At 41.8% G+C, this 71362-nt stretch overlaps 3 protein-coding genes and 2 long non-coding RNA genes across 6 annotated transcripts in view; 2 read left to right on the forward strand and 3 right to left on the reverse strand.

Annotated features, from left to right (window-relative positions):
* MMP7 (matrix metallopeptidase 7) lies at positions 7562–11236 on the forward strand. Its single transcript, XM_021407777.1, has 5 exons — positions 7562–7822; positions 8336–8559; positions 8666–8814; positions 10434–10559; positions 11061–11236. Exons 1-5 carry the CDS (start codon positions 7703–7705, stop codon positions 11234–11236), a joined length of 795 nt encoding a protein of 264 aa, XP_021263452.1. The 5' UTR covers positions 7562–7702.
* On the reverse strand, positions 24592–31168 carry LOC110393918. The gene is made up of 3 exons (XR_002435262.1): positions 30648–31168; positions 28987–29087; positions 24592–26871 (listed from the first exon to the last, which is right to left on the reverse strand). It is a non-coding gene; the product is annotated as an uncharacterized LOC110393918 (long non-coding RNA).
* On the reverse strand, positions 35127–37447 carry LOC110389897. The gene is made up of 3 exons (XR_002433436.1): positions 36786–37447; positions 36521–36567; positions 35127–35624 (listed from the first exon to the last, which is right to left on the reverse strand). It is a non-coding gene; the product is annotated as an uncharacterized LOC110389897 (long non-coding RNA).
* Positions 37829–55443, forward strand: TMEM123 (transmembrane protein 123). Its single transcript, XM_021380930.1, has 6 exons — positions 37829–37996; positions 42617–42688; positions 44873–44926; positions 49356–49541; positions 50881–51034; positions 53499–55443. Exons 1-6 carry the CDS (start codon positions 37915–37917, stop codon positions 53521–53523), a joined length of 573 nt encoding a protein of 190 aa, XP_021236605.1. The 5' UTR covers positions 37829–37914; the 3' UTR covers positions 53524–55443.
* BIRC2 (baculoviral IAP repeat containing 2) overlaps positions 62047–71362 on the reverse strand; it is an 11802-nt gene continuing 2486 nt past the window's right edge. For both annotated transcript variants that reach the window (XM_021380962.1, XM_021380952.1), the window contains exons 2-9: positions 70022–71362; positions 69816–69915; positions 68566–68644; positions 67811–67856; positions 66706–66948; positions 64682–64936; positions 64509–64550; positions 62047–63697 (exon numbers count right to left, since the gene is read on the reverse strand). The exon at positions 70022–71362 is cut by the window's right edge and continues 680 nt beyond it. In XM_021380962.1, coding sequence (XP_021236637.1) covers positions 63504–63697; positions 64509–64550; positions 64682–64936; positions 66706–66948; positions 67811–67856; positions 68566–68644; positions 69816–69915; positions 70022–70952 — 1890 coding nt within the window. In that variant the 5' untranslated portion in view covers positions 70953–71362 and the 3' untranslated portion in view covers positions 62047–63503. The remainder of the gene's footprint in view (positions 63698–64508; positions 64551–64681; positions 64937–66705; positions 66949–67810; positions 67857–68565; positions 68645–69815; positions 69916–70021) is intronic.

A 71362-nucleotide genomic window follows, 5' to 3' on the forward strand; every position in this document is an offset into this window, starting at 1 on the left:
AAACCAGATTAACATCCAGCTGGGGAAGGTCACATTCAGACAGGTTGCTGTCACAAATTAATTCTAACACTAAAAAAGGCTGGTTATTTGTAGCAAAATACTGCATTATTCTGTAGTCATCAGGTTAACCAGGCTAGTTTCCATCTTCTGTAAAAATGCAAACTTGTGTTATGTAAGTATGCAAATTATGAGCCTACAGTAAAGTTTTGGGACACAGAACCAAGACTGAGGAGAGTCTTCCTTTAATGTGTAGTCTTCCTTTGTTACACATTAATGTAAAGAAACAAAGGATTAAAATACACAACAGGCTTTTGTTCCTGACCTGTGTCCACATATCAATTATAATTGTCTCTAGAGAAAATGTAGTGATGACAATGTGATTTTAAAGGGCCAGGATGATGGGTGTACCTCTGGTAGCATTTCACTCCATAGGAAGTGTGGAGTTCTGAAACCAGCCCCGTGACCATCCCCATTCCTAACACTTTGTGTCCACAGTGGGAGCAGCCAGATGTGGGCAAACTCAATCCTCTTCGGATGGCTCTGACAAAAAGTACACTGCCCTTCTAATGGAAGCTCAGTCCACTCAACCAAACCCAAACTAGTCTGATCCCTTCCCAAATGGGTACCCAAGTCTCAGCACCCATTATTTCACCTCCCACATCTACACCATAATACAGACATATACTTTTGTACCTGGAAAGGAGTCTAGGCAGACCTTCAGCAGTGACTGAACCATGATGTGAAATTTCCCCTTCCCTTTTTTTGCCCTGAAAGCTCTATTGGTACTGGGCTGACCTTGACTGACTGCCAGATGCCAATCCAGCTGGTCTCTCACTCCTTGCCTCAACAGGACTGGGGGAGGGAATATGAAGATGGTTGGGAAAGATTGATTTTATTTACTGTCAATTAAAAACATAGTAGAATAGCGAGAAACAAAGGCAAAATTAAAATCACCTTCTCTCCCAGTCTCTGTTAAAGTCCTTCACTCCTCACTTTTTGCCTCTTCCACCAACTCAAGGGGCACAAAGCTATGCGGTCAGTTTGTAACACTTTTCCTCCGCACGCTCTTCTGCTCTTGTCTGAGGTCTCTCATACAGTCTTTTACCAACTGCTCTATCTTTGTCCTTCCCAAGGGCTCTAGTTCTTCATGAACTGCTCCAGTGTGGATCCCCCATGTGCACAGTTCCTGCCGCCCTCCTACCCCTCTGTGGGCTGCTCTCCACAGGCTTCAGCAGCTCCTGCCCAGGGCCTATTCCTGCAGAGGCCCTCTATGGGCTGCAGCCTCCTTCAGGTCTCATCTACTGATGCATCGTTTGAACTGAAAATATCAAGTCTTTTATTCAAAAAGTCTCAAAAATTACATCACTTTCAAAAGTACTTTGGTGTAGGACAAACGAGTGACTGAAGCGTTGACAAGTCTTTCTGTCATTGTGGTATACTTTTCTACCAGAGAAACTTAGCACAGTGTCTTATCAACTCAGCTTTCCAACAGAGAAACATTCCACATTTCAGATTTCACTGTGAGAAATTTTTAAATTCACTGAAAAAAATGAAGCTGGAATGGATGATTAGAGGTCATCTAGACCAAAAAATATGGATCTTGAAACAAATAAGCCATTTCTCTCAGCACCTGTGGGTGAACTCTGTTTGGTCCCATGGACCTACATGGACCAATTTCTGTAAGTGGTCCCTGCTTGGATCTCCTTCTATATGGGGAAATGCCTTGTCCCTATAGCTACACTGTGACACTAGCCTCCAGGGCCTGTGAAGCACGAGGGCAGGTGATGCCAGTAACAACAGAGGAAGAGGCAGCTGTAAGTACTTCAGCCTTTTTCTTGTCCTTGGTCATTAGTTTCCCTGAGCTGCTGAGTCGTGCAACCACAGTTTCCATAGTCGGCCAACGCAGTCTGCCACAGTCCCTTTGCTGCCAATGTACTTACTGCCCTTCACATCCATCACTTGTTTCAATTCCAGCCCATTTCTGTTTTCTCAAAATCCACCCCTGCATGCCTAGACAAAATGTTTCTACCCTCAGACAGCCCATCTCCACATGTATCTCCTGTCAGCCTCCTCCTTTGCATTTGAGCTCACTCAGGAGTCGCCTGTCGTTCATGCTGGATTTCTGCTGTGTCTGCTGGAGGTTCTACACATCTGGGTGGACTGCTGTGGCTTCATCCAAACTGTCTCATAGGATTTGGGCATAAACAAACATCAAATTGAATTCCAACCTCAGGGTTACTCTTTCCTCACAGGGGTGGGCTTTGATGGTGCTGCACAACAGACAGATGTGTAAAACTCAGCAGAAGGACATGGTTCCCTTAAGGAACATGGCTATACTTAAGAAAAAAAATTATAATGGTAAGCCATCTCTGCTCTTCTGCTGGTATGTGACCGAACGGGCTTCACTGATTTTCTAAAATTTCTTTTCTTGCTTTTCCTTGCATTTCTGATTTAGTTGATCACATGGGGTCCGGTTAAGCAACTACTCAGGCTGGTGAGTAGCTATGTTAATAACTGTGCAAATGTTAGCAAGACTGCTTTATGACTCAGTCTTCACCACTTGAGTGCAAGCATCCCTTACTTGGCTGCGCAGCTTTGAAATGCTTGTGTTGCTTTTTAATGGTGTTGAGGTCAAAATGCAGCATTCTAGAAAACTCAGCATAACTTGCTTTGTGTGAAACAAAGGCTGCAGCTCTGCTCCAGGGAAGACATAGAATCATAGAATCACAGAATCATTAAGGTTGGAAAAGACCTCTAAGATCATCTAGTCTAACTGTCCACCTATCACCAATACTGCTCACTAAACCATGTCCCTCGGTGCTACATCTACCTTTTCTTTAAACACCTCCAGGGACAGTGACTCTACCACCTCCCTGCACAGAACATCTTAGTGGTATAACCAAGTTTATCGAGAAGCTGATATTATTGGCTTTATACTCAGTTACCAGAAATCATGGAAGAATAGAAGGACCCATTCTGCACCCAGGGCTGCCTGACCAGCAGGCTGTCAGCTTTCCAGACATGAATCAGTGTCATGAACCAGGAATCATTTCAAAAGAGACAGTAACATGATAAAAAGAAAAAAAACAGATGTAAAATGTTTCTTCAATGTTTTTTTGTTGACTGCACTCAAATTCAGTCTCACACATATGATTCTAGAGTATAAAATCCCAGTGGTAAATCTGTAATTCCTCTGGAATTACTTTACTGCAAGTCAAATCTCAGTGAAGTCTGTCACATCTTTGGTGTTTGAAGGGCTGTTTACTTTTCTGTTAGAATTTTTCAAATCATGCTAAAAGTTTTGCTAATTTTATTTATATTTCAAGTCAAGAGGCTCAGCACAGGTGAAGACACAAGAACTTGTCTTTCTGTGTCTACTCTGCCTTACAAACCCTGGTTTCCATCATCACCAAAACCCAAACTCACCATCATCAGCAGGTATGGACCTGCTAAGAATATGCAGATTCTTAGAGTGAGTCAGGAAATGCCTCAGACCTTGCCCACTCTGTACTTTGGGTTACATTTAGTGTGGACAAACTGAGTGCAGTGTATCTTTTCATGCTACAACAGTGTATTCTGCCTGCCCTTGCAACACCACTGCACGATCAGTCTATTTTAAATGGGACTCTGCTACTTATCTCAGAGATTTGCTGCATTACTGGAAATCTGAGTTTTCCTTAGGCCAAGTGTGAAATTAAAGCTTTCCTGCATGAAGATATATGTCTTTGTCAAGACAAGATATAAGCATTGCATCTTGGCCCAGTCCAGCATTGAGACAGATTTACAAATGGATGGGGACAGCCAGCTACAAAAAGAGAATTCACAGATGAAAGTGTCTCTAGGAGGTCATGCCCCTGCTCCTGTGCCAGCAAGGTTTGCATCTATACTGTGGTGAAATGCAGCTGATTGACCTCCTGCCCTCTTCCCTTCTCTCTGTCCTGTTCATGGAGGAAGGAAAGACTGCATGCACCCAAAGGTTATATCTTATGACCTCAGTTTATATTAAATAAAGCAAATTATTATGAGGAAAATTTTGAGAGATCTGTATGTTTCTCTTACCTAGAGACTTCTGATCCATGGCATGGAACAAAGAAGCAAACAAATTCAACAAGGCAGGATGTCAAACCGAACACAGGTAGGCTACGTCCCTTGTGGTTTACTGCCCAAGATGTTTATTGTAAAAACTTTTCTCTACATTTATGTCTCTTTCCCACATGATGTCCCAGACAAACTGTTCTAAATAGAAAGTCATTGAATGCAAAGCAACTCTAAACAACCATAAGACGGTAAATCCACAAGCTAAGGTTGCATAATTATTAGTAACCTAAGTCTGTTAGTTCTTTTCACATTGTTTGTGCTGAACCCAAACATATAATCCCTTCCTCAGGCCTTTCTTCCCCTAAAGCCATGGGGCGTGAGGCACATCCTGCTGAGAAATAGCTTAATGCAGCTTGATCCAGAGGAACTGAATTGTCTGCCTCCAGGGATGGGCAATGCTGAGAGGCCATGACAGGACCTCAGTAGCTAGGCAGCAGTAACTAGAGTTTTCTGTTCACACACAAAAGAGATATGTAGCCTGGATTCCTTGTGCCAAGAGTCCACTGAAGAAATCCCATCAGGGTTAATAGCTGCAGAAGTGGAGCGCAGACACCATGGAAATGGGGCACCCTCTACAGTCTAGACTCAGCCAAGAAAAATGGCCAACAATAACCATGAGGGGACTCCAGATTTGTGTTGCTCAGAGGCAGTTCTGCATCCAAAAGGCCTGTACCATGCAAAGCTGAGATGAGGATACCAAAGGTTTGTTTTGTGGAAAAACACCAGCAAGGTCACAAATACAAGTTTGAAATATTTTTTTAGTTGTATTAAATAACCAGGTAACAAAGCAAAAAGTATCAAGTGTCCTAGAGACCATAAGAATCCAGGTCTATCCGGTTTGGTAAGAGCTTATATGCAACATTGCATAATTCACAGGTGACCCAAACAAAACATTTCCCAGGAATTTTTGGCCACTCCTTTTGCCTGTTCTTCACTGCAGTTTGTTGTCCATGGCCAGAAACTAATCTCTACAAAACTGATGGCTCATTCCCCATCCACAGTGGGATGCATGAAATAGCAGGAAGAGCAAAATCAGAGAAACTCATGGATTGAGAAAAAAAACAATTTAATAAGTGAAGAAACTAGGGAAAAGAAAAAGGTGATGTCAAGGCAATCCCTCATCACCTCCCTTATGCAGATTGATGTCAAGCCAGTCTCCAAGAAACTGCCACCTCAAAATGCTGCCTATCCCTCCACCTTCTTCTTCTGCTAGCCCAATTGTAGTTCTGAACGTGATATTATATCATAGAGGATATCTCTTTGGCAAATTCACAACAGTTGTCCTAGTTGTGTCCTTTCCTAGCTTTTTATTCACCTCCATCCTATTCAATAGGTGAAACAGAGAAAGCTTTGCCCTTGTGCAAGTGCTGCTCACCAATACACAAAGCACTGATTAACACTTATAACCGCAAATCCAAAAACCATATAGTCTGCTACAAATAAAGCCAATCATATCCCAGTCAGACCCAATGCATTCACAAAGACAACTTAGCAACTCTTGATATACATCAACTCCATTGTTGGCCTACTCAGGTTAGCCAGAATCCAGCTGAGCCTCCTGTCCAAGTCAAATGACCAGGAAACAAAGGTCATTCACCACTGAGTCATTCAGTTTTACTTCACTTTTTCATCCCACTGCAGAGCACAAAATTACCACATTCAATAGAGGCTCATGTCTTGATAGCTATATATATATTTTTTCCCTAGGCCAGAAAGACTCTGATGCTCATCAAGGGGTTCTTAAAGGACATAGTTTCATGAAGTTCTCACCTCAAAAAATGTCAGGGTGTAAATGTTTCAGTGGCAATATTCCAAATCTCCTCAACTGATTTTTACATCATGGTGCACTTCTATTTTCATTGTGTGGCTATAGTAAGTGTAGCCAGTATTTCTCCCAACCTCCTTGAACTTCCTCAACTCTCTGGCATTGGCATAGGTTCCCTGCTGAATGTAAATGATGTGACTATGATAATAGGGCAGGAAATGTTTTTTCCCAACCCACATTTTTTGTCATTTAAAACCAAGGTAAAAAGACAACGTGTAAAATTCACACCGATCCATCATAAAATTAAAATCAATTCCCTTTTGATATTGATCTTCTTATTAGAATCAGATTTATTCCCAATGATTTTGAGCTCCCCAAAAATGAATTCATTTTCATGGAAAGATTTTTATTTCAATTTAAGTCCCACATTCAGTGAAATCTTCTCTCTATTTTGAAACAAAAGAAAGAAAAAGGAGGAGAGCTGACAAATTTCGAGGAGAAAATAAAATGGAGCATAAAATCTGTCCTTTCTCAGCAAACTCTCATGCTTAAACTCTCATTTTCAGCTGTGTCCGAGGCCCAGTTGAGGATACAAGGGAGTCTGCCAATTGGAATGGGGCTTCAAATTCTTCTGAAGTATATGAGGAGTTAATCAGTACCACACTCAAGACTCACAGAGCTCAAAGAGGCTTAAACACGTCTCACCTGCAACCCAGGCCCTGGTCTGGACTCTACTTGATTGTCACAATCAGACATAAAGTCAGTTGTTGAGGAAAAAGACAAACCTGCTTCTAGAAGTAAATCGGCTTTTGTCATCAAGTTTTCCAGTTTTAAAATGCACAGGTTTCCTGCAGGCCTACCAAAAACGTACAGAAGTAATCATATGAAGACCCAGTCCTTTGACAACTATTTCAGATGTGCAATTAAGTTCTCCTGCATAATTCAGCAGTTTTTTGGTACAGATCATCTCTCTAATATCAGAAGTATTTCTAATCAGTCAGAAGTACAGTGAATTAAATCCCAGAAACTCTTCCACAGATGTTCACTTATACCCGCATGAGCTATGTTGTTGTAAGAAGCAGTAACAATATTTTCCCTTTTCTGTGCAATTCCTTCTGGATTAGAGGTAACACTGTCACAAAAATGCACAGCCTGAAAAAAATCACAAGTCACCTTGCAGACTGCTGTTTCCAGTACTCAAAACCCATCACTTCCATTGGGGTTTGGTGGAGTGCAGCTGCTACAGTGTAGGTCTCAGGGGACCCGGCAAGTGGTGGCTACCCTCCTCAGCTCTGGTTTCCTCCACCATGGACCTCCAGCAGGTTGCACTGGTAGAGCTGCAAGTAGAATATGACTACATACTTGTTAGTGTAAACTCTTTTTTTTTCTTGAAGGCTTTCACATATTCTTCTCAGGTGAGCTAGTGCACCCATTCATTTCATAGGCAAGCTGTCTGACCAAGGTGTTGCAAAATTCTCTGTGTATAAGGAACTTTGAGGGAAATGTAGTAAGAAGTGATTATACAGTGACTATATTGATGAGGTTACAGAAAGTGAACTCTGCAACCCTGTGGTTTCACTTCTAGAATAATATGAAAAGAGAGAGCCAAAGCTGGCTGCTAGCTGTGACATGACATCAACAGGGAAGTCAAAGGGAGTATTTGTTTAACATGCTTTCATTTATTTCTTAGAATAGTGATGGCATTACATTAATACCACCGAAAACTGAGTCACGTACATGATTGCCGCACGGAGCTCGCCGGATCTATATAAGCATTTTAGCTCTGGTCTTGGGAGACAGAAAGTCTACCACTTTCTGCAGCAGTGAGGCTCCTTGGCAATGCTGGCGACCATGCAATACCTCCTACTTTGTGCTGCCATTATCCTACCACAGAGCCTTTCTTTTCCAGTAGAACTTAAAACAGCATTATGGAGCAACACAGACTTAGACATTGCACAGGTACGTTACCAAGGAGGCAACGTAACTGCATTGTGAATAGCCTGATTTTTTACTTAACTTCTACATTCCTCTTCTGTCTGTTTATATTATCTTCTCTTAATTTTTGCAGAGGTGACATAGAACTACTTAAACTTGCTGGTTGTCTTAGACAGCCTAAGTCTAACTTGAAAAAGAGATCGAGTTCCAACTAGTAAATAGTGGGAGCATATAATTTTTAATACATACCAAAAATATTTTTATACTATTTGGAGCTCTGTGGATTTGAATACTCAGTAAATTGCATTTATTTGAAAGGACTGCTTGCTAAGAATGTTCTGCTGTACAACTCTTTTCATGTATGTTAATCTGTACTACAGAGAAAATACCATATGTTAAACTGAAATGAGATGAAAAAAATACATCTAAACTAGCCATGGCTGCTGGACAATGAAGCAATTCAAGCAAATCTAAAATGCAATTCCTGAAAGAACGCAGGTATACATACTATTTTTTGTTTTCCTTTTCTTTTTCCAGACATATCTCAACAAATTCTTTCCACTTCTTGAAAAACACCCTGCCATCAGCCTAGAAGAAAGGATTAAAGAAATGCAGAAATTTTTCCACCTGACTATAACTGGAAAATTAAATGCAGAAACAAAAAAAATAATGGAACAGCCCAGATGTGGAATCCCTGATGTAGCAGATTACCAAACATTTTCTGGAAGTCCACGATGGAATAAGAGATACTTGACTTACAAGTTAGTGGTGTTTTAGATCTTATAGAAAAAGGAGTTGTTTTGAGCTTAACTATGCAGGTTTCCTTCAGAGCTTAAATGTCATTTATCTGTTTCCTTTTGCTGTTAGGATCGTTAATTACACACCTGATCTACCCCGAGAATATGTGAATGATGCAATTAGAAGGGCTTTCATGGTATGGAGTGATGTGACTCCACTGCACTTCAAAAGAGTCACCTGGGGACATGCAGACATTGTGATTAAATTTGGACGTCGTGGTGAGACTATATAATTTTTAAAATGCAGTGCTCCTTTTCTGACTTACAACATGCATTCTTATAGCCAGAGGCTTAAGAAAGAATAACAAGTTTGGAATTACCAATAAGTTTGCTTAGAGCTTATCTTCCCTTTATCATGCCACCAGTTTTATATATCATGAATCAGTTTAATTCCTATGTAACCATTAGAAAATCCCTTAGGAGTTACAGTTGTGAAAGAGAGGAAGAATTCAACTCCAAACTGAGACATCCAATTTTAAATGTTCACGTGACCATCTGCCTTGACAAGCAGTGCAAACCAAACAAATGAGAAGATATCTGTAGAGGAAAACAGCTGCTGCTGAAGGCCCAGAATTCACAAGCTGGATTTAGGCAGGTTCAGGCAGCTTTACTTTGGTCTAGCTCCAATTTGGTTATCTGGACTGAACATCTTGTGCAAGCTGGGGTGCATTAGGGTTGGTCCCAGAGAGGATCTTCTCATTGTTTTTCTTCCAGGAAGAATCTCACTAGTGGATTCCCAAGACTGCAAGGTGCAAGCCAGAGCATGATAAATGGGGATGACCATTAGGGTCACTTCAAAAGCTCACGTGTGATCCAGGCTAATATGTGAACGTAGTCATATCTTTTACTTATGTCTGGCACCTAAACTGACTCAGTACACCCAAACTGAATGCCTACTTTAGCTGACTTGTTCTCTAGACCCACTGATGATATTTACTAGATCTCCAGCAACGGGAAGTGAAGATCAAACTCCTGGTTTATTTACATCACAGATAACAGCATATAAACACGAAAACATGCCAAGCCCCTGCTTCGCTCCTGGGAAGCATGTTACTAGGAACAGTCTATTAATGTGCCAGTCAAAGTGAGAAGGGATTCTGCAAGCTGGAATGTGTTTTAATTCCTTGTCATGCAGTAGGACTAGGTCTCTTCTGCCTGCACTAGCTCTGCCTCAGGGTCCATCCCTGTGGTCTGAGGAAAAGGACACATATTGGTATTCAGTTCCCCAGAAATTCTCAATCATGTTAGAGCTCTCTCAGTGGGAGGGGAACATTTTCAGATTTGGTACAAATATCCTGTCCTGTAGGCTTTCAAGATAGGAATTGGTAGCATCCAACAAGCACTGTCATAGCAGCAAGTAATAGACCATACTAAGACTGGGGAGAAAAGAACTCAGTTATTCAGATACACACTTTCCTGTACCCTAAACAATTGGCTTCCACTACAGACAGTACAAGTGAGTGTCTAAAACTTACACTGCACAGTGCTGATCTACAATAAAAACGTTCAGGAGCTTATAACACCTAGCACTAAGGATTTATTCTGAAATAAACGCTGAATGCTGCCTCAGAAACATATTTCTGACAAAGGCTCAGCTGTCTCTGACGCGTACAGAAGCTCCAATTTTCAAGTCTAGTTTTTGGATCTAAGTCATGAATTTGGAGAGGGTTTCCTAAAGACTTGTTCCCCATTTTCACAAATTTGCTGTTATAATAGGATTTTTTTTTACCAATAGTAAGGAAAAAAGGTAGTGCAAACAAGCAACATGCTTCAGTTTTTCTGAATGTAAGCATTAGAGCTCATGCTATCTGATGACATTTCTTTCTTTTCAAATGCAGAGCATGGTGATGGAAATCCTTTTGATGGAAGAGGTGGCACATTAGCTCATGCTTTTGCACCTGGAGCAGGGCTAGGTGGAGATGCTCATTTTGATGATGATGAAAGGTGGTCAAAATACTATCAAGGTAAAACTGATTTGTGTTTATGAAGGGGGAAGAGCAAATACTGCATATTTGTGTCACAAGAACACAGCCATAGGAAATGTTTTCCATAACACTTCATGCTTCAGTACCACTTCAGTATCAGCCTTTCCTTCTTTTCAACTACCTAAGTGCTTGTGCTTCCTTATCATTAGCAGTTACATAATACTTGTTCTGCCTGGATTTCAAAGCAATTTTCACAGGCTAAGCAAGGATCTAGATCGTCTGTTTTGCTTGTAGGAGTAAGGTTTATTGAAATCAGAGGGGGAAAGACACTCAGGGTCTCTGTGTCTGTATGCAAGGGATAAGCACTATTTTTAATAAAGTATAACAATTAAATGAGAAAGTTCAGTAATAAATAATCAAAACTCCAATGCTTCAGTTCAGTTGAATGAAAGACATACATTCTCCTGCTGCTTGGATTCTTTATATGTTAAAAAGAAATGCCCAACCTTTAACATACTTTTCCATGTTTTTATGCTGCAGGAGTTAATTTGTTCCTTGTTGCTGCTCATGAATTTGGCCATTCTTTGGGACTCGCCCACTCAAATGTCCGTGGAGCCCTGATGTACCCTCTCTACTCATACGTGAACCCCGAAACCTTCACACTTCCAGAGGATGATAGGCGAGGAATTCAGAAGTTATACGGTAAATTCATTTGATTTTCAAGATAAAAACTACCAGTGTATAGGTTTCACTACTCTCCCTGATTGCAGGAGCTTGCTTGTACTACCAAAAAGAAAAAAGGGGAGTAAATCTTGGAAAAAAACACATTCCTGTATACTCCATCCATTGTATCTGTTCCGTAACATGTCCCTATTGCAACCAAGAGCCAATGGAGAGGCAGTGCAGCAGCCTGCCACACTGTCTTTCTGTACACCTGTGCATTACCAGACACATCCTATGGACCTTACTTTGTAAATGAGCTATTTCAGCAAGTGGGGAGACTGGCTGAGTATGGCATTGCTCCCTGGGAAAATGATACTGTCCCACTAACTAAGTCAATGGGATAGATTAGTGAAAACAGAAACTACTCAGAAGTAATAGTGAAGCATAGCTGGAACAGACCCCATGGGATAAACTTTGCCATGGTTTATTACTTTTAGGCACCATTTTCATCAGGGCATTCTAGAGGAACGCTGGAAATAAAACATAATTGTTTGTGTTGTCTATTTCCAGCACAGTCTCTATGTTTTGTGTTTCTTTCCCACAGGGAGAAAGTCAGCAAACTCTTGAAGAAGGTGCTTCAAAAAAACTAAGAATTCAGATTTCATAGTTTTGGTATTCCAAAACCATTTAAATGCTCTGGCTAATTAAATGTCTAAGTGTCACATTCTATCTTGAACTTTTCGTGATTTGTTTACACATTACCCAATTTCATGTGAAAATTAAAAAATCAAACATCTTGTATACTATGTTGTCTAATGCTTGCTGTTTTGTTTTTCTTCTGGCATTTCACTGGTGAATTAAATAACTCCTACAGGTACATCAGACAGAAAAATACTCTCCTGAATAGAGGTGTAGGTACCGAAAGAGCCTGTGTACATCTACGACTGGAGTTACTAGCCCTCTTCCTGGCTCACTTCCAGTTCCCAAACATGTCCTGTCCCTTCTCAGTCCCTGCTGCTGACTCCTCAGAATCAGAGTGCTTCCTGTATGGCTCACACAAAACCAAGCACAGACAGTGTTTCCAGAACCCTGGAACCACCTCCTCACTGCTGGAGCTGTTGTCCTGGGGCACCTGAGCTGCTCTGTGCTGCAGGGTGGGCCCGTCTTCCTGCCATAACTGAAGAGCTGAAATGACACAGGGAAATGCATCAATGTCCCTCAAATCCCAGGACAAAATGTCCACAGGTCCCTGAGCAAAGCACCACCTGAGAAATCTCAAAGCCTCCACTGGGCTCAGTCATTGGATGGGATGGGAAGGATGCTATGAGTACAGCTTACGTTGCATGCAGGATAGAATGTTACAAGGTCGTTACTCCTTCCACTCTGAGTTCTTGTGTTTGTTCATGTGGAGAGAAAGCTTCTACTTCAGCACCTTTGCAAAATGACAGCATTTCCCAGCATTTTTCCAAAAGTAATGGCTGAAGTATGTCACTGACTGATCCATTTAGAGTGTCAAGATGATATAAGCATAGGGTTTGAAACATTCTCCTTGAGGCGCTTTTCCCTCAGAGAAGTTTCTCAGCTCTGGTAAGTCAGAAGTTTGGAAGCACTCCTATCAGTTACCAGTCATTTCTTACACCTGAAGTTCAAAGATGAAGTACCTAGGACTATCTGGACATTCTCCTGAAGGCACAGGTCTCAATGTAATAGAAAAATAGAAAGTCCCACACTAAGGTCAGATCCCAAACTGTGTTAAAGACTGCAGAAAGGAACTAGTGAGCTCCACAGCCTTTGTGGATGCCTGACCAACTTGGTTAAGCAGCGTCTCAGGAATACCAGCTGTATCTCAGTGGATCCAATGCTGTTTCCATGACACCAAAGGGAAAGACAGGAACTATGTTGGTCACTCAGAAAGTAATGACTCCTATTTATTTCCAGGGAAACTACTACAGATATAGAGAGCACAGTAACATTATTTGATAGAGCAAATTGTCAGCTACAAAAGATTATTTTTCAACATAGTCACCACAATTAGCTATGATTTTCACGAGTGGTGATCAAGAGCCTGCATGTCATACTTGTAAAAGTCTGCATGGCCATCAGAATGTGGCTTGTCTTTCATGTCACTGTCACCAACGCTGAAACACACCACTCACCGCCTCACTGTGCTCACACTCACTGCTTGGTATCCATAAACGTTCAGCAGGCTTCAAGGAATGTCAGTGGGTGCAATTTTTACCACATGGAGGAATTCAGTTATACACCTTTGCTTCAAAGGCATTTCCATGTCAGACACCATTCTGTCAGACCGCCTCTCTGCTGCCATCTGTCACAGGGCCACAAAATGTAATGCAACTGCCATACTACCATCTGCCTCTGACATCAAGGGCCAACATCATAATATAGGAGGCATCACTGGGCACACTTGGTCTTGTTAAATCCAGCTGGCAACTGAACCCATGCCAGTGGAGTAGCAGGTCTGTCTCCTCCTGTATAGCGGAGCATTTATTCTGCTCCACATCCCAGACTTTGAGGTCAGGGGGTAGAGTACCCTAAGTATAACTGGTCTGTTAAAGACAGATGTAAAGAAGGCACTGAGAACTTCAGCCTTTTCCTTATCCTCAGTGGTCACGTTTCCCACCACATCCAGTAAAGGATGGAGATTCTCCTTAGTCCCCTTCTTATTGTTAACACATTTGTAAAAAAAAAAAAAAATGTCATCTTTTACTACAGTAGCCAGGTTGAGTTCAAGCTGGGCTTTTGCCTTTCTGATTTTCTCCCTACATATCCTAGCAACTTCTTTATACTTCTTTATAAGTTGCCTGTCCTTTCTTCCACAGGAGGTAGTCTCTTTTTCTCCCAGAGTCTCAGCAAAAGTTCCCTGCTCATTCATGTCTCATCCTCTAGTTCATCTTATAGCACTCAGGGACAGCCTGCTCCTGTGCCTTCAAGACTTCCTACTTGAGGAGCATCCAGCCTTTCCTGGACTCCTTTACCCTTTAGGACAGATTTTCTTCTGAAGTAGACCCTTCAGCAGCAGCTGTCCTCTGGGCCCCACTGAGGTGGGCCACACAGGGCTTCCACGCTGTCACAGTAGCTCCAACCTCTTCTTCTCACACACTACCATCACATAGGAAGAAAGATGAACACCATATTCATTTTGTGTAGAGGTAAGATCAGGAAAGCCAAGGCACAGATGGAGAAGAACTTGGTGAGGGACGTGAAAAATAAAAAGAAGAGGTTCTACAGGTACATAGGCAGGAGGAGACAGACCAAAGAGAGTGTTCCTCCTTTGACAAATGAGGATGGAGAACTGGCTTCCTCAGACATGGAAAAAGCTGAGGTGCTCAATAAGTGCTTTGCCTCGTTCTTCACTGGTGATCAGACTCCCCATGTCTGCCAGGGCCCTGAACCTCAAGGTGTGGGTGAGAGGAGCAGATTCCATCGCACTGTAACAGTGGAACAAGTCCAAGACCTCCTCATGAAACTGAATGTATGGAAGTCCATGGGGCCGGATGAGATCCATCCCAGGGTTCTGAGAGAGACGGCTGATGTGGTTGCCGAGCCGCTCTCCATCACATTTGAAAAATCATGGCTGTCCGGTGAAGTCCCCAGTGACTGGAGAAAGGGAAACATTACTCCCATTTTTAAGAAAGGGAGAAAGGAAAACCTCACCTCTGTGCCTGGGAAGATCATGGAGCAAATCCTCCTAGAAGCTACGTTAAGGCAAACACAAGACAAAGAGGTGATCCGAGAGAGCCAGCATGGCTTCACCAAGGGCAGATCTTGCCTGACTAATCTGGTGGTCTTCTACGATGGAGTGACAGCATTGGTGGACAGGGGAAGGGAGGCAGATATCATCTACCTGGACTTCTGCAAAGCCTTTGACATGGGTTCTCACCACATCCTTCTCTCTAAATTGGCGAGGTATGGATTTGAAGGATGGACTGTTCGGTGGATTAAGAATTGGTTGGCTGGTCGCAGCCAAAGGGTTGTGATCAATGGTTCTATGTCAGGGTGGAGGCCGATTATGAGTGGTGTCCCCCAAGGCACAGCCTCGGGACTGGTGCTCTTCAACATCTTTATCAATGACATAGATGATGGCATCGAGTGCACCCTCAGCAAATTTGCAGATGACACCAAGCTGAGGGGTGCAGTCAGTACAGCAGGGGGAAGGGAAGCCATCCAGAGGGACCTGGACAGGCTGGAGAAGTGGGTCCATGTGAACCCAATGAGTTTCAACAAGGCCAAGTGCATGGCATTGCACCTGGGCCAGGGCAATGCCAGGTATTTATACAGACTGGGGAGACTCCTTGAGAGCAGCCCTGCAGAGAAGAACTTGGGGGTCCTGGTGGACGAGAAGCTGGACATGAGCCAGCAGTGTGCGCTGGCAGCCCAGAAGGCCAACTATGTTCTGGGCTGCATTAAAAGAGGAGTGGCCAGCAGGGAGAGGGAGGTGATTGTCCCCCTTTACTCAGGTCTTGTGAGGCCCCATCTGGAGCACTGTGTCCAGGCCTGGGGTCCCCAGTACAAGAAAGACGCAGAGCTCTTGGAGTGGGTCCAGAGGAGGGCGACCAAGATGATCAGAGGGCTGGAGCACCTCTCCTATGAAGAAAGGTTGAGGGAACTGGCTTTGTTTAGTTTGGAGAAGAGAAAGCTTTGAGGAGACGTCATTGCAGCCTTCCAGTACTTGAAGGGTGTGTATAAACAGGAGGCGGAATGACAGTTTACATGGGTTGACAGTGAAGACAAGGGGGAATGGTTTTAAACTGAGACAAGGGAGATTTAGGTTAGATTTAGGAGGAAGTTTTTCACTCAGAGGGTGGTGACACACTGGAACAGGTTGCCCAGAGAGGTTGTGAATGTCCCATACCTGGAGGCATTCAAGACAAGGCTGGATGTGGCTCTGGGCAGCCTGGTCTAGTGGATGGAGAACCTGCCCATGGCAGAGGGGTTGAAACTTGATGATCTTTGAGGTCCTTTTCAACCCAGGTCATTCTATGATTCCATGATTCTATAACTCCTTCCAAAGGCAGCACGGCAGATTGCATGGCTGAAAAGAAAGATTAGTAAAATATATATACATATATCTTTTCACATGGAGAAAAGGGGAAGGCCTGAAGAAAAGAAATAACCAGCACAGTGGATAGTGACCTGAGAGATCCTGGAAAGGTTCAGTGCTGACAGAAAGTTGCCCATTCTTTTGGCCAAGGTCCCACAGGGAACACAGCACAAAACAGAGACAAATCATGCTCTTTGTTGAGTTCAAGCTGCTCCTGGGTGCTAGAATAGAATAGGATAGGATAGGATAGGATAACTGTTTAGTCAGAAAGGATCTTCAAAGATCAAAGTGAGTCCAACTTCCTGATCACTTCAGGACTAACCAAAAGTTAAAACACATTAATGAGAACATTGTACAAATGCCTCTTGAACACCCACAGGTGTGGGGCATGAACTACTTCTCTAGGAAGCCTGTGCCAGTGTTTGACTACCCTCACAGTAAAGAATTGTTTTGTAATGCCTAGTCTGACCCTCTCAGCACAGCTCTGTGCCATTCCCATCCTGCCATCGATTCTAGGACCAGAGCTCATCACCTCCCTCTGCTTCCCCTCCTCAGGGAGCTGCGCAGAGCAGCAAGGTTGCTTCTTGGCCTCCTTCATACTGGACAGCCCAAGTGTCCTCAGCTTCTCTTCACAGGATGTGCCCTTCAGACCTGTCACCAGCTTTGTTGCCCTCTTCTAGATGCTTTCAAATATATTAACTTCCTTTTTATATTGTGGGGCCCAGAACTGTATGCAATAGTTAAGATGAGGTCACACAAATGCTAAATATAGTGGGAGAATCACCTCTTTTGACCAGAAAAAGAGAAAACAGTCATAGGAGACAGACTCCATCAGAATGAACTGTGCAAGATGCTAGAAAGAATCATTCCTAAGAACTCATGGGACAATCCATGTACCATGCTGGAGAAGCCACTGCATTGACGAAGGAAGAAGGCATGAGAACAAAGACTTGACTGGAAGTAGATGTTTTTTAGTGCGCAGTTACTTTCCATATGAACTGAGATGAAAAACTCCAGAGGCGTTTTCCGAGGAAGACCATCCTGACCACAGGACACATCTGAAGACCTCTTCCAGTGAGCACACAAGCTGTCTGCCCTCCAGCAGGGCCAGCACAAGGTGGGAATGAGCACCCTTCTATCTTCAAGGAGGGATCTCTGTGAGAGGCACAAATTCTCATCTTACACATCTACAGCATCTGAAATCCAGTAAGAACCAGGATCTTCTGCCTCAAAGATTGCAAAGGCAACACTAAGGAGCAGCCAGCAGCATCTCACGTCCTGTCAAGCTCTTGTTGTGGTTCCATTCATGTAACAGGACATCTGCTTTGGGGAACACAGCTACCACCGGCTCACCTCACATTCAGTCTGCTCCTCATCCAGTCTACTAGATCCGAACTGTACAATATCTGCCTCCACCTAGTGGTACAGCTCGGCAAACTCTGCACTGGTTTTACACCCTGCTGTAATGTGCGTCCAGCCTGCTCACAAGTCCACAGAAGTTACAATACAACTTATTATTAAAAGGAAAATCAGAGAGAAGAACAATTTTAGCAAGGGGCTGTTGCCTCTTCCTTCTTCACTTTCTTCTATTGTGTAAGTTTTTACATGATTTCTTCACTATACTCCTGAGGACATGTAAGTTCATTATGTTATTTAAATATCATCTGCTCCCTCCTCTCCCATACAGAAGAAGAAATGGGTAATTACATAAGATTTTGTGTCAGCAGGGGTTTGAAGTTTCATTTGCCTGCAAGACTGTAATGTTAAATACATAAAAAGATATTTAAATGCAGCTTTGCACTACAATGAGCAGCAAATTAACTCTGCATTTGGAAAGTACTTAAAATTATCATGGGTCCTTTGACTACCCACATATGAAGGATAAGCCTTACTCCTATGAAAATGTTCCTGCCCTAGAGAAGCTGTTACTGGGACTTCACACAGAATCACAGAGAATTACAGAATTGGAGGGATTGGAAGGGACTCTAGAGATCATCGAGTCCAATAACCCTGCTAAAGCAGGTTCCCTACAATTGGTCACATAGGTAGGCATCCAGATGGGTCTTGAATTTCTCCAGAGATACAGAATCCACAACCTCTCTGAGCAGCCTGTTCCAGTTCTCTGTCACTCTCACAGTAAATAAATTCTTCCTTGTGTTTGTATGGAACTTCTCGTGTTCCAGCTTTTGCTGTTGGCCCTTGTGCCACTAAAAAGAGTCTGCCCCCATCGACTTGACTCCCACACTTTATGCATTTATAAACAGTGAGATCACCTCTCAGCCTTCGCTTCTCCAGGCTGAACAGTCCCAGCTCCCTCAGCCTTTCCTCATACAGAAGATGCTCTAGGCCCCCAGCCATCTTTGTGGCCCTCTGCTTGACTCTCTCTGGAAGTTTCCTGTCTTTTTTGAACTGAGGAGTGCAGCACTGGACACAATACTCCAGATGCAGCCTCACCAGGGCAGAGTAGAAGGAAAGGATCACCTGCCTCGACCTGTTGGCCACGTTCTTATTAATGCACCCCAGGACCACTGGCCTTGGCCACGAGGGTGCACTGGTAGCTCATGGCCAACCTGTCATTCACCAGGACACCCAGGTCCTTCTCCGCAGAGTTCTTTTCCAGCAGGTCATACCCTAGGCTGTAGTGGTGCAAACAGTTATTCCTCCCCAGGTGTAGGACTCCGAACTTGCCCTTGCTGAACCTCATCCACCCAACTCACCAGCCTGTCCAGGTCTTGCTGAATGGCAGCACAGCTTTCTGGTGTGTCCACCATTCCTCCCAGCTTCGTATCATCATCATTACCTACTTCTTCAGGTAACCTGAGCCTACTTCATCAAATGCAGGGCGACGTTCAGAGAGAGAAAAGTTGATATGTTTGTGATAGAAGTGATATGCATAGAATATGTAGGAAAAAATAAATTCATACTTCATTAGTGATTCAATTTCATTAAAAATATAGCATAAGTTGTCTATTAAAATTTAAAGACAAAATGCACGTTTGGATAATTTCAATTGTATCATTCACTATTTTTTCTTTTTATAGATAGTTTTAAATATAATTTCCTTTCAAAAATTAATCTGTACATATAGATATATGTACCAACTAGATTTGATTAGCATAAATTGAAACAATGCCACAAGTTAGTTATTTTATTCTTTTGAATAAAATCACAGTAGTCTGTACTAGCTCTTTTTCATTATCCAGATTTAAAATATTTATTATTTTAAAATAGTTCTGATAGCCAAAGACAGCAAAAGAAATGATTAAGCGTGTAGTTTCTTGAGCCATCACTTTAGCATTTGGAGGCAAGGTGGGGAAGTGGATTTATCACCCCCTTTTCCTACTCTTAAGTCACTGCTTTCTCCCTTCACTTTAAGCTTAAATAACATCTCCTTCTTTTTAGATATTGTTAGATATTATTCACTTACTGTGTCTGGTACTATCTCCTCTTCTCTTTGGTGCTTGTAATGGTGTTTGGTTGAAGTAATGCACATTCAAACATGACCTCAGTCCTTTCTTTGGGTCTAGCAGGATACCCAGTGAAGGAGAATGGTCTTTAATTCACATCTTCTCCGTGAAATGTGCAGCACTGTGTCCTTAGAATTAGTTTCCTCTGGAATCCTGGAAACTGAAGCCCCTCATTACCCAAAGAAAGACAGGAAGGAGGCTATAATGGGCGTAGGAAGACTTTCATTTGTCTTATAATTTATTAATTTTCCTAAAGAAAAGCCTACCAAAAAGAGAAATAATAGTAAATATATATATATATAAAGACAGTGCATCAGGAATGAAATGATGCTTTGACATTGCCAGAATAGATGCAGAATACTAGATAAAACCGATCAAAATAAGAAATACACCAGAGTTCATGTCCTGAACAGTACATGCTGCCAAAGCTTGGTTTTGTTTTGCAGTGAGATACTTCCTCACACAGCAACATTCAGTAACCAGTGATGTTCAGTATAGCCTGTCTGATTTCACCCTATGAGAAGCCAGTTCTGGTGCCATAATATTGGCAACTCTTTTACTTCCTAAATGACTGATTCAAAGAACTGCAAATACTAAAGAAAATTTTGTTAATTAAGAGGGCAATTGCATGAAGAAAGTGAGCATACTGAACTCTGCTCATGCCAATCATTTAAAGCTGTTTCTGATAAGTGTTTTAAAATCTGCAATCTGGCAACTGGTAAAGGAAATTTACCTGGTAAAAGCAACATGGACTAAAAAAAACCCACATTGTTTTTACTCCTCCATTTGTTCCCCCAAATTAAACTGTATTTATGGCCTTTTGCTAATTCAGAGGAGCCATGGAGGGGAGACGGAAGAAAATGATAAAAGATTGAGGAATTCTCTTCCTTTATTTTATAATTTGAGTACTTAAAAGTTCACATGGATCAAATACTGCTAACAAGTTGCTAAGAAGTGTATCCTGATTAAAAGCACATTCCTTGTGACTAAAAGCTCATGGTCGGATAGTTTCCAACCCAGCCACTTCTCAGCCAAGATTACGCCGGGTGTGCCACTCCTACAGGCTCCACCAAGAACCATTCTGCATAGGATATGCACCTGGCTTTGTTAACATTGGAGTGATTTCTCCTCACCTCTTGCTTTTCTTTGAAGCAGTATGTAAGTGGGGTCTCTGTGATCACATAGCAGAGAACAGGGAGCAAAGTGGGAGCTGCTACCCAAATGATCTTACTACTGTCATAGTTAATAAAGCTTCTGCCTGACCTGTCTTAAATTGTATTTGTGTTACTGCGTGCTCAGTCTCTATATTCTCTGACATTACTACTGTATGTTTGTCCTGTTATTATATGCTTATCCAGATGGACCCAACTGAACTACACAAATCTTTTCTGTGCTGTACTGAGTCCAGCCATCCTTTTGTTTGGCTCTTTTATTTTCCTCTCTACAGGAAATATCCTTAAATCTAATCTGCTTTTTCCAAGCTTTGTTGCAATCTGCCCAAATGCTCTTAAACTTCTTTTACAAGCCTATTTTGCCAGCCCAGTTCTCCCCGTCTTCATCTGTTTCACAACAGTCTACCGCATTGCTTCCTGAATAGTTCTCCATTTTATTCTTCATTTATATACAGTTCCATCCAGGGCCCCTTTTCCTCCTCAGATGAATAATGAAAGTATTTATTTGCCTTTTTGGGTGTTGACCTCAGAACTCTATCGCCTGCGATGCGCTCAGATCCAGGGAAAAGTGAGCTGACAGCTGAGCTCCCAGCCCACTCTGCACGGAGCTTGGCTTTGCACAACGGTTCCTGTTGTTTCAGCTTTTAATTCTGTAATGGGGCTTAATTACTACATACTCTAGATGAGGGCCATTATTATTAACAGAGGAATGAGATCTCTGGAGTATAAATTTAATGACATTGGTGGCAATAATTCCAGCCTTAGCAATGGACTTTAAAGCTGCTGCAGGTTAAAGGTTCACAGGTATATGATAGGAAAGACCCAATGAGCCACAGAATTAAGAACTATGGCCTGCCACACTACCATGCTCTTGGTTTATTCTCGACAGTATTAACTGCAAATTTCATCCAATTTGAAGACACATTTATTTTTTTCTATTTTTATAAAATTACATCTTTGGCGAAACCTGCCTCAAACAGGATGTTCTTAATGTTATCATATTTATGTTTTCAGTTTCAGCTATGTCAATCTGAAGTAGAGCCACTGACGTCAATGGAATTAGTTTGGATTTATCTGTAAGAGTAAATGTTAGCAAAGGACTAGAGAAAATATCATCTGTTTTGATTATAGTTACGGCAGGAACCATCACAAGCCAGAGAGCTACAGATAATCACTGCTTGTTGGAAATGACAGAGGAAAATTATTTGGGAGTGGAAATTTGTACTGTTTTCTGACAGCTGTAAAAATAAAGTTCACAGATAATAAAACAAGCATAGAGAAAAGCAAAAGGCTGGTCAGTGATACAGGAAAAAGCAGACGTTCATCTGTAACAAAAAACACCTGAAAGCACTGAAGGTCTTCAGTTTGGTCACAAGAAGGGATCTGATAGAGCTGATATACTGAATGTGGTGCAGATGTTCATCATTTCTGGTAACTCAAAAAGTACCAATCAAATATTCTGTTATTCCTCTTAAATGAAGAAGTCCTTTTTTTCACTCAGCAAATAACTTGGTTGTGGAATTCAGTAATACGAGATATTAACGGACTGTGGAGGCTCAAATTATAAATGAATTCTGGATGGTTCTGATATATTTTTGTAGGATAAGAGCTTTTAGACATGAAGGTCTGGAGGGAAATGGTGACTTATTATCTTACTGACTACCAAAGGAAGGATCAGTCGAAATTTACCCAGTTCTGTTAGCACTGCAAATCTTGCTATAGAAAGGAAACATCTTGTCTACAGAGCCAAAAACTCTTAACTTAGCAGCTTACTCAAAGAATTTATATTGTTCCAGATTCAATTATTACAGAGAAAAAAAAAGGAGGAAAAAAGAAAAGAAAAAAAGAATACTAACACAGAAGAAGCCTCAGTAATGATATAGCCAAAATAATTAGCATTCACTTCACACTCTTTATCCCTTTCTCTGATTTTGTGCTCACCCTTTCCTGGCTGCTCTGGATTCTAAGGCTCTTGGTGTCAGTCCAAGGGGAGAGTTACAGTGAGGTGCCAGGTTTCGTTCTCTCTTCACTCTACAGTCAGCCTTTTGTTGAGCTAAACAAAACAAATTCTATTTTTTGTACACATTCCAGTTTTCTACTCAGTCTGCTGAGTCAACATCAATATTTTTTTTTAAATTGTAGGCACCAGAAATGGATATATTCAAGTGATCGTTTATCATGTCAAAGAAATGAGTGAAGCAAACAGAAGACCTCCATCAGCCTCTTCTGTTCCTTTCTGAGACATTCTTATTTATTTACATAATGAATGCTTTAATTACCACCTCACAGTGGAAGATCATGTGCAACTTGTTATCTACCAAGACCTGTAAGTCACAGAATTAGAGAGTCACAGAATGGTTTAGGTTGGAATGTAACTCTGGGTCCTCCCAGTCCAACCTCTGCTCAAGCAGGGACATCCAGAGTAGGGTGCCCAGAATCATGTAAAATCTTTTTCAGAATCAGTGTCCCACCATGTAGGGCCAACACCATCCTGATCTAAGGATCATGTCCAGATGAAAATGATGCATGGTATTACTCTGGGCTTTCTCTAGATGGAGCTTTGCACTCAAAGCAGAGATACCTAAGAGCAAAAGTGAGGTAGTGCACAAAGAACAGTTTGCGTTCAACACATCAGAGCAAAACAATCTACTCAATTCAGGCATGAATTGAAAAATATAATGCAAAAGTATTTGTCCATTCCATTAACTACTGTTTGTGCAATATTTTGAAGATAAATTGGAGTGTCTAACGTTAAGTATTTCTGTTTCTCAACTACAGAGAAGTGTCATGATGGCATTCCTGATTAGTATGACTCCTCACAAATAATTTTCTAAGAATTGAACTGTTACTCTTAAATTAACAGTTACCTGATAAATTAACAATTTATTCTTTCCAAAAATTTTCTGGCTCAGCTGCTGCTTTACAAAACCTCGGGCAAACATAGTCTAAAGGACAGAGCAGGGACAGTCAATAGCAAAGAGATGGTAGGTAAAGCAGTCCTGCACAGAGCAGCACTTTGTGCAAAATTCTGGAAACAATGACTGGCTCAAACGTGTAAAGAACTATACATATGTATATATATAGTTTATGTGTAAGACTGAGAGACCTAGGACTATTTAGTCTGGAGGAGACTGAGAGTGTATCTTATCAACACTTAGAAATATTTAAAGTCTGGGTGTCTGGTGGAAAGGGCCCAGGCTGTTCTCTGTAGTGTCCAGTGACAGAACAAGGGGCTCTGGGCACAAACTGGAACACAGGAAGTTCCACCCGAACATGAGAAAGAAATTCTTTACTTTGAGGATTACAGAGTGCTGGAACAGGCTGCCCAGAGAGGTTATGGAGTCTCCTCAGGAGGTACTCAGTTCTCACCTGGATGCTTTCCTCTGCAACCTAATGTAGGGAACTTGCTTTAGCAGGAGGTTGAACTAGATGATCTCCAGACATCCATTAAAACCCCTACGATTCAGTGATATTTATATTTATCTGATAGATTAGTATACATATGCACATAAAGCATATTAATATATTTAACTACATTTGTAAGTATAAATGCAGCTTTTGTGACATGTAATTAGTTCATTAGCCACAGTTTCAACAGGGAGACAATTCACACTGTTCCAAGCTTTGACTTTGCGACCTAGAAATATGCGCATACAGTATGATATAAAAAAAAAAGGCAGTAAACTGACAATTTAATGTCTACTAATCAATTAAATTAGAAAAAGTGAGGTTAAGCCATTGCACAAATATCTACAAAATGTCTGTTTAGACTAAGAGGAGCTGTAGAGAAGAGAATCAAAATAATATGTGTGCTACGGTTACTACAGAGAGGTGAATTATCAACTGCTTGCCTTCTTTTAAGGAAAAATTTGTGAGATCTGGAACACAAGACCACGGGGAAAATTGCCTTAGTTTACAAACCCGTTGCACATTCCCAGGAAACATTCATTTGTGTGAATTCATGCAAATGGAACGAGGATTCATACTATTTATGACTAGTAGCGTATTTCTTTCTCATGACAGTTATGACTACAAGATGAAGATGAAAAGAAAAATTATTGCAAAATACATTAAAGACTGTCTATTGTTACTTTAAAGCTCCCAATACTGTTGCATTCATGTAATAATTGGGGAAACATGCTGTGTGAACTGACATTACTTAATGAACAGCTGGCATCTATGAGAACAATGGTTTTGTCATCAGTTGGGATTACTGAAAAAAATTTTGCCACAAGCTTCCTTCTGAAACATGTAGATGTGGCCCTGAGGGACATGGTTTAGTGGGAATGATTGTGATGGGTTGCTAATTGGACTAGATGATCTTGAGGTCTTTTCCAACCTAAATGATTCTATGATTCTATGAATATGGATGGAAAGAGTGATAGAAGAGTTAGGAAAGAATCAGAATGTGGTGAAGAAATGGTGTAGCTTTTCATTTCTAACCACATTCTTGCTTCCATTCCTACTTTTGAAGCCAGAAATAGGAATTCCAAGTCAAGGCTATATCTCCTGAAAATGAGAGGGTAGGTAATAATCTGAGCAGCATTCCTGTAAGCTAAATGCTGAGAAAGCACTAATAACAGCACAATACACTTAAATGTGCCTTAGGTTTGCAAATAAAACCTGATCAATTTGAGTTCCCCTTAAAATAATTTTACAAATCATTAGATAGTTATCCAGTCCTTATGTGAAAAGATCCAATTTTTATTTAGTAGTAAGTAGAATACTGTATGATAGTAAGGAAGATATTAGTTTTTTAAGAGCCCAGAATATTCAAGGAAGAAATCGCTTCCTTCTCTTAGTTGCACTTACTATGGCTACAAAGCAGACTGCTGATACCATATTGCTATCAAGTTAGTTCAAACAGTTCAAAGTTAACACAGATTGAAAATCATGGTCACAAAGATGGATAAACATTGGTCAGTGCTTTCACTGAGCTATTTGCTCCCACAGTACAGCACATGGAAACACTTTAGATGTTGGACGCTTTGCATAAGTACACGTACGTAAGCTGAGAAATATGACCACCATCTTCCCAAGTTCCCTCATACAATCTTGAAGTATTAGACAATCCCAGCACAAATTCCACCACCTATTATATCGTCCATCTTCACATTTTGGCTTAACCATTTCTACTGAGGTTTTTCCTAAAGTCTCCACAGTGCTTAGGGATCCTGAACACCAGCTTCTTAATGCAACCATCCTAACCTTTGCTTCCTATTTTTCTGAGAGTTTTATTGCACTGTTACCTCTTAGCTTTGTGTTGTAAAATATTTCAGCTGTTAACGATGTTTTCATCCTGTTTATACAGTATCTCAGACAACTGGCCCCCAGTCAATTGTGTTTGGCCTCCTCATAATTACAGAAGAGGTAGCGGTGTAAAATAATATCCTCTCCCCCAATCATCTACATGCTAGAATTGATGTGTAGAATCACTTATATAAATGGTAATAATACTTCTGCTTATCTTAGAATCATAGAATCATAGAATCACCAAGGTTGGAAAAGACCTACAAGATCATCCAGTCCAACCGTCTACCTGTCACCAGTAGTTCTCACTAATAACTATAACTCACTATAACTCACTTATAACTCAGATATAAATGCTGCAGACCTTAGGTCAAAGTTCTCATAAACATCACTAGCTATCTAGATGACAGCCAAGCTGTCCTAGGTAGCATCTTAGCACTATTTTGTTTAACAACCTATATGAAGAAGAGAGAAAAAATACCTGGCAAGTAGTTCCATGAGAATACCCTGGAAGTGTCAGATCAGACCAAACACACTGCTTCAAAGAGGACCCCATGTTTGGAGTCTTTTTCTGACATTCCTCCAGGCAGCTTTAGCTTCTGCATGTCACTTGTAAACGTTTCCACTGTGGCGGGTTTTTTTGTACATAGTATATACCGCAGTGCAGTCTGCTTATTGATTCTCAGAATACCACAGTTCCTTCATGCCTTTGACTCCGTTACTCCTACTGTGCACTTCTGAGATGAGAAAGATGAAGTAACATCCACAAGAGTTTCCATGAAAAACAAAAAGAAAAATAGAACAAGTAAACTTTAAAAGTTCTACTCTTACCAAGTAAACAATGCAAAGAACCTAAGCAAAGTAAGCAGCAGTCTTATAAATCAAACTAAGTGCCTAAGTGAATTCCCATTCAAAGAGTTGAAGCAGAAACATCATCTTTGCAGACATTAAAATTCAAACTCCGAAACTTGTAAACTTTCCATTATAGACCTTCATCTCAAAATGCCTTTGTTTAATGGAGAAAAACATTTATCTTTATGGTGATTTCTGCTATCAGAAAGGTACAGTAAATGTAATGTTAGCTACTGTATGTACCTTACTTATAGACTATGTCTATAAAACAAAATATTTTTGTAATCACTTCAAACTTCAGGTATCATATCATGCAAATCCCAACCTGAACGTGAATTCACAAACTGGTGTGCACCTTAGATCATTTTTATGAAGTCTGTGAATGAGACCCATTTAACTGCAAAACAACCCATGGATACAAACTGCAGACAGCATGTCCCACAAATGTGATAACTCAGAACAAACTGAGAAGTGAGATGCTCAGTAATTATTTAGTTAGGCAACTAAGTCTCAAGGTGCTGTCCTACTGTTGGCTTTCATCTTGGAAGTCAATGTCACTGGTTTCAGTAGTTCCCTTGCTACAGGGACAATAATTATTATCATTTACGTGAGTGAAACTTCTTTTTGATATATGAACCACCTGTGTTTAAATCTCTACCTATTTATTTATTTTTACCAGATAATTCCCAGGAATTCCTGACAGCAAATGACTTATATGAAGGAATTTGGGAATGGGCTGGTGGTTGGTCTTGGTTATCTTAGAAGTCTTTTCCAGGCTGACTGATTCTGTGATTTTGTGAAATCAAATAAAGACAACAAAGATGCATACATACCCATAGTAAGAAGTCCATATATTTGGTAAAGCTTTTTCAAAATGCCACAAATTACTGATTGAAAATAGTTTCTGTGATTCTGTTTTTGCCTTCTGAGTTCTACAGTATTTGTTTCAGTTTGGGATCAAAACCTGACATAACTTTTTTGCCCTCATTAGTTTATGAGCTGTTTTCCAGTTTCTCTGCAGTACTGGCCTAAGTGCCAATATCATGGTGCTCACAGTGAGCAGTGTATCAGTCCTATGTGATTTCACAGCTCAAAAACTGTAAATTCCCCCAAAAGTGATCCAATCTACCAAGCAAAATGACTGTCTGACTAAACTAATTCTAGTGTAAATATTCCATATTAGCATTAATCTCAATTTCGGATGAAACGGAAGCAGAAGCCTCTGGAATCAAAAACATTTACAAGATGAAGAGTTAGCTTCTAGCATAATGCAGCACTGACCTACTTTGTGTGCATGTTCGTAGCAACAGCAGACATATCATTAGTGGTTGCTTAAAAGATATCAGCATAATTAGGATCTGGAAACAGTATCTGCTAAAGTGGGTGAAAGCATTTAAAGACCATTAGTAGTGAAAGTGTTGGCCTATATGACAGACAACATTTACAGATTTTCTGTTGCTAAATCACAAATAGTATTTCTTGCTCTTAGAAAGGGTTTGGTTTGTATTTTCTGCAACAGTGCCTTGACTGTCTTTCATTAACAAAGATAAGAATAAACATGAAATACATGTGCTGTGCTAGAAAAGCCATCACATTTCAAGATACTCAATAACATTTAAAAAAATGGAATAAAACTTGGCAGCTGTGACTAACTGAAGTAAACTGCTGAACACTGTCTTCATTAAAATGTACTGTCACAGAGTGCGAGTCTCTACACTAATAAAGTTGGAAGATAAGAATTCTTTGTAACTGATCTAGAAAACTTAGCTCTTTAAAAATAGAAACTGTATTTTACTGATCTGCAAACATTTTTTTGCATGAAGCTAGAGGAATGCAAAGCATGTTTATTACAAAGGGCTGTGAATAATTTATTGGACGTACAGAACAACTGATTTGAGGATTTGTTAATATTTTCAAATGTCTCCCAAAATATGAGATGAGAAATTTCAGGCACTGGTTTGTGTCTAAATGTATTGTATAAAAAAAACAAATGTACTTACCAACAAATAATCTGTCTGAAAGGGGTGTTTTGATCTTTCTTTGTACCTCGTAACTTCTTTCCCAATCTGAGTGTGATACATTAGAAGATGATACATGACTGCTTTGAAAACAAACAATACAATTGTATCATGTCTTTAAAATAAACATTTATCATTATTTTTATTACTTCGATTTCTCTTTAAATTTTACACAGTAAACATTACATTTAAATCCAATAAGGCACCTAGGATGCTATGAAAGCAAAGGTTTTGTTTTCATCCCTTTCCCTTTAAGTCTGTTCAAATGTTGTGCATGCCCTATATCTATGTCACTTAGAAATATTCATTTGAGTTTGCTCCCAAATAACGCAGAGGATAATTTTATATGACAGTTTACTGTGTTTCTTATATGGTGTTTGCAATGCACATTTCTTCTTCCATTACTGTATTGTTCTGATACAAAGTTCATTTAAATCATGCACAGTGCTCAAAAATTAGTCCTGGAGATATTTCAGCTTGGGTCAGTATGCTCAACTGAAGCTACATACCTAAACACTGCATTAATCCAAACATGCAGTAGAGTAGTCCGTGATTCATTACACAGTTCTTCAAAATGGGCTAAGACATTTGAAAATGCTGCGAAACAGAAACCACTAATTGCCTCTGTGACAATCTGCTGCCTTTACAAATTAAAAGGTTAATTATTTGAATATTTCAGGAGAAAAATATAGATTTGAAATAAATTTATTTTCAAGATCTCTATTGGAATAGCTGCATAGTAATAATTTAAAAAATCACTTATTAAGCATGTGGTCACTTAAAAGAAAGGAGCAATAGGTTTCAGACACCTCCTTTATCTTTTCTCATCAAGTTGTTCTTCACCTACAGGACTCATCACTGCTTTGTCATATGTGGCAATCATCAAATCTGCTTTTTAGTTTTTACCCATTTTATTTATGTCATTCATGGATTCTTCAGCTTTTTGATGGAGTCTCCTCAAGCTTATTTGAATCACTGAGCTCACAGTTCTATGTCCAGAGGGAACTGAGAGGCAATGGCATCTTCAGATATTCCCAGTGCAACAACACTGAATCTGCCTCTTTGTGACAGATGGGATTCATTAAATGGATCTGATGCATATTGCAATCCCCACAAATACAACAGACATGGCTAGGACATGCAGCAAGGGATTAGGGATGAGCAGCCAGAAGTTTGTCAAAATTGACTGCCTGAGTTTCTCACAGTGTAGGATGAAAGCCAGTGTTGCACTCCTCCTTACTAATATGTCTTATGTTGCTTCTATTGCATATTTGCTACATCAGAAAATGGTGAGCATTAGTTCCGTACGGGTAAAGAGCTATCAGTCCATTAAGCATAGCGTGTATCCATGGGGAAAAGGCACAAATTCCCAACAAAAGAGAGAACCCTGTTCTCAGTTCTCCCAGAAAACCTCATTAGTATTGTGGAGATGTTCTCTTTGGAGAATTTATGTCATTTCCTTTATTTCTGGTCCAACTATTTTTGTGTTTTCCCAGTGGGATGCAATCAACAAAATGGAAGCAAACAGGCTTGTACGTGTGCTGAAATCATTACAGGATTACAAACACCAACCATTTTAGAACTGTATAGCAGAAGACTTCATAAGCTAAAATGACAAAAAGGCCTGTAGCTACAATACATACTCTCCAAACAGCATTACTGCAGTGCATGATGAGCTGCAGTGAGGTGGCCTCAGCCAGATGCGAGATGCCCACCAGTCACTCAGTCACTGTCCCTCCTCAGCAGGTCAGGGGTTAGTTGTATGAAAATGCTCGTGGGTTGGGATTCTGACAGGAAGAATGGTTACAAGTTATTGTCATGGGCAAAACAGGCTCGAGTTGGGAAAAATATTTTTTTTTCCAGATAAAATAGGCTTGAATAGTAAGAAACAAAAATTAATGAAACGCTTTCTTCTCACCACACCCCCTTTTTCCAGGTTTGGCTTCATTCCCCCATGCCACAGAGCTGCCACACCTAACACAGGATCTATCAGAGGTCCCTGCAGTGGCTTCCTGGGGTGTATATGAAGTATGTTAGTATACAAAGAGTATAAGGAGTATATGAAGTGCACTGGACAATCTCCTACTGTGGACAGGGTTGCCTCCCACCAGATCGGGCTGCCCAGGGCCCCATCCAACCTTGAGGATGGGGCCTTGAACACCTCCAGGGATGAGGTATCCACAGCTTCTCTGGGCAGCTTGTGTTAGGGCCTCACCACCCTCTGAGTAAAGAATTTCTGCCTAACATCCAAGCAAAATCTCCTCTCTTCCAGATTACAGCCATTCCCCCTTGTCCTATCAGCATCAGACTGTGTAAAAAGTTGATCTCCCCCCAGTTTATAAGCTCCTCTCAGGTGGTGGAAGGCTGCAAAGAGGTCTCTCCAGAGCCTTCTCCGAACTAAATAAGCTCAGCTCACTAGCCTTTCTTCATAGGAGAGGTGCTCCAACCCTCTGATCATCTCCGTGACCCTCCTCTGGACCCACTCCAACAGATCCACGTCTTTCTTGTATTGGGGGCCCCAGGACTGGACATAGTACTCCAGAGGGAGTGTCATAAGGCAGAGTGTTATCAGCAAACTTGCTGAGGGTACATTCTACCCACTAAATAGTCCAGTCTTCAAATCCATCTCTCTCCAATTTATAGATAAGTATGTGGTTTGGGACCACCAAAGGCCTTGCACAAGTCCAGGTAGATGACATCAGATGCCCTTCCATTGTCCACTGATGGTGTCACGCTGTTATAGAAGGCCACCATATAGGTCAGGCAGATCAGAGGATGCTCTGAGATCACATGGGTGTAAGGTTCAAAGCATGACAACTGGTCCATCAGAAAGCAGTATGGGAATGTCCTGTGTGACCTAAGAGTCTCATCCTTAGGTCAGCATGATAAGGGATAGGGACACTTTGCTATATTGGCCCCATGTGGGCTTCACACCACAAGGACTTCTGTTGTCAGCAGCAAAACTGGGGTGTTCTGTGCAGTCTCTGGTAATCTTCATCTGAGGCCATTAAAGAAATGCAGTTCATTCTCTTATCATTGTCCCTTGAAATTATCCATTACCTATGGAATTCCTTACAGATTCGCATGAAGATGCATGTGATTGATATTCTGAACTTACTGATTGAAATATTGTCATGTACTGCATTCAGTTCCAGGGCAGACTTTTACTAAAGATTTTTCCCAACATTTCATAATGTAGTTTGTTTTGTGGGTTTTTTTTTTTAAAGACTCACTTTCTCAGAAAACTGTAAGGCTAAGTCAATAATAATAATACAGTCCTGATGTCATAATGATACCCTAGTAACATCTCAAAATCATGGTAGAATCTTTGTTTTACCAATGTTCATAAGCAATGTAAGAGATTCAAATGCCTCTGGGGTCAGCTTTGCCATGAAAGACAGCATAGTGCTCTTTTAATTCCTATGGAATGGAATCCCATTTACCGCCTTTCTATCATTCTTTTTTGTTATATTTTGACCGAGTGAATCTGCTAATCAGATAATGAAACTAATGTACAGAATTAGAATACTGTCTAGATGAGAACCAGAGCCTTAAACTAATTGGCAATTTAAAACCCGTGCCCTTGTTTCCACTCCCTCTGTTCTGATTTTTGAGCCAGACCTCTCCCAGAAATGCCAATGCTTATAAAGGAAGTACACAAAAGTAATGTTTTGCAAAGCCAAGAATGACATTCTCATGTTACTCAAAGAGTCAAGAAAAAATATGTGTTCAACGTAAGAATATTTTTATAAAAGGATCTATCAAGATAAATATGAGTTATGTTTCAAAACTGTACTATGAAATACTTTTTCTTTTCACACTTTAATTAGAAGGGCGTGCCAACTTGTAAGATGATGCATGCTACAGTTAACAGCAAGCTTGAGATAACAAGAAGTCTGGACCTAATTAGTTTGGGATCAAGATTTATGTCACTAGGATGAGTGCAAAAAGAGACCAGAAGCAGCAGCAGGGAGACTTCACCGTATTAACAAAGAGCACCCCAAAGCAAACCGTGGCCAGCTCACCAGCCCAGCACACCCATTTGCAGGTAGCCAGCTCCTTCGGACTCTGACATCAGTGAAAGCTACTTGCCTCACTTCTTTTTATTAAACATTATAAAAGCCTTTGCTTTATTACTATTTATCTTGAAGTTTTATTATTCACTATTTCTTCAACTTTTAAAAATGTGACTGCTCAAAACAAGAAAAGCTAGAAATCTTTGCCATGATCAGCAAACTATTCTGCTGTGGAAAAAAAGCATTGCTTTGTAGAATATAACATATACAGAAATATTTTTAAAAGCCTAACTTTTATTGAAGTGTGTTCTGCATATTCCTTCTGTCTCTATTTCAAACTATTTTCTATTTCATTTTTAATCTTGAGATTTCTACTTGGTGAATGTCATAGCACGTTTGCTATGAGATCAGGTTATCGTCTCTGAAACCAGGATCTCTTCACTTGTTCAGTTTTACATGGTGATTGTATTTATCTTCCTGGAACATTCATTTCATAAAAATTAACATAACAACACCATGTTCATAACAGGCCTGTATTAACGTGTGATGGAAACAAGGAGAGCGCTAGTGTCCTCCTCCTTCATGAACGTGACCAAAGCAGCCAAAAATGAATTGCTAAGCACAAGCAGGCACATCACGGTGCTAAGGAGCCCCAGCCCCACTGCAAAAAGAGTGAAATATTCTTGCAACAGAAGCATTCACACAAGACCCACAGAGACCACAACAAGGGTTCAGGCCCTTTTTATCTCACGATGCTGTAATAATACAAAGGCAAACCAACAGATCCATGGGAAAAATAGGGTACTTCTAGCAATGGACATCTATTGTTAACAGAGTCACTCCATTTGACTACATGCTTCCTGGCTACAGTCCATCTTTTAGTAAAATATTTCTCTTAACATCTGCTGAAATTGTATCAAATTAATGTGGTTTTAAAATGTTGTTTTGTGGGATCCTTTATTTACATACATGTCTTTCACATATTCCTTCCAAAGGCATGATGGATTCCCTTAATATTTAACACAAAAATACTCTGGCCCAAAATTCCACTTACAGGAATTAGAAGGAAAAACATTTGAAAATACTAGCCCCTTGCCAAATACCAGAAAACAGTTCATTCCGTGAGAGTCTACAGCCAACTTCCCAGATGCCAGAATTAGAAATACATTTTTTAAGGGTTATCTACAAGCATAAGCCTACTCTAGTGGTATATGTATCATGAGATTAGCCTACAGTGAGAGAAGGAAACAGTTATATTTCATGAGAGTACCAAATAGAAACCATCTGAACAAAATGGAGACAGACAAATTAATCTCTGAATCACATCAGTGTAAATCCAGAAAGTCTCCAGTGATATTCATGAAAGTCATCCTGGATTGAATCCAGATAACATGAAATACAATTGATCCCATCCTACTGATAATAAAAACAACACTTCCTGATGTTTTTATTCCATACCGTAAAGCATTTACATGGAACTTTTTTTGTCCATTTTGTCCATTTTGATCATACCTTAGTATGATCAAAAGTGTCAGATTCCCTACCCTTCCCATTTTTTTCTACAGGGTAATGTAGTGTAAATGAGTCTACTTCGGAGAAGAGAAAGAAATTCCACATAGATCTTTCAGCCATGTGAAGAGGAAACCATGACTTACAAGACTTTCCAAAATTATGAAATCCATTCAGCAAAAAGGAACTTTGACTAATTTCTAATGTTTTCATGAAAGCATTGACTCAGATGTCATCAGAAATTTTCTAGTTCAGCTTAAGGAGAACTGAGGTTTTATCTCACTTTTTTTTTTTCCTCTCACTGAAAAAAAGAATGCAGATTGGTTAACACTGACTAAACAGATTGACAGTTTGGTCAGCACTGGTTCTCATCTCACTTAAGGGCAGGTTTCTACAGAGCCTAAGTGTTAAATCCGCAACACTAAGAAGCATGAATTAAAGTTACTCTTGCCAGTATTTCAGCAAAATAAGTTGTACATTCCTGTATTTTCCTGAACAGAAGCACTTTACTGAGTTAGCAATGTTGCTTTAACTCTGACATCTCAGAATATAAAAGCAACAGGACTCATAAAGCAACAAGTCGTCTATTATGTTTAGAATAAGACCTTTGGGGTGGGTAATAAAAATTTTTACAAGATGGATCTAAACACAGCAGACATCAAACTAAGTACAGGCTGGGAATTTCTGTTCTGGGTGTAACCTAAGTTAACATTACTCAAGCACTGTGAGAAAGGAAGACAGCTGATAAAGAAAGCCAACGGGGAGAGATGACAGTCTCATTGATGAGACGTTGGAAAACCATAGCAGTTAAAACTTTCACTGAGTAAATACTGAGTCCACATTTTTCAACACTGTTTCCTCTTCTATGCTGTTACAAACAGTTGTGGCATCACCTCTGTAAAGTGTAAAAATCACAACTGCACTTAGCCAGCAACCCCGTTTTTGTCACAGTACAACAGCAAGAAGTTACCTACCTGAAAATCCCTCCCACTCATTACCAAAGTATCTGTGAGCTTTCACTATAAACTGAAGTCAAAATAAGGAGTCCATTGCTCTTGATTTCCATTTGGTACTTTGATCTTTGTGGAGAAACTGCTGCATAAGAGAAAAGTGCACTAATAATATTACTCAGATATCTTGAGAAAGGAAGACAGGTGATAAAGAGAGATGACAGTCTATGGAAGTGAACTTCTGTGGAACAACAATGAAATTACCTGCCTGAATGTCAGGGCCATGAGTGTGCTAATGAGCCTGAACTGATAGCAAAAAAACCCTGGGACTTCCATCCACATGCCCTCTGCTCATTCATCCAGAGCTCTGTTTCAGCTCAGGCCTCCCCTTAAGTGACTGACAATGGGAGCAGCATTGTGTTCTGCCCCATCCCCTGCACTGACCTTGGGCTTATGTCATAGCCTTGTTCCCGAGCTGTCTCCTGCCGTTCCCAGCTGGACACCCTGGATCAGGCTCATCACCATGTCTGAGACTGTTGGCTGAGCACCCTGTAACTACCACCCCACTGCTCACACCCTGGGACTACACCCTGGTCATCGAGCTCCTGCCTGTGCCACTGCCACCCCTGGCACAGTCATCTGCTCCAGGGGGAGCCCCATTGTTGCTGCTCCCTGACAAAGAATACCACATGCAAGATTAGGAAGAGAAAAAGAGAACCCTCATCAATCCTATTTTTATTTGGGAATCTTGATGGGGAATCATTAATTAGACCTTGTACCTGAAGGAGATGGTAACTTCCACTAGATTTTCCCAGCACGTTTCCTTCTTCTCAGCATATGAACAACTCCCTTCCACCCCCAGGTATAATTGTCCAAAATTCACATCCCGCAGGGCTATGAGTGCCAAGTGGAATGACATCATGCCAAAACAATAAACACCAAATTTTTCACCACCTCTGTATCTACACAGTAAAGAGCCTGTACTGATTTTCAACACATCTCAGTTCCTGCTAACTCATCACTTCTACTACTGTTACGTACCTATCTCCCACGACTTCCTTGCCCTGCATAGTTCGACTGCTCTTCTCCTGCAGATATACAAGTTGAGCAATGTTAATTAGTCTAGCCCCAAAATTGTTTCCAGTCTGTTCTAAGCCTGATGCGTGCCAGAGCTGTGCAAGAGCTGAAGGGTTTGCATAATTAATACTTTATCCTCTAAATACTTATCTCAATAAAAAAACTCTCTCACTGCAAGCTGTGCTCTTATAACTAGAAGCCCTTATACTTAATAGCAGACATATTTTACCTTTACTGGAGTTAGGCTAGCTCCAGATATTATTCCTACTGTCATCATAAAGAAAAGCTTCAGAAGATCGTCTCAGAAAATTCACAGGAAAAAGGTGCACGTTGGTCTTCATGTACCTTACTCAGGAGAACTGGATAGGAAGCAAAGAACAGAGGCATAAGAAAACCCTGTAGGTATAACACATGTTACTTATTTCCACCAAATGCAAAACCTTTATTCCAAATTTTAGTTCACTGCTCTATGAGACTTAAAGAGCAAATGTGTGGAGTAGAGTCACGTAGGAGGTGATCCAGGTCTTGAGCAGTACTTAAACTTCACAGCTGCGCCTGCTATCAGGCCAGGCCCTTCCCCTGTGCCATAAATGCTGTGCTTGGCATGCAAATATCTCTGTGCTACCGTGGATGTGGAGGTATTGTGTCAAACATCCAACTGTGACTTTGACGAAGACCCATATTAAAAGAATTTTCCTTATTAGACTGCAGTCTGTAGCAGCACATGCAGTTATTTTTCCATCCTTTCTAGCTGTTTTAAAATGGAACCATAGAATGGTTTGGGTTGGAAGGGATCTTACAGACCACACAGCCCCAACCCCGTGCCATGGGCTGGCTGCTCCCCACCAGCTGAAGCTGCCCAGGGCCCCATCCCACCTGGCCTTAAGCACCTCCAGGGATGGGGCACCCACACATCTCTGAGCAGCCTGTGCCAGTGCCTCATCTCCCTCTGAGTGAAAAGTTTCCCGGACGTCTAATCTAACTCTCCCTTTAGCGTCTAACACCAATTTTAAGTTAGAATTACACAAGAAAACTGAAAAGATTGAAAACGGTCATCCCCTTTGACTGTTTTCTATGGCCCTCGTAGATGATTTCACAGTTAATGAAAGTTTATCCAAGCACATAAGGAAACTTCAGCATCCCTCCGCAGCCTGAACTCAGCTTTCTGACGGCACGAGGCACGAGCAAAGGCTGAAGAATCTCTTCAGCCCCACCCCCGAGGCCTGCGCCGAGCCGCTCCGGGCGGGCTGTGCCGCCATGGCCGCCCCTCGGGTCCGCCCCGCCGCCCCGCCCCGCGCGGACAAGCAGCGCCCGGCGTGCCGCGTCCGTCCCGGCGCCGTGCTGCTGTGTCCGAGGCCATGCGGCTCTTCTTTCCCGGTGCTGCCTGCGCGCTGCGGGCGGTCACGCTGCTGCTGCTGCTGCTGCTCAGCCTCGGCCCCCGTGAGTAGCGGCCGCGGGGGACGGGCGGGCCGCGGGGACGATGCCCGTGGCCGTGTCTGCGGCGCGGAGAGCGCTGTGGGCTGCGGGGCTGCGGCTCGGGGCGGCGGCGGGCCCTCGGCCGGGAAGTTGAGTGCCGCGTCCTGGGGTGGGCTCGGTTTGGTTCCCGCCGCGCGGCTCGCGTCGCTGCGTTCTGTATTGGCGGTGTGTGACGAACCGAGCTGTGAGGGCTGTGCTGTCCTTCCTCAGGCGCTGTCCTGGCGGCCAGCGGGTCCCGCTGCCTTCCAGCTTCTCTGTCGGGACGGGCGGTGCGCTGTGTCGCGTTGCCCTGCGCTGCGGCAGGAGATCCGTTTAGTGGCTGAGTCGGGTCGCTGCTCGCTGTGTCGAACCTGGTTCGTGTGGCAGAGGACCACGTTCAGGCGATAAACAAAGTACGCTCAGATAAAAGCAGAGATGCAGAATTCTGAGCTGCCAGTGCTGCCCTTTCAATGGCTGAAATGCCCCATGTCGTGCATCGCTGCTTTCCAAAGTACACGTGCAAAAAAAATAGGTACCAAAATGAACTTGAATGTTACTTCACTAAAAATAAAAAAGTTTCCTTTTTTTTTTTTTAATTTATTTATAATGCCAAGTACCACCCTGTTGGGATGCTGGCATCCCTATGCCATGCCCAACTGCTGCCTCCCCTGGTCCAGGTGGGCCTCGGCTGCCTTTGGCTGCGCGGTTCTGCCCATGTGTGTGCTGTGGCTGTGCATGGCAGTGCTGGTCCTGGAGCTGGGCCCGGCTCACCGAAGTGGGGCACTCAGCTGTACTCCTTCCATTGTTGGTTGTGTAGGCTCTGTGATAACCCGCTCGCAAAAACCATGCCCTTTTCAGGCTCACTTCAGTGCACCTACAGAGGTACCTGCTGTAGGGTGGGACAGGGAGCCCCGCAGAAGTCTCCGTGTTTCAGTATGTTTGGATATGCATGACTAGAACACAGCTGCATTTGTGTCGGCCTCCACTTACTCAGAAACTGAACTTTGTGTTGGTTTCAGCAGCAGTTACCAGGCTTCACTAGGAGCGCTGCACAAGAAAGTGTGAAACCCAACAAACAGTGTGGATTACAAAATGTGAAAGTGGCGGCGGGTTTGCCCTCACTCCTGTTAACTGGTTATTTCCGTGTAATGCTGTTCTTCTCCTCTGTTAGAGTTTGTTTCTGTGTGTCAGGTCAGTGGAAGAAATATTTACCAAAATATTATGGTTTACAAAAATCCTTCCTACTGTTCTATAAAATCCAGCTGGTTCCATGACATCTTCCAAGTTCACATGTGGTACTTACAAGCAGGAGGGAATTGACTTTTAAATGGTCTAATAGCGATAGGACAAGGGGAAATGGCTTAAAGTAAAAGGGGAGCTTTAGGATAGGTGTTAGGAAGAAATTATTTACTCAGGGGGTAGTGAGGCCCTGGCACAGGCTGCCCAGAGAGCTGTGGTGCCCCATCCCTGGAGGTGCTCAAGGCCAGGCTGGATGGGGCCCTGAGCAGCCTGAGCTGGTGGGGGGCAGCCAGCCCATGGCAGGGGGTTGGGGCTGGGTGATCTTTAAGGTCCCTTCCAACCCAAACCATTCTGTGATCTTAGAGAGCAAGGAGACGATGCTGCCACAAGGCAGCCCACCCCATCCTACTCATTTAGATGACAGCTGCAGCACCTCGTGCAAGCCCACCTGCAAAGAGCTGCTCGTGAGACTGGGAAAAATCAGAAGCAATGCCTCCAGGCCTGACAACGAGTGTGGTGTTTTGGATCCAGTACATCTCTGTACTTCACTTAAATCCTTGGGTGGCAGCAAAAGGTGTAGTTGTGTTTCAGTCTCAAACTGACTGAGGCTGAGGATGAGTTACTTTGATCCCTACTGTTTTCATAAGCATCTGCGTAATGGTTTCTTTTGCAAGACTGCGAGATGGATTTCACAATTCTGAGGCATGGCAACCTGTCCAAATTGCTGCACAGATAATCCTGCCTGATCTCTGCACCAGGCTCATGCAACAACCTTCTGTTAGCTCAAGGCCACTTCAAAAATAGGTATCAAAATCCCTTGTTGAGTCAAGGGAAGAAGAAATACGGAGCTTCTGGATAGCAAGCCTTGGGATTTGCAGTTTGTCAATATTGCCTGTTGCAATGGATTTAGGGCTAATGGGTAGTTCATGTTTTAATCTCCAGAATTTGAGTTTCATCTCTTCCCACTGGAAGAAGGAGCATGCTGGGGGTGGCAGTGGTGTTCCTGTTGCTGCTGTAACCACTCCGGCACTGTGACTTGTACATGTTTGGATTGATCAGAGGCTGCTGTGCCAGCACGGATCTTCACAACAAGCTGTGCACTGTCAGTGCTTTCCTTCTTTGTTCTTGTTATATTTAAACTAACAGGAGCAGAACGGCTTGGAGATAAACCTACCTCCTTACCTGCTTTGCATCAAACTTGAAAAGAGAAGGTTCCCAGGCACGATTTAGATGACTTTTGAAATGTCTGCAAAATGAATGTGTGAAGCTGTGCTTAGAAGAAAACATGAGTCCTATTCCAGCATCTTTCTGCAGCACCGGGTTTAGTTAAGCCTAGGTACAAAGCCTGCAAATGCTCAGAGATGTGCCTATCTTCTCTGTGAGTGTGGGAGTGAGCAGCCCACCCCATCTCACGCTGGGAACTGCCTGAGTCTTGCCACCATTGGTGCGTGGGTCCACCTGAAGGGAGCAGCAGTTTGGTGCGTGCCTCAGTTGGAGACTGCGTATTTCTAACGTTACGGGCTTATGGGACTTACCCACTGTATTGGTTTTTACAGGATACAGCAAAATTATGTTGTTTTAGAATTGCATCCTGTTTATTTTCAGCAGTCACATCTATCTCTGTGTCTGAACACCACTCCTGGAAGCTGCCTTCCAGCCATAAAGCTGGAAGATCTGGATTGATTATGTCCTTCTGGAAGTTTGTGTATCCAAACTGTCTCAGGCTTATGACTTCTACGCGTCAGACCACCAAATCCACAGAAAGGCCCTGAAAGTGCTTGCTGCAACCAGCTGTGCTGTGGCATCTGACAGGAAGCATGCCTGCCTGCAGTGCACCCCAGCCCCCTGCAGGCACTGGTGTTTGTAGCTGCACGTCTGCTTGACCTTCACGAGAGGCAGGCATGGAGCTGTCTGATGAAAAGGCTGCTTTGTCCCCTTTCTCTGTCCTTTTCTGGTATCTGGAGCTTTGGTGCGTTGTTGGAATCAGGCATTTCCTTGGTTCAGTTCTGTTTCATTGTGAAGAGTGAACACAAAGATCTTTTTTCTCCTCTGAATCACAGTGTCAGCAAGCATCAGCAGATTTTCTCCACCCAAGATTTCACACCCCAACATTTCAGTTCATCCTGTGGCCTCAAGAGCCATATCTCTGCTCATGCACAGAGCTTCCTCGCTGCCATGGCTACACAGAAGGGTGTGATGCTTCTCCCTTTGATGTGACCCAGGACGTTCTTCTTCCAGTTTCCCTGGCTAAAGCCTTCTGGTCTCCCCAGTGAGTGATGTACCCATTTTGGATACCAAAACCACTGTTTGAGAACAGGGAGCAGTTTGGAAATGGTGGTAGTTTCAGATTCTCTTTGTCACCTGTCCTATTCACTGTCACACATTCCAACATGGCATACGCTTATACAATACGCCTCATTAGGATGTCTTTGTCTGCTGGAGCAATTGCTTGTGAACCAAATTAAGGAACTTAGCAGTTTTGGTTTAAAAAACATAATAATAAGTGTATCTTTGAAGCTGGATGAGATCTCGATCCTCTCTAACTTCCATGTCGTCCTTCTGGGAGCTCATTCTGCTGTCTGAGCACGGAAGGGCATTGCATGTTCTCATTTGTACTTACAAGCTTTACCAGTCTGAGATCTTTCTTGTAACTACTGAGAAATGCCTAATTTCTGAGACATTTAGTTCAGGTTACTTGCTTTACTGTAACAGAACATTGTCATAAGTGATCAGAACTAAACACTGCTGGACAAAGGTAGGATCCACGACTGATCGTCTTGCAGATGTGTGAGTGCCAAGCGTTGCATTCTGCGTGGTTTGTGTTTACGTCTTACTGCTGCTGTGCAGGCCTAGGCCTGAGGACAGACTCATCAGGCCTCTAATAGTCTTAACAGTATGATATCCATGTAGGAACGGAGCAAGCGCTGCTCTGCCTGCAAAGGCCTTACAGGAAAAGATTTACATGAGACGTTCTCTCACTTCTGCCATAGATGACATGGATCATATGTAATTACCGAAGGAATATGCCTGACTTCTACCTCTTACTTCTCTCAGTCTCCTTTCATCTCAAGGAAGAAGAAGAGAACTTGGTGTCGATGGGGAAGATAAAACAGGGTTTGGGAAGGAGGTCCAGTTCATGTGATGGTTGGGTAGTGTGACTGTTGTCATTTGTGATGTGCTGAGAGCAGGCTGTTGTGGTACTGTGCTTGTATAGCATCGTTACCCAATTCCTGCCCATGGTACCTTAGTCGTATAGATGCTCAAAGGGGCAGCTGCTATACAGTCTGTTGTTTTTTTTTTTTTTTCTCTTCATGAAACTAAAACACCCAAACTAAACTATCTTTTTCTTATATACTTTTTTTTAAGTTGGAAATGCCTTTGCAGAGATGAGCATCACCAACACAACCTCTAATGCGACTCCACACTCTGCGGTGCAAGGTAATACTCCTGGCACTTCTTTTTCTGTGTTTCAATAGCACTGAGAAAACTAATGCATATTACTGCATGCCTTAAACTGCCTGGTAATGGTTTAGCTTTTACTGATTCATGAACAGCTGTAGGGCAGGATGGAGGTACTCTGATTGTCACATTGACTTCCTGACAACTAAAGATATTTAAGAGAAACTGATGAACAACATAAACCAAATCAGTTCTCGTGCCCTTAGGTACCCTGGAGCAACAGGATGTTACTCCTCGCCAGAGAGGTGGAACAAAATGAGAAAGCTTTATGTGTAGAACTAGAAATACCTGCCAACATCAATTTACAGTTAAAAAGAAAACCAAGTAGAAAGCCTGCCAGGCTGTTGATTTCAGTGCTGCTGAGAAAAAGGCAAGGCACTTGTTCATTTCAGTATTCTTAATATCAAAATGGATTCCAGATCCCCTGTGCTTGAGCTTGTTGCTAAAGCACGTGTTAGTTTCAGTGTGATCTCATTTTGACTGCATTAAGGTGCACACTTTAAGCAATGCATGGGGTTTAAGCCACCCATGCAGAAGGGATTTTCCCTGAGTCACTTTTACTCTGCATTCCCTTGCTCATCTCGTTTTCCGTGCCAAGAAGTGGGATGAATAGCCAATGCTCTGCTCATTGACTCACTTTGTCATTGTGCTGATTGCATCAGTGACTCAAATTCCAAGCAGTGTGCGTGGCTTCCTTTCACCTGTATAAGCATGCAGTCTGCATCTAGATGTGTTCCCAAGGTTGCAGAAACAAGAACTCAGAACCTGAGGAAAACCCAAAGCTGTGCAGCTACAGCACTGGGCCAGTGTGAGAAAGGTTTAGCCCCAGGCATATCTGTGGCTTATACTGATATAAAAAGCAACATATCCAAGGAGGAATGCATTTGTAATTGCGGAATCATTGACCATTTCTCAAATTGAGTTACATCTGTAACTTAATATCCCAGGTATCAGTATAAAAGTTGTGGGTTTAGTACTTAACATTGGAGCTTGTTATAATTATACTTAAAAAAATTCTTCCCCTTCCCTCCCCCTCTTTTTGGCAATTGTGCAAATGTTGCATTTCTTCTTACATCTGAGCTTGTTTATAACCTGTGCAATTGCAAGGAGGGTTGACAAAACTGTCCTGGAGTAGACTATTTCAGTGTTTAGAGCGAGAGATCCCTCCAAAGGAGATATGCCTGCTGCTTGGTACTGCTATTCTTGTTGTCTCTGGTGTTATGCACTTCGTTTTCCAGCCATGATGAAAAGCAGTAGAGCTCCTGTGAGGTTCATAATACTAGCAATGTGGGAGGGTGCTGTAAGAGACCCATGGCTTCAGAGAAAAGAATTATCATGGAGTGGGCATGGGCAACAGCATAGAACTAGAGGGAGGTATGTGTGGGTAGTGGCTGTTACAGGAGTGGGAGTTTCAGAGCAACCCAGGAGATCATTGCTAGGCAGAAAAGGCTGTTGGCCTTTAAGAAATGTTGAAGAGGGTTACAGCAGTGAGGACACTGAGAAACAAATGTAGCATGAGTAGGAAAGGAAAAAAGAAAAAAGAAGACTGGAAAATTAGAGGGGAAAGAAAGGAGGGAAGGACAGAAATATGAACACTGAAAGAGAGTTTATATTTTAAAAGTCTTTGGAAATAGGTGTGTTCACAGGAGCCTTATTGTGTAGAGACAGCATGAGCCAACTTAAAGCTGCTTCACAGGGTATCAGTCCATCCCTACTTGTCACAACTATGAAATGTTACTGAAATGAGCCCAGTGTGTAATTGAGGTGCTGCAAAATGAAAGTAAAGATTGAGAGACAGGAAATGGATCTGAAATGGAGAAATAAAAACTGTAAAAAACATAATGCCCGAGTAGGTTAAGAGTCAGTGACAACGTGGTTGATGCAATAGCTGGATTAGCACATAACGGAAGAGAGCAAAGAGAAGGAGATTCAGATAGTTCAGATGCAGAGCATTTGAGCACTGCTTTGCATAAAGTGTAGCTATGTTCTTGCTCCACTGAAGTTTGTAAGCATTTTGCAGAAGGATAAAACCATGTGGGTTGAGAGCTCCCTGCTCTCTTCCCACTTGGAGCATGCAAACATGGAGTGTTTTGCTGTTGGTACTTTATAGCAAGTTAAAGTGAAAATGAGTATTTCTTTTCTTGTTTTCTTTTTTCCTTGAAGAAAATAGCACATCATCCAATTTTTCTGCTGTGCCGTCCACACAATCTGCAGCAGGTACGTATGTTCATCTGCCTGTTATTATGAACTTAGAAGCTAATTCTAAAACTACCCCCAAACCATACTGAATTCTAAAGAAATATCCATGAGAAGTGGTTATTGGAGAAAGGCTTTATCATTTTAGGAGATCGAGAGGCAATGTAAAATAATGCTAAGAAATGCCATAGAGTGCCATAGAAGAAAAAGAATCAAAAAATAAAACTTCAGGAAATAATTCGAAAGAAGTGGGTCGTCTTTAATGTTCATTCTTTCTCTCTTTTGTTCTCATGGAATACAGCTGAATATGTTGTTGTGTCAACAGTGCATGTCTGTTTAATCATATTTCACAGTAAATAGATGCAGAGTATAATGAAAGCACTGGGGCTTGAGTTTCAAGAAGAAGACTGTTTCTTTTAGGTAAAGCTCATGGCACCTTACACAATAGAAACTAGTCGTTCTTGACTTCATAGCACAAAACATTGCAGTTCAAGTGAGACATGAGCAGCAGATCTGGGACAGTCTGTCATGGTTATTTTTGCATTGTTGCAGTATCTTACCTTCACACCTTTGCAACAAAAAACTGTAGGTAAAAATGATTTCCCAAGGCACTACTGTTGCAGTTGTGATGCTCCAACACAAGTAATATGTTTACAAAATGCATCTTTGTTGAAAGAAGAAACATCTTTATCACATCAGCTGGTAGAGTTTGAAAGCAGATTTTCGAGCTGAGACACAGACCGGCAGGTTATCCACTTGGATTTGCAGCTTTCCAACCTTTGTCTATGTTGATGTGAGATTATCATTTTTTTTAAAAAAGAAAAAAAGGAAAATTTTAAGAAAATGATTTTCTGGAAGAGCTTGTGCAGGCGTATTTAACCACATCAGCAAAGGCTGGGTAAGAATTACTGTCATGCAGTCATTCAGTCTGTGATGCACAGATGAAAGGTTTTTTTCAAGAGAAGAAAAACAGGTTCTACGCATGAATTGGGTCCTCTTTGTGCCAAAAGCCCCGTGAAAGCTTGGCAGAAATGTTGTGCCTACCCTAAGATACTGTGTGTGTTTGTGGAATTTTATGCTGATCTAAGTCCCAGGTAAGTCACTGCATTTCCAGTACAACTCTCACTCTGCCATGTGCAGATAACCTGAGCTACCCTGATTTGCTTGCAGTTCCATTAAGAATCAAACACTCATCAGTGGAGGAAAAAAAAACCTTGCGAAGACCTTTGTATAGCAAGGAAGTGGTGCAGTTTCTCATTCCATTGCCTGCAGTATATTCCAGTTTAGGCATGCCTTAGTCAGAAAGTGGAGAGATGCTGGTAATCCCCTTGTTGCCTTAAGGTCTTCCTCATGCGCAAAGCCACTGAAAAACACAGGTGTTTAATCCACCCTGTGCTCCAGCCCTGACTATGGGCTTCTTGCAGAGGTCTGAGTTCTACTGTAAAAGCAGCCTGAACCCTTACACTACCAACCTAAAAGATACCTGCCTTGCTTCAGCCAGTTTACAGTTCACATCCTTCATTTTTTTTGTCCTTTTCTTTTCACTGATAGAAATTCCATAGATGTTAAAAGATCGTCCACATCCATTTTGATAATCTCTTCAGATTAAAGACTATCGGATTTATGTAGCTAGTTAATTTTGCTTAGTCTCTGCTTTTCATGGCAAGTATGAAAATCTCATTCTGCAGGAAGATCATTTTCTGTGAAAAGGAGAGTTTTTATTTAATGAAGAACATTCCGTAATAATTACTTTGTATACTAGCACAGTGCTTACGCAGTTTGAGGGGTTAGTTACACAGAGACTATTGCATGGTGCTAAGAATTATCATTACACTGTATATGTAGCTTGAACGGATATAAGATAGCTAAGGTAGTTTACAAAAGAAGATAACTGTCTCTTAAAAATTGTCATAAACCTGAACTGTGCTACCGGCATGCGTCCTTTGTACGTAGAAAAATGAACTCACGCAGTCTGGGTTTGTTTAGCGTGATTTTCAGTGAAGCGCAGCTGGTCTTTTGGGGAAAAGTAATTAGGGAAATAAAAGATAAAAGGGCAGATGTTCCTAGCAAATGTTCTTTCATCTTAACTCTGTTGGTAAAATAGTATGAGTAAGATTTTTCAAAGACAAAGAAGAACAGATTGTTGCCCAATTCATGTCAACTTCCCAAATTTCCCACATGCCTCTGAAAACCTCCCACTGATGTTCTGAAATGACTGGCACTAAATACATCACAAAAGAGAAGTCTGTAGAAGAGTAACCAGATTTTACTTTTAATATTTGTCATATTACCAAGTGCTGTAATCTTATTAGTGCTGCTTTTTTTCCTTCTTTATAAGATAGTGATGGGGAGAAAGCAGTGTGCAAATTTGCTGATATTCTTCATGATAGCTGCTTGGATTTTTTTTATTTTTATTTTTTTTTTTTTTTTTGCTGATTCGTGTTTTCTTAAGGGTAATTTAGTAACACAGAGTAAATACCATCTTTGGGTCCAGGTGTATCATTATTAGATTATACCCTACATCAGCCACTGTATTGCTCAGAAACGTGAACCAGTTTGACACTCAGCAATGGTGGTTCAAAAAACACAGCAAAATAATAAAAATATAATAAATTTTAAAAATCCCAACAAACAAAAAAAGCCACCTGTGATTGGTTGGCAATTGTATTCAGATTTGTCTTTTCTTCCAGTCGGTATCTTTTTATGTAAAGAATATAGTTGCTGGGTGTGATTTCATCTCACGACTGTAGATGCTTTCCATATAGACTTTTATTTGCTACAGTGAGGAACTATTTGATATTTATGAATGGTTGTATATGTGGGGAGTTTGCCTGCCAGTATTAAAACGTGCCCTGAACTTTATCTGATGTGTCTTACACATGCTTCATAGAGGAACTGAATTTCCTAATTGTAACAAGGTAAGCACAGTTAAGTGTGGTCTTCCATCTGTCCCATCCAGTGAACGTTCACTTCACGATGTCACCTAGAGCAAAGTACAAGGATAACATCAAAGAGGAAGATAAATCATATTTACTGAGGGGGAGGGTATTGGGCTGTTTCAGTAGTTTTAATGTTAAATGACTCAGAAATGTGGCTACATTGTAGGCCTTCCCTTTCTGAACGCTTACATTGTCTCAGTGTTTGTTTTTTTTTTATGTTTTTGGCATCCATGTCTGTACTGGAAGCGGGGAAACCGAAGTCTTAGCAAGGACAACGTTCTGTGTGGGGCTGCCTGCATTTTAGACCACATTTACAGGAAGAACGTTCTTTGGAAGCATTTCTGTTGTGCAAAAACAACAGTGGAATTGAGATGAAACTATCTTTTATGCAAGTGTTCTAAGTTTTAGACATTTTCAAGAAAACACAAGTATAATTGGACATTTGAATCCGCATAATGAAAAGTTTTTATTGTGTCTAAAAATGAATCCAGATTGTATGAAGCTATAGAAATAACAGAGCAGTAGGCAGTGCAAAGGGACCTTTTTCACCATAAGATTATCTCATTTGTAAAAGCTGTTTGCCTCGTATTATCTGTTTAGAGAGGTTTCAGTTGCATAAGAGGCTCATGTTTCCCATTAGTTCCTTAAAAAAATAAGTAATTTTCTTATGATTATTCCAGCTGGCTGCCTTCTATTGAAGCTATTAGTATTTTGCTATAAATATCAATCTCCTCTAGTGTTACTCTTGCATTTTGTCTCATGGTACTTTTATTCTGAACAGTTCGTTGCTGCTTTAAGTGAGGAGGAAAGAGGAAGTGGTAGGGAAAAGCAGAATAAAAGTTAAAGATGTTAGATATCAACCAAACTTGTGAAACATCATTCTAGTCTTCTGCTTTAACCTCAACAGTAGTCTACTACAAAATAAATGGTATAAGATGGCAGACTTCATTTAGCTGAATTTTCACCATGTGTGGAAAACATTTTTACTCTTGAGTTTAACACTTAGAAGTTTAAAATGCACACAACCTAAATAAAATTGCTCTGTCATTCAAAAGTAAATTAAAGATTAACTCATTATTAAAATTTGGGGGTGGGGTGTTTTCATGTAAAATCTGTTCTTATCTGAAAAGTGTAGTTACCTGAAAAGCTGGAAATCTACTGTTGGTTCAGAATTTTTTTTTAAATATTCTGAGTCAAGAGTGATTCTGTGGACTTGGGTAGTGTTACCAAAAGACCTGATACGTTTAAAAATTACAGGGTATGATCCAGGTTTTATCTACAGCCTTTCCTTAAAGCTGCTCCTGACCTTGAGCCCTAGAAATGGGAGTTAGGTCTTTCCAAAGGAAGTGAGCAGGGGAAGAGTTTGTGTGCAAACCTAGTAGGTATCCATGCAATTATTTTTTTTCGTTGTTATTCTGTGTGGGTATAACAAATGTTATGTTAGTCAATGAGCTTGCAGTCAATTATTTTTATCTGTTTTTCTGAGTGATGTCAAATGAAAAATTTCCCAGGTACGCCCACCAGTACCAGCCATCCCACCAGTACCAGCCATCCCACCAACACCACTGCATGTGCCACTGTGACTCCTCAGCCCACTGGAACCAACCAGACAAGATCAACTACAGCTTCATCAGTCACATCATCACAAGTTAATGTTACAGTGACCACTTCTAAAATTTCTTTCACATCTGTTACAGGTGGGTTCACACTTCCATGTGTTGACACGTGTTGTACAATTCTAGATGCTAGTCTAGTTTTACATTAGTGTAGTAAAGGGAATATATTTGCATGCTGAAAAGCAAGAGCAAGTTTTTTAGTTGGCTGCAGTAATGTTCTTCTGAGCACTCTGCATACTTAATAAAGCTTCAGTTCACCTGAGTGACCTGAAATATTTAAGAAAAAAATGCAAATGCAAGTAGTGTGGACTGGCAGCCACCAGCAAGGAGATCAATGATGTTAGGAGAAAGCCTGTTCATTAAAAGACTTGGCAGTAGGCTTTTGAGTACAACTTCAGTACTTTTTCCATTCTCTCTTCTACAGTTTATGTGAACACATCTTTACTACTTCCTCCCTCACAGCTGCCTTGTGGCTTTAAAAGTGGCTGGCTTGGTAGTGAGACTGAGCTCTGTTTGCCCCATTTGTAGCAATGTAATTAATTTTATTCCTAATGGAGAATAGAATATGACCGTAGATGGTTTGCACTTCATGTAAAAGTTGTCAGAGACAGTTTGACAGTACTCTTGAGTACAAAAACAATAACTGTAGAATTCAGTTTTTCCTTGCAGCAGAACTTTCAGTTAGCCATGTAACTCCCCTTGTGGCAAGTACAAACAGGCACAAACTGGGTCATCTTGTGGCAGATGACATCAGTTTTTACGTGGAAACTACTAGGTTTTATCTAACGTCAATATTTATCTATGTCAGTATTTGATCTTTGGGGGACGCTTGTGTTGGGCTGCAGAGCTGAGCTTGGTCTAGCTGCTTTTACCAGCAGATAGAGGGTGGATGTCCATGAGACATACACTAGAGCAACCAGCAACTAATCACCACCAAAAGTACTTTACTCCCATCACTTAACTGTCCTGGCTCACTTGGTGGTTGCTGGACCCTCTGTATGCTGACCCACTGTGTTCATCTGAGTCAAAGCAGCTTCATTTTCTGCTGAGTAATTTCAGGCCAAGCTTAGTGAGTTAAACTGGAGGATCTGAAGAACACGAGACCTGGTGTAAGAAGGGCAGCAACTGTGGAAGAAGGAGAGAGCAGGGGGAAAACGAGAGAAAGAGGAAGGTGGAAAGGAGAAGTGGCAATCACAGTCTTTCAGAGGGAGCAAGCAGATGGATCAGCTGCTCCCACATCACCACAATGTGGAACTTTAAAAAATGTTTCAATGTGCTTGGCTGCTATCTTGCCAGTTGATCTATGTAAAATTTGTCTAATTGTCTTTAGATGACGTGTGAGTCATCTGGGGAGGGCAGGACACAAAGGAGTCCCTTGAAACAAATCTTGTAAAAAATGCCTTTTGTTTTCTTCTTTCAGCCACATCCAAATCTGAGACTGTCATAGCCAAAGCCTCCAGATTTGACGTGGGCAGTTTTGTAGGTGGCATTGTGCTGACACTTTGTGTCCTAGTTATTCTCTACATTGGGTGCAAAACGTACCACTCCAGGAGAGGCATTCAGTACAGAACCATGTAAGTTCCAGAAGCGTTATCCCTGGTCAATTTATGTGACTTTCTCGAGGGGAACAAGGAGAATAAACTCAAATAAATTTACATTACAATAATATTATTAAAGAGATTTAACTGTGATACTTTCTTTTCATCCCTTTCGCTTCTCCTCATTACTCTTATGGCTGGCCCTCTTCTGTGTCTTTTTTTTTCCTGTGATCTAGTATATAATTATTATTTTTTAAGGGACCCTTGTCTGTCAGCTATTTCAAATTAAGTCACTGTGGTTTTTACTTGTGTTCTTTCTTCATTTTCCGGTTTGTTCAGTTTTCCTTCCCTCACCATACGCCATTTCAAGACTCATCTCTTCCACCTCCATGCATACCAGCTGTGACTGAGTCTCAGAGATGACAGTTCCTCCTGTACAACAGCTTTATAAAAGAATTGTTCCGCAGCTGGGGTGCCTCTGAGACCTTTGCTCTGCTCTGTGTGATAGATACGTACTGGGTTTTTTTGTGGCTGGTACTTGCTTAAATGAAGCCTGATGCCAGAAGTATTTCTTACGTATGTGTATGGGAACTGCTGAGTCATGGCCTGAACCACTGATTGAGCACCTGGAGGAAAGACCCAGTCAGCCCTGGGAGCACAGGTGAAGGCAATTCACCTGTGCAACCAGAAGGGGTGGAGCCAGGCTCCACCCCTCTTAGGCCTCATTTAAGGGCTGACTGCCCCTGAGGATGGGTCTCTTCCTGGAGGTCCCTCTTTGGTGGGAGCCTTTCCCTGCAAGCCCAAAATCTTCTGATCTGGGTGAGCACTCTATTTTCCTTCTACCTTTTTTGTAACGCTATTTCCATCGCGTTAGTCCTCCTGATTGCTGCATTATGCATGTATGCATTCTTTCATACTAATTTGCTAGCGCTGTAGATGTTTCTGCTATCTTCTGTTCCCTTTATGCGCCAATTGTTTACGACAATGTTTGTGAGATGTTCAGTATGTTTGTTAGGCATCTCATTCCTCTGACACTTTTTCCTAGATACATTTGTCTGTTCACTCTTTACCCTCAGCCCCTTGTTCCTATTATTTAGATGATGTTTTATTGGAACTCTTTTACCATCTCTCTTTCATATCACCTCTTGCATACCTCCAAGTCTAGTTTGAAGGGCCGCTTTCAAAGCCAGACATGTCATATTCCACTTTCCTAAGCCACTACAATTGAAACAATTCATTTGTATTCACAGAAAGCATGCAACTGGCAAGAGTCATTATTCACATTTTTTAAGCACGCTATTAGATTGTTGCCAATATGAAGTCAAACTTTTGTCCCACTTTGCAAAATGAACAGGGCAGCTGGTTGATTTTTAACTATTTATTTGGTGCTATTTTGTTGCATAAACCTGTATGCACTGAATGTTCAAGTACTCTTCAAAAGTTTGTGAAATGAGGTAGAATTAATTTAACAGAATATAGACATCTGCATTTAAACTAGTTATATCATTTCTACTGCCTTAATGTAGACACTAAAAATCTGCTCGATGAATCAGCCTGCCCACATATGTTTGTATTCAGCCACTGAGGGCAGCTAAGAGTGTTCCATAGAAAAGTACATGCAAGAAGGTATAGGTTGACTCCCACCTCCAGTCACTTTTTTGTTTTGTGTACACCGGTGACTTTGAGCCTTCTGTGAGCTGCAGCATACTGTGGAGTATAGGTCCTATGCAGCAGTTACAAACCTGCTGACAGTAAGCTTTATTTTCTTGGTTATCTTTTTGAGATCCTTCAGAAGTTGTCTGTGAGCTTCAGACAGCGTGCAGATTGCAAGTAGAAAACCACACTCTTAAACATTTTCTCTAGGTGTTTTCCCAGGTGGACAAAATGAAGGGTATGTCAACAGCCTCTTCCAGACAACCCATCTCTCTCCTTTCTGAAATAAGTTTGGGGGGCCGTCTTGTCTTGGGCACGGTTTGTCTTTGTTGAGCTGCTCCTTTCCTCTCTCCTCAGAAGCAATGGCTTCTGAGAGCAAAGCACGTTTACAATCCTGATTTCATAGTGTATCTATCTTACCTTCTTGTAATGAATGCTAACATTTTGATTGGCATATAGTGATGGTACTGGCATATAGTGATTAAGGAAAATGAATTGCTTTTTACCTTACTGTTGACTTGCCGAACTTATTTGCCATTTATACCCAGATTTACTCAATTTTCTTCCAAGCTTGCTTCCTTGTCCCAGGCTTAGTTTAAGCACTGGGAATTCTTAAAACTAGGTTGCTTTCCTATCCAGTATCATCCATCTCGGCTGAAGCAGCTTCTTTTAACTGACGTGATATCCCCAGGCTCAGAGAGGGCTGCAGCTTCCAGGCTAACATGTACTTGGCCTTTCTCAGCAAGATGGCCTTTCACAAAATAACCTTAGCAGCAACTAGGTGGCTGTTTCTTATACTGACTGATGATTGTACTGCAGAACGTTAATTACTGTGTTTCTGTTACAGTGATGAACATGATGCCATCATTTAAAGAGACTTCAAGGAAGACAGTAGCGGAAACCCATCCTGTCACAGCTGTTTTAACTTGCTTCTGGAAAACGTTCTTTTCACGATTGCAGTCACTTAGGCTGTTTGTAGGTGTGATCTGCAAAATTATGAGACTCTCATAAGTGTCCTGATTGATTTTTTTTTTTTGCTTTAGTTTTGATAAGAACAAGAGGAACTTGGCACTTTTTTTGAGAGATAATTTTCTTTTTCCAATATTTGTAACCAAATTTAAAGAAGCCACATATTAAGTTGTTTGAAGCTAGATACACAAGGCTCTAAAACACGTAATTGCTAAACAGTAGGCCACATCATTATATTCTAAGTTCAACTGTTTCTCACATGTCTCCATAAATCCAGCATGTGCCATAATGGGTATTGTAGGTTAAATAGGATAGACTACTTTTGAGACCAAGCATAAGTTTTTGCAAGTCAAGTTTTTTTTTTTTCAAATGTTCTGTATTAAATTGTATTTATTTTGAAGTTTGATGTGAACTTTAATTTAGAAATCTGTGGGCTTGAACAATTCACTTAATTTTTATTAGGATAGTAAAGGGGCAAAATACTTGCTAAATGTACAGATGATAAGAAGTGCCGTAAACTTCAGTCATTAGCTCACCAGTGACCTGTAGAGACTTTCCTTAATAGGCTGCACGATGAAACTAGCTGCAGGAACCACGGACAGACTGGAGATATCCATCCACAACCCCTTTTTCTAAATGGGTCCTTATTAAAAATATAGAACAGACTATGCAATCCATAGCTGCTTTTTTATACTACGTCCTAGTGTTCTTCTGAAGATGAAGTCAAAATTGTTCCCACCATAAACATGAAAATTATTGCTGAAATTATATTTTAAGTCGAATGTGGTAATCACTTTACTTGTGTTTGGCTTTGTGTGTTTTTTTTTTTTTATTATGAGGAAGCTGCATGCGACATTTCAGCAGCATTTGATAGGCATTGAAAGTTATACAGAGAAGCTGAAATTCTGTAGGATAGCATTCTAGATGAATATAATCTGGATTTTTATAGGTATTTGCCTGGACAAAATTCTGCTGGAGGCAACAGGGCATCTCCTAGAAAGCTGTAGGGTTAAGGTCCAAGTACACCGTTCCTGGGCAGGATGGCTGACACTGCTTCCATATCACTTTTGCATTTACACTGAGGTAAACTTGCTGCCTTCAGCAGACAGACACGTGATTTACACTGGTTTAGGGAAAAGCAGAATGAGAACCAGGAAATGCTTCTCTATAGCACCAAGAAATTGTTTGGACCTGTTGAGGCTCCATTTGTAGACCTCTTTCTGGGAGTCAGGGTTGGAGTGGTGGCACTGCCCCATCAGGCAGTGCACAGGAGGGAGGTGCTGGCACCTGGGGAAGGCCACGAAGGGCCTGCTCGCAGCTCTGTCAGTGGTCAGGGGTAGAACATCAGGGGAGCAGAACTACGGCTCTGGCACAGATTGATTATTTTGTTTATTCTTACACCTGTGCTTTGCTACAATATTAAAGTGAGTGGGTGAATTTTCTTTTCCTTTTTCATATAGAGTAATAAAGCTTTGTCTGAGGCACAAATAAGTCCAGCAAATAATGACCTAAAGAAACACCAGCCACACACTTGAAATAGGGTTTGTATGACTGTGTTGTATTATATTGAGGCTGAGATAGGGAGGAGAGGCAACTTGAAGTAATTTTTCTAGTTTTGTTTTATTGTGTGTATGGTTATTTCTTTTTTTCTTAATTAATTGCCTTGTTTGGTGAATTTTTATTTTTTTTAACTTGATTGTTACATAGCATTGCAGTTCTTTACTTTGTAGAAATTAAGAGAATTGTGATGTGCAACCCCATTATTGGGATTGCCTCTCCTCTGTTGTGCAGATTAATAAAGGAAGTTAATTCTTTGGAGTTAATGTATCAGTTTCAGTTGGATTTTTATTTTATTAAATGCTCTTAAGTTCTTCAACCATCTCCACAGTCATAACAATTCAATAAGTGTTCACTCTATGTACTTTTCAGTGATGGAATACCAGAACCACGACACTTTTGCCCAGCTCAATCATATATAGTATACTTAGGTGTGGGTGCCGTATTTTAGTTGTTCTTTAACTAAGATAGGCTTCATTTATATAGTGAAGATAATTCAATACTGTTTCTAGTCCATGCACCCACCAGGGCACCATAGCTGTTTGGTTTTAATAGTGCTGGTGCCTGAGCAAGGCTGTTCACAGTTGTGTCTTTCTTTTTATTAGGAATCCCTCTGGTGACGTGTTGCAGAAGTGCATTTACAGTGTCATGATCTAAGACCGTCACCAGCACTCAGCTGATTTCTTTTCACTCTTTCACACAACCCAGACACTCATTTTTAATTACTAAAACTCACATTTTTATACTTCCATATTAAAAGTTGCTCCACTTAGTAATGCAGTCTTGGGAAGGCATTCACTGACTGCAGAACAGAGCCACTTTTGGTCACAGATCCTGAATGTTTCTTTCCTAAGTAATAAAAAATGAAATAATAATAGTAATAACCAAAATTACTACTAATAATAATTAAAAAGTCTCAGGACTTCAGTATTCCACCTTCTTCCCACAGCTCTTTTTTTATGCAGCACTCTCCTCACCTGTACTCTGGTATCAGTTCATAGCCTTTTCAGTTTAATTTTTTGGGGCCCTATATCAAAGGCTTCAAGGCAGACCAGAAATATTAGAATGCTATATGCAATTAAAAAACAGTGTTAAGGTTATCAGAGTAACATGATCTTGCTTTCAGTAACTTGCACATGATCCCTTTGTGAAGTGGCTTTCATGCCCTTTCTTTTTGTTCAGAGACGGTTAAAGCTGTTACGTACTCATGCCACTCTCTCTTTTTGCCCTGAAGATCATTCTTAACATGCTTTAGTGAAAAAGATACCAATAACAAAATGATGATGTTTTCTAGATCAAATATTGCCAAAAGCAAAGTAAGTAGAATATCATCAGAGGCTGAAAATTGCATAGGTAACTCAAGAGGTTAAGAATTTAGTTGTGATACAGAAGCAGATAGGAATCAAAGCAGACTTCTGCAGAATATAAACTTAGTCTCTGGACGGTGCTCAGCTATTTAGCTCTGTCTAACAGAGGTGGTACTTAGGTAGTTGCATTTGACTGTACACACAAAGAGTGCAGTTCCTAGATATTTCATGTATGGCCATCCATTTCAGCAGATAAGAGCAGTGCTCTATTACAACGCCTGCTGTCAGTCTATATCATAGAATCATAGAATGGTTTGGGTTGGAGTGAACAGGAGATCACGCGGCATTTGCAGGACAACCAGGGGATCAGGCCCAGCCAGCGTGGGTTTGTGAAGGGCAGGTCCTGCTTGACCAACCTGATCTCCTCCTATGATCGAGTGACCCGTCTGGTGGATGAGGGAAAGGCTGTTCATGTGGTCTACCTAGACTTCAGCAAAGCCTTTGACACTGTCTCCCACAGCATTCTCCTGGAGAAACTGGCAGCCTGTGGCTTGGACAGGTACACCCTTTGCTGGGTAAGGAGCTGGCTGGAGGGCTGGGCCCAGAAAGTGGTGGTGAATGGAGTTAAATCCAGCTGGCGACTGGTCACGAATGGCATTCCCCAGGGGTCGGTGCTGGGGCCTGTCCTCTTCAGTATCTTTATTGATGACCTGGATGAGGGCATTGAGAGCACCCTCAGTAAGTTTGCAGACGACACCAAGCTGGCAGGAAGTGTTGATCTGCCTGGGGGTAGAGAGGCCCTACAGAGAGATCTGGACAGGCTGGATCTCTGGGCTGAAGCCAATGGGATGAGGTTCAACAAGACCAAGTGCCGGGTCCTGCACTTCGGCCGCAACAACCCCAGGCAACGCTACAGGCTTGGGGCAGAGTGGCTGGAAAGTTGTGTGGAGGAAACGGACCTGGGGGTATTAGTCGATGCTCAGCTGAGCATGAGCCAGCAGTGTGCCCAGGTGGCCAAGAAGGCCAATGGCATCCTGGCTTGTATCAGAAATAGTGTTGCCAGTAGGAGTAGGGAAGTCATTGTCCCTCTGTACTCAGCCCTGGTGAGGCCCCACCTCGAGTACTGTGTCCAGTTTTGGGCCCCTCACTGCAAAAAAGTCATTGAGGCCCTGGAGCGTGTTTAGAGGAGGGCGACGAAGCTGGTGAGGGGTCTGGAGCACAGGCCTTATGAGGAGCGGCTGAGGGAGCTGGGATTGTTCAGTCTGGAGAAGAGGAGGCTCAGGGGAGACCTTATCGCTCTCTGTAACTACCTGAAGGGAGGTTGTAGTGAGCTGGGGGTCGGCCTCTTCTCTCTTGTAACTAGTGACAGGACGAGGGGCAATGGCTTCAAGTTGAGCCAGGGGAGATTTAGGCTGGACATTAGGAAACACTACTTTTCTGAAAGAGTGGTCAGGCGCTGGAATGGGCTGCCCAGGGAGGTGGTGGAGTCACCGTCCCTGGAGGTGTTCAAGAAACGTTTAGATATAGCGTTGAGAGACATGGTTTAGTGGGGTTATTGGTGGTAGGTGGATGGTTGGACTAGGTGATCTTGTAGGTCTTTTCCAACCTAGCTAATTCTATGATTCTATGATTCTAACCTTAAAGGTCGTCCAGTTCCAACCCTCGCCATGGGCTGGTAGCCCCCCACCAGCTCAGGCTCCCCAGGGTCCCATCCAACCTGGCTTTGAGCACCTCCAGGGATGGGGCACCCACAGCTCTCTGGGCAGCCTATGTCATGGTCTCACTGCCCTCCGAGTAAGGAATTTCCACCTAATGTCTAACCTAAATCCCCCCTCTATTTAAAGCCGTTCCCCCTTATCATCTCACTATCAGACTGTGTAAAAGGTCTCCCTCCTGCCTGTAAGTTCCCTCAGTTACTGGAAGGCCACAATGAGGTCTCCCTGCAGAGTGCAAGCTGCGGTGTCAGCAGAGCTATGCAGGAAGTGGGGCTGGAAGGGCTTTGAGCTGACTGCGGGAAGACCTGCACAACACTGGCACTGCAAAAATGACACAGCTCTTGAGCTTTCCCAGTGAAAGCTCTGGAAAAATGCTTTCAAAGAAGTAGACGAGTACAGAATGAAGTAGGTTCACAAGTAACAAATTACTGATCTTCTCCAAACATTTCTGAACACTATGCAGATTGCCTTCTCTATGGTTTAACATTTTCTGGGGTTCTGCAAACAGGGTTTTGTTTGCAAAGTGCCACAGACTAATTTTATACAGCTTTCTTCGAATAGCACTGAGAGCGTAACTGCTCTGTTGCACAGAATTACCAGGCAGGGAAACCACAACCATCAAAGCAGGGAGGGGCGGAGAGCTGTAACCTAGATCGGCCTTCCTCCCTAAACTGGGTCAAAGAACTTTACCCAGTGCTTTCTAAATTAAGTTCTCTCACTTCTCAGAAAGCAGCTCTGATGCCAGTGTTACTGTGAGATGCCTGGGCCTTTGAAACACTCAGCAGGCCGGGCCTACGCAGCAGGGCCTGAGATACCCTCAGGCATCACAAATGCCATTCACACCTGCGTGGAGCACCTGAATCACTTGCTGCTAAAGCCCTGCATATCCTGATGTCTGAACTGTATGTAGTTACTGGTGATTGAAAAATGCTGGCCCCAGATACATCTGAAGAAAAACACATTGCTTTAACAGTTTGCCTGCTGTTGTTTTGCCCTACCATCTTCTCCAGCTCCCTGTTCAAAAGCAGGGCTTCCACACCAGCACTTGGTGTTAGCCGGGCTCCTGCTCCCCTTGCAGGCTCCACCTCAGTAAGTAGAAAGTACAGGTGGTTCCACTATTACTGCTTTCTGAGTTCGAACATCAAATTCCAAGTCATGCACCTTACGCCTTATCAAGCTATTCATAATCTTTGGCTTTTTAAGTTGCTACGTAAGACAAAAGAGCCTTTAGGAAATTCAAAAGCAAAAAAGCAGAAGGATGTTAATCAAAGCTGCTTAAAGCTATGTGCTATGTTTGAAATGTTTGCATTTTTAAATTGCAAAATTAAAGGAAATACATGTAATACAGCTGGACAAAAAGACAGCGGAAGAATCCTATACACCGTGAGGTATGTATGTGAAAGTGTTGCAATAATCATGGTGCCAGCTATTGTACAGTATTGAAACAGCACTGCATAAACTATGGAAGAATGGATGAAATCATGTCAGTGTCTCTGAATTCACACTACAAATATGTAAAGATGAACCAGACCCCAGACTGCAAAGCAAGACTACTTCAAAAACAGTACCTCCAGTATTACTTCACAGGGATTCTTACCTAGCTTAGAGATGCAGAGGAAAGATAAACGAATTAAAATGCATTTGCACAACTGCCTTCACTAAATTCAGTGATTTGCAGTACTACTGATGGAAACACCCAGAATCTGCTCAGTCACATGGAATCATAGCATCATTAAGGCTGGAGAAGACTTCTAAGATCATCCAGTCCAACTGTCCACCTACCACCAGTACTGCCCACTAAACCATGTCCCTCAGTACCACATCTACCCTTTCCTTAAACACCTTCAGTGGTGGTGACTTCACTACCTCCCCGCGCAGCCTGTTCTGATACCTAACCACTCTTGAGAAGAGATTTTTCCTAATATCCAACTAAAACTCCCTCTCACCCTATTCACTGTTACCTTGGAGAAGAGGCCGACCCCCACCCCACCACAACCTCCATTTGGGTCATTGTAGACAGCAGGAAGGTCTCCCCCGACCCTCCTCTTCTCTAAACTGAACAATCCCAGTTCCCTCAGTTGCTCCCCATAAGACTTGTGCTCCAGACCCCTCACTGCTTTGTTGCCCTTCTCTGGACACACTCCAGGGCCTCAATTTCTTTCTTGTACTGAGTCCCAAAACTGAACACAGAACTCAAGGTGTGGCCTCACCAGGGCTGAGTACACAGAGATGATCTCCTCCCTGCTCCTGCTGGCTGCTCTACTTCTGATACAAGCCAGGATGCCATTGGCCTTCTTGGCCACCTGGGCACACTGCTGGCTCATGCTCAGCTGAGCATTGACCAACACCCCCAGGTCCGTTTCCTCTACACAGTCTTCCAGCCACTCTGCCCCAAGCCTGTAACATTACCTGGGGTTGTTGTGGCCGAAGTACATGACCCGGTACTTGGTCTTGTTGAATTTCATCCCATTGGCCTCAGCCCATAAGTCCAGCCTGTCTCCAGGTACCCTCAGATGGGTGTGGCTTCAATTTTGCTAGAAATACAACATACAGTTCAGTCTGTGCAGGAACCCAGCAGACAGATTTCCCTAGATGGCAGGTGGTTCAGCCAGAAGACCCAGAGGTTTCCTTGAGAGACTCAGACAAGGGGGCTTTTCATAATCTACAGCTCAGATGTACAACAGGAAAGATGTGTACAAACATTACCCATGTAACATCTTTATGCATGAATGGCAATTTGCTAGTGACAGGCATTTCCCTACATAATGCAGGTCTTGCTCTAAACACTAAGCAGCCATTTCACTGTCATCAAGTCACTATAACCAGACACAAGCTGCACAGCCTTTGCTACCTTCAATGCATATAGAGTGCTTTCTACAAAAAATGTGTATATGTAAGACCCATACATGAAGTGATGGGAGCCAGTTACACATACACACCTTGCAAATGCCACCATCCTGGAACAGGTTGCCCAAGGAGGTTGTGGATGCCCCGTCCCTGGAGGCATTCAGGGCCAGGCTAGACGTGGCTCTGGGCAGCCTGGTCTAGTGGTTGGCGACCCTGCACTCAGCAGCGGAGTTGAAACTCAATGATTTTTGAGGTCCTTTTCAACCCAGGCCATTCTGTGATTCTATGATTGAGAAACAGCATTTTTGTATCACACTAGAGCAAAGGACGCTGAAATACTGTTATATGCAGGTCTGAAGATTGAGAAGCCTACACACACCTGAACATCAACACAGAACTTGGAAAGATTGATTTAGCAGTCTGACAAATTGGCAACGCTGCAGGATTTGATGCAGTTATCCCAGCATATTCTTCCCCTAAAATTTGATGTTGAGCCCTTGAAAAATATCCAGGAATACTTTCCCCCCCTATAGGGGTGAGTATCTACTGTGCAAGCCCAGGGATACGGAGCAGAAAAAGGTCAAGAGCCAATTGCTAAGGAAATAGGAGTCACGGGATTACCAGCTTACAAAACACTCCAAGACTTCCAAGGAGGGTGACAGATCTCACTGTAAACTTCTAAATGCAGTATTTACATCTTAATTTTCGACATTAAGGTTATACTGCTGCACAGCTAACCTTCATTTAATCACTAAGGTCTTTAGAACCATTCCTGGCCAGGATTTCCATTCTTTGAAAAATCAAGACAGAAGGAGGAACTAGATGCTGTTTTATTAAACTAACTAAATAATAATGTTAGAATTCTGAATCCCCTACTTTGGCAGAGTGAATCACCAAAGACCACAGAACTGAAAAAAGGCCAAACGTCTGACAGGAAGAGTTTAGTGACTGCAGCCTAGAGAGAAAAGCCAACAATAGGAACAGAGTAAACAAGCACTCATTTGCCAAGTAGAAATATTTTAATTCATTCTTCATATAAACAGTTATCAATACACATTACACAAATATTTAAACACAATCAAAACTTTAGAAAGTCTTGCTGTTCCTACAAGTTAGCCTATTTTCTCCATGTCTACAAGAAAGCCAAACCAGAACAACAACAGTAGCTGAAATTTACTATCAAAGAACATCCCTCTTCACTATTTCCTCATATCCTGTACTGGCTTTACATGGCAAGACTTTGGAGGCAGGGAGGGCTTACGGGGGCCCTCTGTGAGAAGAGACCACAGGCTGACAGATCCAGCCAGTTCCAACAGAGACTCATTGCTGGCCAAAACCAATCCAATAAGTGATGCTGGTTGCACCTGATAACAGATCTAAGAAAGTGTAAACACCTCTAGGCAACTGCAGCTGGGAGAGAGGCAAGTGAGACAATGATTGAAACAGCCCTGCAGCCACCAAGGTCAATGCAGGAGGGAAAGAGCAGCTCCTGGCACCAGAGCAGACTGCCCTGACCACCGTGAAGCAGGCCGTCCCCCTGCAGCCCATGGAAGATCACGGCAGAACAGATCCAACCTACAGCTCACAGAGGACGCCCTCCCAGCAGGTGGGTATGGAGCTCCTGCAGGAGCAGGCTCCTTCCAGGAACTGTGGCTCATGGTAGAGCAGGCTTGCTGCCAGGGACTGTGCACACAGGGCAGACCCACACCAGAGCAGTCCACTCCTGTAGGAGCAGTTCTTGAAGACTGGAGTCTTCAGTTCTTGGAACTGAAGCAGGGGAGCAGTACAAGAACAAAGAAGCAGCAGGCTGTTACAAGCTGACTAAAAACCACATTCTGGGCAGGGAGGAGGTAGAAGAGTTAGGAATTGAAGCTGAGCATGAGGAGGTGGCAGAGGTGGGGAAAAGGTGATTTGCTCAAGGTCTCACTATCCTACTCTTATTAACTACCATAAATTAAATTCACTCTCACCCACTCAAGTCTCCTTTGCCCAGGACAGGGATTCTTGACCCATCTCCCACTCTTTATCTTGACCCACATGCTTTCTATTCTATTTTCTTGCCCCACCTTGTTAAGGAATGAGAGGGCAAGGTTAGCCCACCACACACCTACAAGGAAAAAACACATAACAAGAGCTTTGCAAAGCTCCATTTCAAAAACTTGACCAGAGAGGTTTTATTATTCAGATAACAGCAAACTAAGGGAACTGCTTTCCTTCAAAAGGAAAGCAGCAGAAACATTATCTTAGTACCAAGTTAGTGTTATAAATAGAAATTTTCTTTGGCAACGAAGACAGAGAATATTCATTATGTTGATATGCTCCACTGTTACACAACTGTGTTAGGTAGCTGATTAATCATCTTCTGTAACACAGTTCTCCCATTCTGAAGACACTGCTGGTTTGGGCATCTGTGCTCCTGTCAGCTGTTGGGCAAAGATATTTTGCAAGTTCCCTTCCTTATGAAAGAAATGTACGAACTGTACCCTTTATCGTTCCCCTGCAAATAGGGCATTTTCGAAGGGATGGTGCACATTCTTTGCATACCACTAAGTGACCACACGGAATAAAGACAATAGAAACTTCTTTGTCCATGCAAACTTTACATGTTCTCTCTTCTTGCAATCTCCTTAGTTGTTCTTCCATAGGCAAACCTGGAAGAAAAAAAAAAACAACTGAACTGTTAGAAAGCCTGAATAAACATGCATTCTGCATAGAAAATAGGGAAATAAAAAGTGAAATGGAATGCGACTATCTGTATTCACTAAATATAGATGGCAAGTATACTTATGGGAAGAAGTACATCCCCCAGAGCTCAGAAATCAGCATGCAAGGAACCAGCTGGTCCGCTGTTTCCATTTCTGAGACAAACAGCTCAGGGACTGGTGACCAGCTCTAGTTCTTGAGCCTTTTGTTTACAGTATAGCATACGCTGTACTCTTAGTGTTTAGATATTCGAAGCACAGTGTACAGTGACTGGTGGAAGGGAGCTACATTCAGACTTGTATACTTCAATGCAGTCTATTAACATATTATATTTCATAAATATCTGAACTACAGGAGTAAGAACTAGAGCAAACAAACTCATGTCTGATGAATTCATCTATCCAGCTGTTGGCCAAACTAGATCTTAGGACAGCTATAACCCACTTTGAAAAAGTAAAAATCATGATGTCTGCTGCGAAATGCTAACGTACCATTCACTGCCAAATTTCTACCAAATGCCTGAATTCTCGATCTCTAGAAAACTCTACCTCTTAGTGCAGAAGTACCTGCGTAAGGTACAGTGTATAGCTTAAGGCAGACAGACTAGCTTGCACTTTCAGATAAACACATCTTACTAAAGCAAATCAGGGAAAGGGTACAGAATAAAACCCATTTCTTAACCAAAGTTCTTCTCTGTTGAGGATGTTAACTATGTGTCCCACAATACACTTCAAATTAAGAAAGCAGAATTTAAGATACCTGACACATCTTCTGTGGGAACATACTTCATGCTCTTCTCCACTGAAATAAGAGGAAAACATTCAAGTTATTTCACTATATTCCAACAGCATGTGATTTTTATATTTAGATTGTTGAGACAGCTTTGATTAGACTTCGATAAACTGAGAATCTTTAAAGAAAAAATGACCTACCAAATAAGTCTCTGTAAAGTGCAGGGTCACAGTCTTTTAGACAGTTTCTGAATATGCTGGCTGCTGCATTGCCTTTCACTAGAACTGTATCGATCAGTTCCCTTGCTTGCAATGGCGTCTGAGTCTTCTGCTTAATGACATCATGCTCAAGTTCTGTTATCGCTTTAGCTGAAAGTAAACTCCCAAGGATTGGAAGTACACATGTTAAACGCTGGAATAAAGCCATCCGATTCTTCCGGATTAAGGACAAATCATCTGGAAGACAAAAAATTCCATGTTTGTTAGGAATACACTATTCCAAGGTGCACTGTAAACCAACACATTCTTTCAACTCTACTCAAAATATTCACTAAGTATAGATCATTGAATAAGACCTCAAACTTTTAGCAGTATTCACACAAAGTCCAGGCTGAAGAAAGCCACAAACAAACGGTGCTGAAGTTGGAGCTTTTTCACTAAGGAAACTTCCCGCTCCTACCTCTGGATGAAAGTGTTTCAGGGTATCCTGTCTAAATTCACACTAGCAAGAATCATCCTCTGCATAACACCAATGCTGAGAACTGATACGCTGACATATAGATGCTTTCTTAAGAGTTAACCAACAGAATTATATGCAAGAAAAAGCGAAGTACAGCACAACTAGACTTGAGAATTTTGTTTTTTAAAGTCTATCACACACAACTGAGAAAAAAAAATGTCATTCCCATAAAGATTAAATGGCTGAAGCCATCTCTGCTTTTGTGACAGAATGTGCAAGCAGCCAAGAAGCCAATTCAACTTACAATTGAGAAATTTACTAAATTACTTTGTCAATTTGTCTTATCATTATGTAGGTGAGTAAAAAGTTGATTCCCCTCCTTTTTATAAGCCCCTTTTAAATACAGGAAGGCCACAATGAGGTCTCCCCACAGCCTTCTCTTCTCCAGATGGAACGAGCCCAGCTCCCTCCACACATCTTTGTAGGAGAGGTGCTCCATCCCCCTGAGCATCTTCGCGGCCCTTCTCTGGACCCTCTCCAACAGCTCCACATCTTTCCTATGCTGGAGGCCCCAGGGCTGGACACAACACTCCAGATGGGGCCTCACGAGGGCAAAGCAGAGGGGACAATCCCTTCTCTGCTGCCACTCCCCTGGTGATGGAACCCAGGATACCATTGGCCTCTCAGGCTGCAAACACACGCTGCTGGCTCATGTTAAGTTTTTCCATCTACCAGGACCCATAAGTCCTCCTAAGCAGGGCTACTCTCAAGGAATTCTCCCACATCTGGGACTACCATGACCCAAGAGCAGCACCTTGCACTTGGCTTTGTTGAACCTCATTAGGTTCACAGGGGCCCACCTTTGGAGTTTAGCACGGTCCCTCTGGCTGGCATCCCCTCCTTCTGTCCTATCAACTGCACTGCTCAGCTTGGTGCCATCAGCACAGTACTGAGGGTGCACTCAATTCCATCTGCTTCACAGACTCTAAAATAGCAGGAGTTTTTTTGCTTCAAAAAATTTACATAGTCTAAAAACAACGGGGAATGTTAAAGCTGCACCAAATAAGCTGTGTTCAATAGCTGACCTACACAGCTGAGTCAGACACAACAGCTGACCTCTGACAATCTTACAGAATTTAAAATTTAAGAGTTTAATGTCCTCTTCTAGGAGGTGGCTAGGTTGACTCACCACTAAAAAGTACACAGATTTGAAGGAAGGAAACAGAAGTAGAGTGTTAAAGTATTTTGGTTAAATTTGATTAATAGCAATATAAGAGCACAAATTTATTAAAATACAGCTTTGCTGTTTGTGGAGAGAATAAGGAAGTTCTCAACTCCGAGTACCTGTACAAACCATACTGCTGGAAGGGAAAGAATTAATTGAGACTGCTAATTCTATACAGACAGCCAAAACAATGCTTTTATAGGAGTTGATTCTAACAGCAAGTTAAATTACTCTGTGAATAAAAACAACTGTAGATGTCAGCCCAAAAAGCAGAACACCACAAACAACTTATGCTTTCATTTTTATTCACACCCTGCATACCTGATGCCACTTCTTCAAACTGCCTCTCTTTCTCTTCCTCCCTCTTCTCATCTTCAGCAGTGAGCAGATCAGACACAAGATCATTAACAGTCTTGTAGTTTTCTTCAGTGGCCAGGATCTTGCTTTGCACTGTTTGCTTTATTAGACGCCTACTGAATCCCATCTCCAAGGCAGCTTTAACTACGGGAGTGTTCATCATGATTGCATCTTCTGAAGGACTCTCTCCAGGTTCAAAATGAATAACTGATTGAACAGAAGAAGTCAGTGTTTATCATAAAGAACAGAATACTCACACAACCAACAAGTCATCACCATTACCTACACGCAATACCTAAACATCACAAAAGTTAATAATTTCAATGGTTAGGCTTTTTCAAAGGCTTTTTAGCAATTAGTTTTAAAAATTAAAACAAGTTACTAACATTCAGTTGGACTGAATCCATAATCAACTTTGATCCATGTCAGGTCTTCACTAAGTTATCTAAGATAATCCAAAGAAAGTACAGAGAATCCCCCCGTGACTTAGGATTTTCTTTGTGTGTGTGTGTTGGTTTGCAGGACTTTTTATACTTAGTCATTTCTAACTTCAACATTGAGAAGCTGGAAACTCCAAATTCAGAGACCAATTCTTTGCAGTATATGCTATTTCAGCTCTTGACAAATATTCTCCATACAATTCACTAAGCACCAGGCACGTGGGACTGAGTCTTTGTCCTCAACCAGCAGGAACTACGATACTATCTCCTGCTCACCTCTCTGGGAGGAGTTTATTGCCACCATCACTGGAGTTCCACCCACAATGGAACTCAAAGACTTCACTTTATCAGCTTGTCCTACCCTTTCCCTGATCACTGCTGCCCCGTTCCCTATTTAACCAGCTACATGCCTAAAAGTGGAATTGCACAACCTCATGACACCCTCTAGCAACTGCTTCACCAAGTTCAGATCTCTAGAAGTAGCTTCTCTATTGTTATATAGACAACTATAATATTGCTGTTCCCAAGAAAGTCTAAGAATTGCTAAACAGATTAGTTTTAGAGATCCAGACATTAAGCACACAAAGTGCTGAAGAACTTTGACAGCGTGCTTTCCATGCTATACATACTTGGATCCATGTTTTCATCTACAGGTGTATCAGAAGTTGACAGGAGCTGTGGAACACAATGGAATTACATCAGCATCCACATATTGCTTTTCCCTCTAAGTACCTCCCCAGCACAGTAGTCTCTCATTGGTCATGAGAAACTTTTTAACCGAATGGTACCCATTAAGTATTTTACGCGTGGTTACACAAGCCTGAGTTCACAGATAACCAATACAAAGTCAGTGCTGACCACTTCTGTGAGGAGCTCAGCTTATTCTTGTTAGAAAAACTGTAGATAAATAACTCAAGTGTGAGGAGTAGCACATACTGTTAGAATTGTCCATGACTGGTTTCTCAAACAGCAGTTGCTGATTTGCATTATTTGCCAGAACTTGCATAATCTGAACTTCCTTCTCCTGGCACTGAGGTTCAAAGGATCTAATTGCCTCATAACAAGTAGCAGGGGATTGTCTGTAAATGACTGAGTGTTGTAACCTTGGAATTACTACTATAACATTATACCGCCTACGTTATTATCTCTCGTGACGCTCCTTACGTGAGTAACCCTGTACAGGGTAAGTTCTAATCACTCAATCCCATTACCCATGGTTCAGCACTAATTTTGTTGTTTTGTACTCATAAAAAAACATTTACCACATTATAAACCTAGAAGAAATATATAGGGAATTAAGGCAGAAGGAGGTACTGGACCCTTCAGAAGAGCACAGCACCATTCAGCAAGGCAAAAAACAAAGTTACAGAATTGTAAGGTTTACCTGTTCAAGAAGATGAGGAAACCTGGCCTGAACTTGACTTACAAACTCTCCTCCTTTCACACGAAGCAGATACTCACACCTGAAACATTGGCAAAGACATAATTTATTATACTTTCTATTTCCCAATGGGAACAAAAAATAAAAACACAGAAGAATGAAACTACCTACAACAACACAGTGTAACTCAAATGCATGTTTCTCTTCCTTTTCATTGGTGAAGAGTTCTCTAAATTGAAAGCCTGATATAGTCTAGCATCTGCTCACACTTGGATAAAGCTTTTCCATGATGTTCAGCAGTCAGTAGGATTAGGTACATAAATGCAGTAGCTCTACACGTGCTCCTACTTTTAGTCCAAATGGCACTTCATGACATATGACAGCACGTCAGCTTTACTGCAAATGCAGTGATGAACTGTTTCAAACCACATCTTCTCATCGTTCTTATCTCCTACTCAAATCATTCAGAAATTCACACAACTCAGATCCACTACCAAAGCCAGATCTGCTTCAAGAATTCAAAAGTTTTCTCTCTTCTTCAGTACAGAAACAAAAGGCATCACTTAATTCTATACACATCCTGTAGTCCAGCAGGAGCAGGTAAATTGCCTATGAAAGACTAGCTGAAGATCTACAGTGTAAAGAATTATTATTGGCTGCACTGCATTTCAGGAAAGCTCTTTCTGTCATTAATGGAGGTGGAGATCTCCACAGGCACAGGCAGCAACTGAGCGTGCAACTCCTATTTAATTATGGGGAACGTATTCACAAGTTATTTCTATTATTTTTCCAATAAAGACATGTTCACAGTCCTTTCTATACCTTGGAGACTAAACTACTTGCTGAAAGGCAAGTTCAAGAGCATTCAACACAGGCACAGAACTAGACCGAAGTTCAAAGTCCTCTCCACCTCACTTCTCAGAGCTTTTCTTCTCCTCAGCCTGCTTTCTGACCGCTTCCCTTACGTAAGGTGCGTTCATTAACAACGCAGCATCACTTGCTAACAGGGATCCGGGGATGCATATGGTTTTTAGTTATGATGTGGAAAGCATTAAATATCATGCTTCATGAAGTGATTCAAGCCCACTTCAGCACATCAAGAGTTTTTACATGAAATATATCCTAATGATAGAGTTAATCTGAACACCATATGGGAAAAATAAAACCATTTGGTGTGGTACACAGTTGCCAGAATTAAAAGTATTTTAACAGTAAGGACACAAACCAATTGCGATAAAGAATTTGCAAGTTACCTTGGAAACCACTTTGCATGCTCAATCCACGGATCATCTCCAGATTCCCAGCACCTTAATCCACCATCACAGCAAAAACACTTGACATCATCATTGCGGCCTTTAAAACACAAGGTGACATATCTAGCAACCATTTACACAACTTACATTAAAGCAAATGTTGATGTAGCAATATGAATGACATCAGAGACATCAGGTTTTCTTACCTACGTAATAAAAACCAGCATCTGCAAGCTGTTCAGGCTGAACTGGAATCCGAGTTGGCCAGTTAATGAACGTTTTAACACGGGCTTCGTGGGTTTGCATGGTCACATTTGAAACATTGAAGCTTGGTTGGTCTCGCGTGAGGTTTTCCACAAAAGGGCAGTTAGGAAAGTGTCTCCGATGCTCTGACATGGCATTATCTTTTGGTTCCCAGTTACTCAGCTGACCACCACAGGTGAAACATGCAACTTTGTCAGCTGTCCCCAGGTAATAAAGTCCAGCTTTTGCCAGATCAGTGGGCGAGAGAAACATCAGGGGCCACGTAAGGAAAGTGCGCAGTCTAGCTTCTTCTGTACTCATAGAAGGGTTGTGAAGCTTAGATCTCAAGTGTGAGAGGTCTTCGGCAGCCCTAGTAGTTATTGGGTCTTGAGGAAAACTGGAAAAAGAGCCACTGAAATAGCCAACTTGTTCAAAGCTTGGAGAAAGTGTCATGGAACGTAGAGATGGTGAAAGATTGCTTGTGACCAGAGGTGAAAAGGCAGAATGAGTGGACAGTCCAAGGTTGTTAAATGAAAGTGTGTTTTGAACAAAACTGCAGCTAGGATACACCTGTTTATGCTTCTCCATAGCATTATCTCCTGGCTGCCAGTTGTCCAACACTAAGCCACAACTGAAGCATTTGACTTTATCTTGGACACCGGTGTAATAAAACCCAGCCCGGGCGAGCCTCCGTTCTGACACCGGCACATTAACAGGGAACGTAGAAAACGTTGACATTCTGTAGAGCTCACAGGATAAGTCATACTTCAGTTCCCCACACTGAGCACTCTGCTTCATCACACCAGCCAAAGGGCTACTATCCATTATGTTCATAATGAACTGTTGTTGGAAAAAAATGGGACAAGTCTTCCTCTGGGAGGTAGTTGTGTGCATTAAAGGCAATTCTGAATAACCCCTGCCTGTACAAAGTAAGAACCTGGGAATGGAATATTTATGTGTCGCTTTGAATGCATGTATGAATAGAATCAGTCACGCGATTAACAGACTTCAAGCATTTACCAAGTTCTCATACTTGTGTCTGCACAACTGCTTTCAGTGCAAAAGCTGATCCATCCCATTGACAAGTACAGGTATGTCAAGAGGACTTTCCCTTGTGCTACACAGTCACACTGCGTGCTTTCCTTGCGCTGTGTATCTGGGAGAGCAGTACTGATCAGTCAGGCAGGTGGGGTTGGGGTCCTGAGGGGAAAGCCTCAAATGGGTTTATCAAAATCCTTTTGTTAATAAAGAAACTAAAATGGTGGGTGGAAGATTCATAGTATTTTCCAGTTTAAAATGCTGCC

The sequence above is a fragment of the Numida meleagris genome, chromosome 1 (genome assembly GCF_002078875.1).
Source record: "Numida meleagris isolate 19003 breed g44 Domestic line chromosome 1, NumMel1.0, whole genome shotgun sequence".
Lineage (NCBI taxonomy): Eukaryota > Metazoa > Chordata > Aves > Galliformes > Numididae > Numida > Numida meleagris.

Excerpts from the sequence above, each read along its gene's own strand:
- TMEM123 (XM_021380930.1), top strand. The coding sequence starts at position 37,915 with ATGCGGCTCTTCTTTCCCGGTGCTGCCTGCGCGCTGCGGGCGGTCACG. Across the intron at positions 42,689-44,872 it reads TCCACACTCTGCGGTGCAAG|AAAATAGCACATCATCCAAT; the intron begins GTAATACTCCTG and ends TTTTCCTTGAAG. Across the intron at positions 51,035-53,498 it reads GGCATTCAGTACAGAACCAT|TGATGAACATGATGCCATCA; the intron begins GTAAGTTCCAGA and ends TTTCTGTTACAG.
- MMP7 (XM_021407777.1), top strand. The coding sequence starts at position 7,703 with ATGCTGGCGACCATGCAATACCTCCTACTTTGTGCTGCCATTATCCTA. Across the intron at positions 8,560-8,665 it reads AAGAGATACTTGACTTACAA|GATCGTTAATTACACACCTG; the intron begins GTTAGTGGTGTT and ends TTTTGCTGTTAG. Across the intron at positions 8,815-10,433 it reads GATTAAATTTGGACGTCGTG|AGCATGGTGATGGAAATCCT; the intron begins GTGAGACTATAT and ends TTTCAAATGCAG.